The following is a 72089-nucleotide window of genomic DNA, read 5'->3' as shown; positions in this document are numbered from 1 at the left end:
GAGTTCCACAGGTTGACAACACGCTGTGTGAAGAAGAACTTCCTTTTATTAGTTTTAAACCTGCTACCGATTAATTTCATTTGGTGTCCTCTAGTTCTTCTATTATGGGAACTAATAAATAACTTTTCTTTATCAGCCCTCTCCACACCACTCATGATTTTATAGACCTCTATCATATCCCCCCTCAGTCTCCTCTTTTCTAAACTGAAAAGTCCCAGTCTCTTTAGCCTCTCCTCATATGGGACCCGTTCCAAACCCCTAATCATTGTAGTTGCCCTTTTCTGAATGCTTTCCAAGGCCAAAATATCTTTTTTGAGGTGAGGAGACCACATCTGTACACAGGATTCAAGATGTGGGCGTACCATAGTTTTATACAGGGGCAGTAAGATATTCTGGGTCTTATTTTCTATCCCTTTCCTAATAATTCCTAGCATCCTATTTGCCTTTTTGACTGCCGCTGCACTCTGAGTGGAAGTTTTCAGAGAACTGTCCACGATAACTCCAAGATCTCTTTCCTGATTTGTTGTAGCTAAATTAGCCCCCATCATACTGTACGTATAGTTGTGGTTATTTTTCCCAATGTGCATTACTTTACACTTATCCACATTAAATTTCATTTGCCATTTTGTTGCCCAATCACTCAGTTTGGTGAGATCTTTTTGGAGTCCCTCACAGTCTGCTTCTGTCTTGACTATCCTAAACAGTTTGGTATCATCTGCAAACTTTACTACCTCACTTCTTACCCCTTTCTCCAGATCATTTATGAATAAGTTGAAAAGGATTGGTCCCAGGACTGACCTTGGGGTACACCACTAGTTACCCCTCTCCAATCTGAAAATTTACCATTTATTCCTACCCTTTGTTTCCTGTCTTTTAACCAGTCCTCAATCCAAGAAAGGACCTTCCCTCTTATCCCATGGCCATGTAATTTACACAAGAGTCTTTGCTGAGGGACCTTGTCAAAGGCTTTCTGAGAATCCAAGTATACTATATCTACTGGATCCCCCTTGTCCGCATGTTTGTTAACCCCTTCAAAGAACTCTAATAAATTAGTAAGACAGGATTTCCCTTTACAGGAACCATGTTGACTTTTGTCCAACAAATTATGTTCTTCTACATGCTTCACAATTTTATTCTTTACTATTGTTTCTACTAATTTGCCTGATACTGAAGTTAGACTTACCAGTCTGTAATTGCCAGGATCTCCTCTAGAGCCCTTTTTAAATATTGGTGTCACGTTGGCTACCTTCCAGTCATTAGGTACGGAAGCCGATTTAAAGGATAGGTTACAAACCACAGATAATAGCTCAGCAATTTCCCATTTAAGTTCTTTTAGAACCCTTGGATGAATGCCATCCGGTCCTGGAGATTTGTTAACATTAAGTTTTTCTATTTGTTCCAAAACCTCCTCTAATGACACTTCAATCCAGGACAGTTCCTCAGATTCATCACCCACAAAGGACGGTGCAGATTCAGGAATCTCCCCAACGTCCTCAGCCGTGAAGACTGAAGCAAAGAAATCATTTAGTTTCTCCGCAATGGCTTTATCGTCCTTGATTGCTCCTTTTATAGCTCGATCATCTAGGGGACCCACAGACTTTTTAGCAGGCTTCCTGCTTCTAATGTACTTAAAAACCATTTTGTTATTTCTTTTTGAGTTTTTGGCTAGCTGTTCCTCAAAATCTTTTTTTGCTTTTCTTATTACATTTTTACACTTGATTTAACAGTGTTTATGTTCCTTTCTATTTATCTCACTAGGATTGGACTTCCACTTCTTAAAAGATACCTTTTTGTCCCTCACTGCTTCTTTTACATGGTGGTTAAGCCACGGTGACTCTTTTTTAGGTCTCTTGCTATGTTTTTTAATTTGGGGTATACATTTAAGTTGGGCCTCTATTATGGTGTCTTTAAAAAGTTTCCATGCAGCTTTCAGGGATTTGGCTCTAGTCACTGTGCCTTTTAATTTCTGTTTAACTAACCTCCTCATTTTTGCGTAATTCCCCTTTTTGAAATTAAGTGCCAGGGTGCTGGACTGCTGAGGTGTTCTTCCCACCACAGGAATGTTGAATGTTATTATATTATGGTCACTATTCCCAAGCAGTCCTGTAATTGTTATATCCTGGACCTGATCCTGCACTCCACTTAGGACTAAATCGAGAATTGCCTCTCCCCTTGTGGGTTCCTGCACTAGCTGCTCCAAGAAGCAGTCATTTAAGCCATTGAGAAATTTTATCTCCACTTCTCTTCCTGAGGTGACATGTCAATATGGGGGTAATTAAAATCCCCCATTATTATAGAGTTCTCTATTTTGGTAGCCTCTCTAATCTCCCTCAGCATTTCTATGTCAGTATCGCTGTCCTGGTCAGGTGGTCGGTAATATATCCCTACTGCTAATTTCTTATTATTGGAGCATGGAATTTCTATCCATAGCGATTCTATTGAACATGTTGATTCACTTAATATTTTTATTTCATTTGATTCTACATTATCTTTCACATACAGTGCCACTCCGCCACCCACCCGGCCTGCTCTATCCTTTCTATATATTTTATATCCTGGTATGATTGTGTCCCACAGATTTTCCTCATTCCACCAGGTTTCAGTGATGCCTATTATGTCTATCTCCTCATTTAATACGAGGTACTCTAGTTCACCAATCTTATTAGTCAGACTCCTAGCATTTGTGTACAAGCACTTTAAAAATTTGCCACTGGTTATTTGTCTGCCCTTCCCTGATGCATTGGATTCCTTTGTATGCGGTTGTTTGTCAGCTCTGGCCAATGGTTTGCCCTCTCCCCTCCTCTCTTTCCAACTACAGCTTAGAGAATCTCTATCAATGGATTCTCCTCTAAGAGAAGTCTCTCTCCAATTTACGTGCATCTCCGCACCAATCGGCTTTCCCCCATCTCTTAGTTTAAAAACTGCTCTAAGGCCTTATTAATGTTTAGTGCCAGCAGTCTGGTTCCACCCTGGTTTAGGTGGAGCCCATCCTTCCTGTATAGGCTCCCCCTCTCCCAAAAGTATCCCCAGTTCCTAATAAATCTAAACCCCTCTTCCCTAGACCATCGTCTCATCCACGCATTGAGACTCTGAAGCTCTGCCTGCCTACCTGGCCCTGCACGTGGAAATGGAAGCATTTCTGAGAATGCCACCATAGAGGTCCTGGATTTCAGTCTCAGTAACATGTAAATAGTATAATCAGTCAATGAAAAGCAACAATAGAAAGTAAATGTGGTTGTATATTTAAATTGAAATAAAGATACTCTTACTAAATTATGCTCTCTTTTAAACAAGTGTAGAATAATCGCATTGAAACCATTTTTGTTATTTACTGGTGTAAATGAAATCACAATTTCAACCATAATTGTTTCTGGAGGCTCATATTCTACCATTGTACTTAAAAGAAAAAATATTGTCTATTCTTGACTAAGCATTCTAACCAAAATAGTTGAAATGAGTTATGGGACTTCATTTTGGAGCCAAGAGATTGTATATAGTTAGTTATGATTCACCCAGCATTTTATTTGGTTTCAGTCATCTGTACTGAATTCAGCAGACCACAATCAATATACTGCAACTGCAGAGTAAATACAAGGTACGCCCTTGAAAGACGAAAGCATGGGATCTGGAAAGTGGCAAGGATGAGGATGATCAAAGTGAAAATAAATGATAGATTTTAGCTTTCTTCCTTCCCATCCAGTTACAAATAAAGAGTTGGCAGTGTAAAATGTTAAGTACTTTCACCTGAGGAATCTACCAGACACCTGTAGAGATTCTTCCTTTACCATCCACTTGTCTGAACATAAAAATACAAGATGTAAACCTCAGCAATTACTGCTCTCTTAGGGCACATCTACATATCAGTATTATTTCAAAATAACTCACTTTATTTAGATATAACAAAGTTAGTGTCTACACAGCAAGCCCATTATTTTGAAATAATTTTAAAATAATGAGCATCTTATTTCAAATACTGTAACTCTCATTTAACAAGGAATAATGCCTATTTCAAAATAGGGGTGTGTGTACCTGGGGAAGCTGTGTTTATTTCAAAATAAGTTGCCTCCAGGACATCCCACAGATGCCCTGGTGGCCTCTCTGTCCACAGTCATCAGAACTCTATAGTTCCTCTTTTCCTGCAGCCCTTAAAGCCACAGCCACAGGGGAAAGGGCTTGTGGCACAAAGCAGGCCCTACTATTCTGTGCCACACTGCAGCAGCCAGCTCTGCCTTCCCTCCTTCTATGGCAGATCCTAACATTCCTCCTAAGCCCTCCACATGTGCACCCAGGAGCAGATGCACATGAACATTAAAGAACTGGGGCAGTCCTATACTAAGGCCAGGGAGCACAGCTCCCACTCAGGGGCAGCATCGCAGACCAGCCCCTACTTTGACCAGCTCAAGGCATCCTGGGGAGGAGGGTCAATTTCTCCCCCCTTGTTGTTAACTCTGGGCTGGAGACTCCTATTATCACCCTCCTGGAGGGCAGGCCTGTGGCTGAGAGGAGGAGGAGGAGGAGGACTGGGCCAGCAATACCACAATGTTTGCCAACCAGGAACTCAGCCACTTCCTGGAGTTGGTACTCCCCTCTCAGGATGTCACCCATGGATCGGACAAAACCAAGGAAGGCCCATCAGGTGAGCTCCATTACTTTCCCTAGACACACACGGGGGGAGGCAGCAGGCGGCGAGGAGCTTCCTAGGGACATTGTTACCCCTGCAGGAAGGGGCATGCTGATAGGCCACAGATGACCTTGCCTTTGTCTGACCCAAGTCCTTTCTGTATTGCCTTAGAGATGAGAGCTCGTCTTCATACACCCTGTCTCCTGGGACGACTGTCCTTCTCTCTGTTCATCACCCCTGAACCAGCTACAAGTGAGGTGCCTGCAACACCTCCTCGCCAGCCTCCCTACCCTGTGGGAGCCACCACCACAGATGAGTCCATGAGGACCTGGAGCAGGGACACATTGCCTGTCTGCATGGTCTCCAGTGGTCTCTGGAGTGGCAGAACCAGTGGTGGGAGGTAGATCAGGGGCTGCATGCACCACTTGGTGCGAACTGGCCCAAGAGACTTGCTGCATGTGTGCAGTCATCATTGACCTCATGCTCACTGCTATCGAGCAGTCCAGCAGCTGCCTCCTCCTTCCACTCCAGCTCCCACCCCCAGTTTGTCCCACTAGGTCCCCGTCACCCACAAGAGATGGTGGGACCACCCAAGGCAAGCACCAGTGCCAACCTCATCCATGAGCCTCTCCTTCCCCTCTTCCAGTGCACAGGGGAAGGCCAGAGGGGCTGTGTTGCATGAGCAGCATGTGGAGAGAGGTGAGGAGATGCCCCACAGGGAGCAGTGTGTCCAGATTCTGCAGTGCCATGAGGAAAGCCTTCAAAAACTGCACCAGGAAGTGCATCATGAGGTCCAGGAGCTGGAGACTGCTTGGCAGCAGGTCCATTTCCATGACAAAAGTGCTGTGGTAAAAAGGCTTTTCTGTCCCTCAAGGAAGTAGACAAAGGAGAGGAGTCTGAGGGTATGTCTAAACTACATGGCTCCATCAATGGAGCCATGTAGATGAGCTTACTAGACATAGGGAAATGAAGTGGCGATTTAAATAATTACTGCTTCATTTTCATCAAAATGGCCACCACGCTGTGCCGATCAGCTGTTTGGCGGCACAGCGGGGCAGTCTGGATGCTCCGGGGTCGACAACAGAAGCCTTTGTCAACCGCTCCGTTATGCCTCGTGGAATGAGGTTTACCAGAGCAGTCGACAAAGGCTTCCGTTGTCGACCACGGAGCGTCCAGACTGCCCCGCTGTGCCGCCAAACAGCGCAGTGGCCATTTTGATGTAAATTTAAATAATCGCTGCTTCATTTCCCTATGTCTAGTAAACTCATCTACATGGCTCCGTCGATGGAGCCATGCAGTCTAGACATACCCTGAGTCATGACTTGGGAGGGGGGAGGGCTCTTTAAGCACGAGCCTCAGCTAGCCTCAGGAAGCAGCTGCAGGAAATGACAGCTGTCCTGATGCCCTGCCCATAGTCCTTCTGGGGGACTTTAAATGAGACCGAGGCTCCAATCAGTGTAGACAATCTATTTTGAAATAGCTCAGCACTATTTCGATGGCCATTTGTAGTGTAGATGCGCTATTTCAAAATAAGCTATTTCAGAGTTTTTATGCCGAAATAGCTTATTCTGAAATAATGCTGCTGTGCAATCATACCCATACAGACAACTACTCTTAGTTCTGTCCCATTCAGGATATAGAAAGTTTTTACACACACTCTCTCACACACAAACTATGGACAACTAAAGAAAAAATACGACAGCCAGTATCAAATGAAATATCCCATTTATTTTACTTATATGCACTGCATTTCTATAGATACATATTAGATTTTATTATGTTAAATACCTTAAGTATTTGCTTCTTATTTATGTGCTCATTAAAAAAAAAATCAATAAAAATGTACGCAGAGTTTTTCATGCACCAAATACTCTACAGCTATCTGGAAGTCTCAGAGGGATAGCTGTGCTAATCTGTAATTTCAAAAAAACAATGAAAGCACCTTAGCACCAAAGGGTATGTCTACACGAGAGCACTAATTTGAATTAGCGCATCTAGACTTAAAAAGTAGTTTGAATTAGCGTTTTGCTAATTTGAACTAGCATGTCCACATTGAGTGGACCCTGAACCGGGGCTAAGGATGGCTGGAAGCAGTGCCGGCAGGGCATCAGATTAGGATTTAGAGCGTGGAGCTGCTGTCTCAGAATAGCCAAGGGCTGTGCTTAAAGGGACCCGACCCCCACCTCGGACAGACAGTTCTCAGGGGTTCTCTGCTCACTTGTCTAACTCGATGAGGGACAGCAAAGCAGTCCTGGCTTGGAGTGCCCTGAATGCTCACACTCGGCACATCACAGCACTTGGCCATCAGCCTGGCTGCACTCGCCGGAGGCTGCCATCCGGGGAGGGGAGTCAATCGGGGGGCTGTAGGAGACCTTCCACCCCAAAGAGCCCGCAGAGCCACCCCAGTCCTCCCCATCGGGGGCTCGTACCCCATTCCTCCCTCACCTCCTTCCTCTTACCCCTCTCTAGCCCCCCTTCCTGATGTACAAAATAAAGGACACGTGTATTCAAAAATAGAAACTCTCTTTATTGAACAAAACTCGGGGAGACTGGGAAAAGGAGGTGGAAGAAGGGGAAGAGAGAGGGTGGGAGAGGGGAGGGCAACTAAAATGATCAGGGGTTTGGAACAGGTCCCATATGAAGAGAGGCTAAAGAGACTGGGACTTCTCAGCTTAGAAAAGAGGAGACAGAGGGGGGATATGATAGAGGTCTATAAAAGCATGAGTGGTGTGGAGAGGATGCATAAAGAAAAGTTCTTCATTAGTTCCCATAATATAAGGACTCATAGACTCATAGACCCATAGGGTATGTCTACACTACCACCCTAGTTCGAACTAGGGTGGTAATGTAGGCAACCGGAGTTGCAAATGAAGCCCGGGATTTGAATTTCCCAGGCTTCATTTGCATAAAGCCGGGCGCCGCCATATTTAAACGTCCGCTAGTGTGGACTCCGTGCCGCGCGGCTACACGCGGCATGGACTAGGTAGTTTGGACTAGGACTACCGTTACGCCTCGTGAAACTAGGAAGCCTAGTCTGAACTACTAAGTCCGTGCCGCGTGTAGCTGCGCGGCACGGAGTCCGCACTAGCAGACATTTAAAAATGGTGGTGCACAGCTTTATGCAAATGAAGCCTGGGAAATTCAAATCCTGGGCTTCATTTTCAACTCCTGTTGCCTACATTACCACCCTAGTTCGAACTAGTGTGGTAGTGTAGACATACCCATAGACTTTAGGGTCAGAAGGGACCATTATGATCATCTAGTCTGACCCCCTGCACAGTGCAGGCCACAGAATCTCACCCACCCCTCTTAGAATAATCCTCTCACCTATGTCTCAGATATTGAAGCCTTCAAATACTTTGAAGGCCCCAAGATGCAGAGAATCCTCCAGCTGAGATCTGTGTCCCATGCTACAGAGGAAGGCGAAAAACCTCCAGGGTCTCTGCCAATCTACCCTGGAGGAAAATTCCTTCCCAACCCCAAATATGGCGATCAGCTAAACCCTGAGCATGTGGGCAAGAATCACCAGCCAGACACCCAGAAAGTTCTCTATAGTAACTCCTATCATCCCTCCATTGACCTATTTCCCACTGTTAACGAATGGTCAATTAGTTACCAAGATCATGTTCTCAAACCATCCCCTTATCATAGAATCATAGAACTGGAAGAGACATCAAAAGGTCATCAAGTCCAGCCCCCTGTTCTAGGCAGGACCAATCCCATCTAAATCAACCCGGCCAGGGCTTTGTCAAGCCGGGACTTAAACACCTCTAGGGATGGAGACTCCACTACTTCCCTAGGTAACCTATTCCAGTGCTTCACTACCCTCCTAGTGAAATAGTTTTTCCTAATATCCAACCTGGACCTCTTCCACTCTAACTTGAGACCATTGCTTCTTATTCTGCCATCTGTCACTACTGTGAACAGCCTTTCTCCATCCTCTTTGGAACCTCCCTTCAGGAAGTTGAAGGCTGCTATCATATCCCCCCTCACTCTTCGCTTCTCCAGACTAAACAGACCCAACTCCCTCAGCCTCTCCTCATAGGTCATATTCTCCAGCCTCCTAATCATTTTGGTTGCCCTCCGCTGGACCCTCTCCAATGCGTCCACATCCTTTTTGTAGTGGGGGGCCCAGAATTGGACACAATACTCCAGATGTGGCCTCACCAATGCCGAATAAAGGGGAATAATGACATCTCTGGATCTGCTGGCAATGCTCCTCTTAATGCAACCTAATATGCCATTAGCCTTTTTGGCTTCAAGGGCACACTGTTGACTCATATCCAGCTTCTCATCCACTGTAACCCCCAGGTCCTTTTCTGCAGAATTACTACTTAGCTGGTTGGTCCCCAGCTTGTAACTATGCTTGGGATTCTTCCGTCCCAAGTGCAGGACCCTGCACTTGTCCTTGTTGAACCTCATCAGATTACTTGTGGCCCAATCCTCCAATTTGTCTAAGTCACTCTGGACCCTATCTCTGCCCTCCAGCGTATCTACTTCTCCCCCTAGCTTAGTGTCATCAGCAAACTTGCTGAGGGTGCAATCCATCCCCTCATCCAGGTCATTAATAAAGATATTGAACAAAACCGGTCCTAGAACCGAACCTTGGGGCACTCCTCTAGAAACCGACTGCCATCCTGACATCGAGCCGTTGATCACTACCCGCTGGGCCCGGCCTTCTAGCCATCTTTCTATCCATCTTACTGTCCATTTATCTAATCCACATTCCCTTAGCTTGCTGGCAAGAATATTGTGGGAGACCGTATCAAAAGCCTTGCTATAGTCAAGATATATAACATCCACTGACCTTCCCATGTCCACCGACCCAGTTACCTCATCATAGAAGCTAATCAGATTGGTCAGGCATGACTTGCCCTTTGTGAATCCATGCTGACTATTCCTAATCACTTTCCTCTCATCCAAGTGTCTCAAAATGGATTCCTTAAGGATCCCTTCCATGATTTTTCCAGGAACTGAGGTAAGACTCACCGGCCTATAGTTCCCTGGATCGTCCTTCTTCCCTTTTTTGAAGATGGGCATTGCATTTGCCTTTTTCCCATCATCCAGGATTTCTCCCGATCTCCACAACTTTTCGAAGATAATGGCCAAAAGCTCCTCAATGACAGTTGCCAACTCCCTTAGTACCCTGGGATGCACTAAGTCCAGACCCATGGATTTTGTGTACGTTTAGCCGTAGCCAGACTAGAGGACACCAAATGAAATGAATGGGTAGCAGGCTTCAAACTAATAAGAGAAAGTTCTTCTTCACAAAGCAAATAGTCAACCTGTGGAACTTCTTGCTGCAGGAGGCTGTGAAGGCTAGAACTATAACAGAGTTTAAAGAGAAGTTAGATCAAGTCATGGAGGTTTGGTCCATGGAATGCTATTAGCCAGGGGGTAGGAATGGTATCCCTGCCCTCTGTTTTGGAAGGCTAGAGATGAATGGCACGAGACAAATGGCTTGGTCATTGTCTTCGGTCCATCCCCTCCAGGGTATCTAGTGTTGGCCGCTTCTCGGCAGACAGGCTACTGGGCTAGATAGACCTTTGTTCTGACCCAGTATGGCCGTACTAAGCTCAGAGCTCAGGGTCGGGGGTCTCACTGGACCACCTTGATTTTCATGCAAACCTGCTCCTGGGTGGCCAGGTTGGCAGCTATCCTGTCCTAGACTGCCACTTTCCTGTGTCTAGTGCGGAGGTCGTGGATGAGGTCCACGATGTCCGCACTAGACCAGGCGGATGCCCGCCTCTTGCGGCCCCGGGCAGGCTCCTGGGAGCCGCCAGCCTGGTCCCAGGAAGAGGTGGAGGGCTTGGTGGCAGTGGGTGTGTAACAGGGCAGCTGCCCTGTACTGGCCCTTTAAGAGTCAAACACCAGCCTGGAGCAGGCCCGGGGAGTTCAGCCCAGCTGGGCGGCATTGGCTAATTAAGGCCCAGCTGGGAGCCATAAAAGGGAAGGGCTGCTTCAGTGAAGGCAGTGTGAGCCTGGCTGCCGAGGGAGCTGGATGCTCCCTGGAGCTAGGGCAGGGCTAGGCTAGAGAGTCAGGCTGGGCCAGGGCACTCGGACAGCCAACCGGCCAGCCTGCTAGGCCTGCGGCAAGGCCTGCTGGAGAGACACCAACGCCCAGAAGGGGGGCTCAGAGCGAGTGACTTGGGCACTGCCGGAGGGCAGTGTGGCGAAGAGAACTATGTGACCGGAGGATTCCAGAGGGGAAATGTCCCGTGAGCGGAGGCCCGGGCAGGCGGAATGGACTGATTCCGGGGACAGATGACGGACCCCCGCTACGGTGGTGAGTGACCCCCTCTCACCCCCTCACAGGATGGCTGGCTCGGGCCGTGCCAGGTGCAGGGTCTGCTGGTTGGGTACTGGCAGGCTTGCACCTTGCAGGGGCACCATAGCCAGCCCGTGCCCCTTTAAGGGGTCCGGGGCCGGGAGGGGGGCAGAAGAGTTTCCCTGGTGCTGTCCAGAGTGGCCACCAGGGAAAGCTGGGGAGGGCTAGCCTCCCACTAGTTCAAATTAAGTGGCTACACAGCCCTTAATTCGAATTAGTTAATTCGAACTAGGCGTTAATCCTCGTGGAATGAGGTTTACCTAGTTCGAATTAAGCGCTCCGCTAGTTCAAATTAAGTTCAAACTAACCGTTTGTATGTGTAGCGCCTATCAAAGTTAATTCGAACTAACGTCTGTTAGTTTGAATTAACTTTGTAGTGTAGACATACCCTAAGGTGCTATGGTCTACTTGTTGTTTTTTCTACAAATATCTAATTAGTCCCTACAAGTTCTATTGGTCCTTTTGTAATAATTCTTTCCCAGGATGTTATTTGCTCCCAATTCTTGCTAATTAATGCAGTTGTAAAATCAGATTTAAGAATGGCCACCAATCTGTTTGAACACAGGACATCTTTCACAGTGCAGTTCTTTGCCATTTCGCATTCCTTTTTGTTTATGGACCTTGAGATATTTTTTAATTCTCATGATTTGGTATTTTTAAAGGTACTCAGGTAGCTCAAGGTGCAAATAGATGCCTAGTGGGATTTTCAAAAACACCTGCTTCCCAATCTTTATCCATCTAAATACCTTTGAAATCTGTTTCTTTTGTTCTTATCCAAGCCAATTTAAATTAATTTGGCCCTTATTTGGGAAGGGTAGTTAAACGTGCATAAGTGCTTTAATGAATGAGGGCCCTTGGCAGTAAGAAGTCATATAACACTGCCTCATGCTTTATTTCTATAATCTATAGATATCACAACGAGAGGGTTCTCTTTGTCTGCTCATATTTAAATATCTGATTTAGTCTGTGGAGTTATTCTTTGTAAACCAATCCTCAGTGTGACTCTTTGTTTCCTTATTCTGTGGGTGCTTGGGCCACGATCCTGCAACTGGCATAGGTGATAATGAATGCCTGAACCTGCAAGAAGTCCTATTGATGGTGGGCACAGAGGTCATCCTGTATAAAATCATGAGCAGAGTCTCATTTCTTTTTTGGTGGGGTGGGGAAGAGGAGGGTGTATCACCAAATATCTGTTCCTTTCTTTTACAAAGGGTAGATGTTAGCATTACCAGCTAATAATTGTCTGGTGTTGTGCTGTCTGGAGTAGCTCATAACCAAGACTGTCTACCTCAGGGCAGAATGTCAGAAACAAGGCAGACATCCTAAGCTAGTGGTATGTTCTATAATTAGATTTCCCCAAGCCCAGTAGCAAATAAGAACCCCTTTTTCCTGCGCTATGTTGGCAAAAGCCCTTCTTATTTCTCTTAGCCTCTTTTGCTAATATTAATTGATTCCGGAGTTTCTTCTGCCTTTGTACTTTCCCTAGTGTCCTGGACTCACTTAATGGTCTTGTGTGACTGCTCTGCTTCTATGGCCTCATGAACCAAATGTCAGCAAAACTGTATTACATGATGTACAATAAACATAAATACATTGTTGGGTTTTTTCTTGTGCAGTAAACCATCATTTTAATCATTTAACAAGAGACAAAATAAATTCCAGGAAGAATGCTGTTAAGTCAGCAAAAATATCACCACAAAAAGCAAAATATGACTTAAACTACAAATTGAGTGACAGCTTTCTAATTTTAGTTAACAATCAGTCAGATTATGAACTATTCAATGTCCAAATGTATGGAGATTTCATAAGGAATGAACAATATTATTGAATTTTCCCAGGAGAAAAATACAGCCCATTACAAGGAACCTCCTATTTGAATACACTTGAAAATGTTGCTAGAAAAGTTTTTAAAAATAAAACTAGTCACCAAAAATACTTTAAAGAATAGGAAGATTTGCCTAGTAGTGATATTATAGCACTTTTGTACAGCACCTAACACAATGAGGTTCTGCTTCATTACCAGATTCCTTAGGTGGTACCTAAAGATTATAAAGAAAGTATTATACTTCTCCCCATACTATTGGATTTACAGGAACTCTGTCCAGTTTTCTTGTCATTCATATGGGACTCTTTTAATGAAGATGGCATTTGGACGTTCTCTAGAAGATTAGCTCATGCTTGTTTGTGTTGCAATTTAAATAAGAAAATGATTGCAACTTACTTTTTTAAATCAAATAATTAAAAATAATCCATGACACCAATAAAAAGAAGAGAAACCGCCGGGGAAAGTCACAATAGAGCCCTATGGGTAGAGAAGAAAAGCTCTGTAAAATGCCCCATTTGCAACTTCTTCCAGTAGAAGACTGGGATTTGGATAAGAAAGGGATTTAACCCCAAACTAATCTGCCAGTCTTGAGACCTCTTCCAGAGACCCTGTGCCCCCACACATCCTTGCAATGACTGTCTGCACTGGAGGTATACTAGGGTATGTCTACACTACAAAGTTAGTTCGAACTAACGGACGTTAGTTTGAACTAACTTTCATAGGCGCTACACTAGCGCTCCGTTAGTTCGAATTTAATTCGAACTAACGGAGCGCTTAGTTCGAACTAGGTAATCCTCATTCCACGAGGATTAAGCCTAGTTTGAATTTACTAGTTTGAATTAAGGGCTGTGTAGACCCTTAATTTGAACTAGTGGGAGGCTAACCCTTCCCAGCTTGCCCTGGTGGCCACTCTGGCCAACACCAGGCAAACTCTACTGCCCCCCTCCCGGCCTCGGAGCCCTTAAAGGGCCACGGGCTGGCTACACAGTTTGTTCCAGTTGCAAGGCTGCCAGCACCCGTGCCAGCACACCCTGCACCTGACACCCATGAGCCAGCCACCCGATGCCACCCAGCCCTCCCCCTCTTCCCGGGACCAGCCTGGCAGCTCCCAGGAGCCTGCCCAGGGCCGCAAGAGGACCTCATCGAGGTTTGGGGGGAAGCCTCCAATGTCCACGATCTCTGCACTAGCCACAGGAACGCGGCTGTCTACAGCCGCATGGCTGCCAGCCTGGCCGCCAGGGGCTACCAGCGCAGCCGGGAGCAGGTGCGCTGGAAAATAAAGGACCTGCGGCAGTCCTACTCCCGGGCTTGCCTGCCAGGGGCCGACCCAGAGGCGTGCCCCCACTTTCACGCCCTGGACCGCCTCCTGGGGGCTCATGCCATCCCTGCCCTCCGGGACGTGATAGACCCCGGGGCAGAGGGACCGCTGCAAGAGACTGAGCAGGAGGAGGAGGAGGGCTCCGAGAGCCAGGAGCCTGCCGGCAGCCTGCCCAGGACCCGGGACCCCCGAGGCACCCCACAGAGCCGCTCGCCTGTGTCGTCCGAGGCCGGGGAGGTGTCCACATGTGAGTACCATCGTGCTCCCCTTATGTGTACGGGGGGCTGGGGCGAGAGGGAGCCCCGGGACCGTGCGCCTGGGCCTTGCCCACCACGGAGCAGCAGCTGGGGATCCTGCAGGGGCCCTGGCCTTGCAGAGGGGAGCTGGGTTTCACACACCTGGGCCCCTGGGGTAATTGACCGCTGGTCTTGTTGCACCACAGCCGCAGCACCTGGGAATGCTGGGCGCACCACCCCGCCTGCAGCAGCCGCCCGCACCCGGGCCAGCAGGAGAGCCAGGAACCAAGAGGAGTACCAGAGGTGGCACCTCCGGTTCCTGGAGCAACAGCTCTGTCTCCAGGACCACTGGGTCCAGGAGGACCTGAGGCTGCGCCGGAGGAGTTTGGAGGCCCTGGAGGAGCAGGGCCGTGCCCTGCGAGGCCACCTCCAGAGCCTGCTGGACCGCTTCCCAATTGCCCCTGCTCCCCCTGCTCCCCCTCCTCCCCCCCTGCTCCCCCTGCTCCCCCTGCTCCTCCTCCTCTCCCTGCTCCCCCAGCTCCCCCAGCTCCCCCTTCTGCTCCCGCTCCTGCTTCCTCCACAACCCCCATCCCTCCTGCCTCACCCTCCACAACCATTCCCCACCGACGCCCCCGGACCCGCAGTGTTGCGAGACAGGAGAGGCAGCCGGACCCCCACCCCTGAACTTTCCTTTCCCTTCCTCCCTTCCCTCCCCTTCCAGCTCCCTCCTCCCAGGTTTCCCCCTCCCCTCTCCCACCCTCCTTCCTCCCTCCATCCCCCCACCCCAGTTATGTGAAATAAAAAGACTTTTTGTTTGAAAAACAGGTGTCTTTATTTGACAGTAGGTAGGGAGGGGAAAGGGGAAGGAGGGGGGGAGGGTGGAAGAAGGCCCCAGTGGGGCATGCAGGGAGAGTTCAGTCCTCCTCCTCCTCCACCAGGAAGCTCTTCCGCAGGGCTTCCCGGATCCGGACGGCCCCCCGCTGGGCTTCCCAGACGGCGGCGGTGCAGGACTGACCGTAGTGGCCAGCCATGCGGTCAGCCTCAGCCATCCAGGCTGGCAGGAAAGCCTCCCCCTTTCGCTCACATAAATTGTGGAGCACACGACATGCTGCCACCACGGGAGGGATGTTGTGCTCGGCCAGGTCCAGACGGGTGAGGAGGCATTGAAAGTGGGCTTTCAGTCGCCCGAAGACCCCCCCTCCACCACGATGCAGGCCCTGGTCAGCCTGGTATTGAAGGCCTGGTGGGAGGGATTGAGGTGCCCCTGGTAGGGCTTCATCAGCCACGGCTGCAGTGGGTAGGCGGCATACCCCACCAGGCAGACGGGCATGTCCACGTCCCCGACCCTGATGTGGCGGTCGGGGAAGAAGGTCCCGTCCTGCAGCCGCTGGCACATGGAGGAGTTGCGGTACACCCGGGCGTCGTGTGCTTTGCCGGACCAGCCCACATTAATGTCCGTGAACTGTCCCCGGTGGTCACACACGGCCTGCAGGAGGATGGAGAAGTACCCCTTGCGGTTGACGTACCGGGGCGCCTGGTGTTCCAGGTCATGGGTGGGGATGTGCATCCCGTCGATGGCCCCCCCGCAGTTGGGAAAGCCGAGGGCGCTGAATCCCCGGATGACGGTGTCCAGGTCGGCGAGGCGGACCACCCTGCGGAGCAGCACCCGGTTGATGGCCTTGACCACCTGCGGAGAGAGACAGCAAAGCACCAATCAGTGGGGCGCCTGGGTGTCTGGGAGCATTCGTGCCCTGGCAGTGCCCCGCGCCCCACTCCTGGAAGCAACCCCCCTGGCGGTGTGTAGTACGGCCGGGACAGACCGACCCCTCCGGTGCGGGGCGCTTTCGCCTCCTCCCACCCCCCCTTTGTCCCTGGGGTGGCCCATCCCCTCCTTGCAGCCCCCCTCTCCCCCCCGGCGCAGTGGCCGACGAGTGCCATACCTGAATGAGCACCGCTCCGATGGTGGATCTCCCCATGCCGAACTGGTTCCCGACGGATCGGTAGCTGTCCGGCGTGGAGAGCTTCCAGAGGGCAATGGCCACCCGCTTCTGGAGGGAGATGGCGGGCCTCATGCGAGTGTCCCTTCTGCGCAGAGCAGGGGCGAGCCACTCGCAGAGCTCCAGGAAGGTGTCCCTCCTCATCCTGAAGTTCTGGGTCCACTGTCGGTCCCCCCCCCCCCCCCCGAAGGGAAGCACCGACACAGACGGGCACAGAGACCAACGCTTTGCTGTCCCTCAGCGAGGTTGGCAAGCAAGCAGGAAAAGCTGAGAACCGGCTGTCCAGGGGGGGTCCCTTTAAGCAAGAGCCTCAGATAGCCTCAGACAGCAGCCACACCAAGCAACTACTGACCTGATGCCCTGCCAGAACCGGTTTCAACCGCCCTTAAATGCGCCCCTGCGTCTAATCAGTGTGGACACGCTAGTTCGAATTAGCAAAATGCTAATTCGAACTAGTTTTTAGTTCTAGATGCGTTAGTTTGAATTAGCTTAGCGCTGTAGTGTAGACGTACCCCTACTGGGGTTTTCCTGTACCTCATACCTCAAAAACCTCTGAAAGGGAGGTTGCAGAATTTTAGGTCACCATGCAAAAGTTATTGTGGCTTCAAGCCACGTTAACCTCTGAGTGATTTACTGTTGCTTTACATTGATTGGGAGGTGGAATAGTAAGATACAGGCAGTATAATCCCCTCTTGCTGAAAATGACATTCTTGGTTATTCTTGGAAAAATTATTGTAGGTCTGTGTTCGCACAACAGGACTTGATCTGGTCCAAATAATTCAACATATGTTTAGAGGTGTCTCCCCAACCTCACCCTCTGGGATTTGATCAGAGATGAAGGTCAAGAAACCAGAGCATTTGAGAAAAGGTGAACAGGGACATGGCTTTATGTCACCATTCTCTCCCTTCCTCAATCCTGGGGAATGTCAGAGCTGTGGGGTGTTAAACCAGCATCCAATAATTACTGGTGTTGTATTGCTTGGGAAGCATGTAGCAAACAGTACACGCTCATGGAACTATAATAATTGTTTAAGGAGCTTCAGGGCTACTTTACCTCAGGCTGGCAGACAGCTGCTTCCAAAGAGGCATGTTGCTGCCTGAGATTGCAGGAACACATTGTGTGCTGGTCTCAGCTCTCCCCACTTCACTTCACCATTCAGATTCCTTCCCTTTTCTCCAGCCTATCCTGGAATCACATGTATAAGCCCTCCACTTGTTGAGGATCCCCCACCAAAAGAAAAAGCCTCAGCTGATTCCTTATATTTAATTTTAACTTACGAGGTGCCCAGAATCTGACCTAAGATCTTTAATTAGTTTTATGAATAATCTGGCCCCTTCATTTTGTTGGTTGGAGAAGCCCATTTCCTGGATCTCACATGACACAGTTTTACCTAAAAGCACTGAAGGAAAATCACACAAACTAAAACTGGTGGCTCTAAATATAGCAGACCGAATGTAGAGGAACCCTCTCAGCAAGTATGGTCGTGAAAAACTAGTCCCTGGTCGGGAAAGGAAAGCAAATTCTTTTACCTAACATGTCAGTACTTTTCTTGATCATCCTCTTCCTTGGAAAACACTCTCGAACACAACTGCATTCCAGCACTTTTTTTGTATCACTGAGAATGTTTTGTCTCTGGACAAAGCAGAAGGCCCCATTCATAGAATTTGCTAGAGCAGAAGATTGGTAATTTTAAAGAAAATAACAATCCAACTGTTGCTAATATGCTACCTCCTACAAAAGAGGAGATATTCCGTTCACCTGGAGGCAATAGAGCTGTAGATAGGTACTTGTTTTTACTTGAGAGCCATCACTATCACATCTGAAATATTCTTGAAACATTTTATAACTAAAATAAAATATTTTTTAAAATTCTTTGAGCTGTTCTACCAGGTGCTTAATTTGAACTAAGTTAGTAGTACCCTATAAGTCCTGCTGCTCTCTAGTCCAAATACCCCACTCTTTCAATCTTCTACTTCTTCTTGACCCCTATTCAGTTCCAAAGAGAGAAAAAATCTCGTAAGTGTGATCAAGGCAGCTGGGCTGACAGACACTTTGTGTCCCAGGACAAAGGGCATGGGGTGGGCTGGTGTCATACCCTCAGAAGGGGTGGGACCTTAAGCAGAAGGGGTGGGGCCTCAGGTAGTTGCCACGCATCCCCCGCCAAACCCTTGGATTGTGCAGTTCCACAGAGCAGTACTGTGGCTACAATTCAAAGGGGCCTGGGACTTTGTCCACCATCACAATAGCAGTGGCAGCAGCTGGGAGCTCCCAGCCCCCTTGAAATTCCAGGCCCCCGGGCAATTTCCCACTTTGCTCTCTCACCCTTTAATCCCCTCCCCCCCAGTGGCAGGCCTGAATCAGGGCCAATTTAATATTAGACTTCAAGGCAATGTGAAAGAGCCAGTTTTTTCAATTTTTTGAAAAAATGGCTAAAATATCTTTAAAGTCAGAAAACACAGCAAAGGTTTTCAAAGTAAGTATATTTGCATGTGAAGCTTTTCTAGAGGACTAAAAAATAACAAGTGATCCTGTGACACGTTGGGGACTAAGCAAAATATATGGAATCATGAGCTTTTGTGGGCAAAACCCACTTCATCAGATGAACTGGAGTGGAAATAACAGAAATCAAGAGATATATGTAACCTCAGGAGAAGTACTTATAAATTGTAGAAAGGCACTATTTAGCATATGTTTAACTGTAATCATATAAGTAATCCCACTGACTTCAATTAAGTACAATGTTTTCTTGTCTATGTGAATACATAAGACAGAGTAAAAGCCAAGGAACAACAACAAAAACAAAATCTTTCAGAGGAAATGGCTGAGAATTTTCACAGTTCAAATTCCACAAGCCCTGGAGTAAAAACTGTAGCCCTCGTCCTAGTGAAGTCAGTAGCAAAACTAATATTGACTTCAGTGGGATCAGGATTTCATCCTTGATTGCAAGCAGTTATACATTCTGTGAAACCTTGGGGTTGGGAGAAGGTTTTGACAAAAAAGACTGAGCACTATTTTTGTTCATTTTATTGTATTTCAAAGCTGATGGTTTTCCACACAACCCATGGGTTATGTCTCAATTGATTACAAATGAAATCACTAATGATGACACAAAAATAGAAAGAAGTGCTCAGAGTATAAGAATTCTGCTTGCTTGAGTGGCGGGATTCCTATTGAGGAGCATCTTTTCCTCTTGTTCTGTGTGTGTTACTTTCACTCAGCTCAATGAGAACTATGTTCACATTTAGTGGCTGAAGAGACCAAAGAATGCATTGAAATGAGTTCCATTTTTTATTTTGCAGAAAACCAAAAGTGAGTGTTCTAGCCTAAACATTTTTAGGGAGTTAAAATGAAGTAAACATAAATGGTACTTACTTTTTCATCTCCTTGACTAATCATGTTTCTGCATTTCTTAAAAGATGTATTGAACTACAGTACAATCCAGATCTCTAATTTTTAAAGCATTATTGTTTCATTGAGTTTAAGGCCTTGTCTGCATGAACAATTAGTTTGCAACAAGCTTGGGGTGGGCATGTAATCTGTGCTAGCCTGCTGCAGACTAACTGTCTATGCTGAATCTAGTCCACTTCACTCTAAGGGTATGTCTACACTACAAAGTTAGTTCGAACTAACGGAGCGCTTAGTTCGAACTAGGAAAACCACATTTTACGAGGTTTAAGCCTAGTTCGAACTAGCTAGTTCGAATTAAGGGGTGTGTAGCCCCTTAATTCGAACTAGTGGGAGGCTAGCCCTGCCCAGCTTTCCCTGGTGGCCACTCTGGCCAGCACCAGGGAAACTCTTCTGCCCCCCTCCTGGCCCCGGAGCCCTTAAAGGTGCCCATGCCAGGTGCAAGCCTGCCAGCACCCACCCAGCAGACCCTGCACCTGGCACGGCTCGAGCCAGCCACCCGATGCCCCCCAGCCCTCCCCCTCTTCCCGGGACCAGGCTGGCGGATCCCGGGAGCTTGCCCGGGACCGCAAGAGGCGGGCACCCGCCTGGGCTAGTGCAGACATCGTGGACCTCGTACACGATCTTCGCACTAGGCACAGGAAAGTGGCCGTCTAGGGCAGGACAGCTGCCAGCCTGGCCACCCAGAAGCAGGTGTGCAAGAGAATCAAGGGGGTCCAGTGAGACCCCCGACCCTGAGCCCTGAGCTTACAATGGCCGTCCTGGGTCAGACCAAAGGTCCATCTAGCCCAGTAGCCTGTCTTCTGACAGCGGCCAACCCTAGGGACCCTGGAGGGGATGGACCGAAGACAGTGACCAAGCCATTTGTCTCGTGCCATCCCTCTCCAGCCTTCCACAAACCTTGGACAGGGACACCACTCCTACCCCCTAGCTAATACCACTCCATGGACCCAGCCTCCATGACTTGATCTCACTTCCCTTTAAACTCTGTTCTAGTTGTAGCCTTCACAGCCTCCTGCAGCAAGGAGTTCCACAGGTTGACTCTTTGCTTTGTGAAGAACAACTTTCTGTTACTAGTTTGAAGCCTGCTACCCATTCCTTTCCTTTGGTGTCCTCTAGTCCTTCTTTATGGGAACTAATGAAGAACTTTTCTGCATGCACCCTCTCCACCCCACTCATGCTTTTAGAGACCTCTATCCTGTCCCCCCTCCGTCTCCTCTTTTCTAAGCTGAAAAGTCCCAGTCTCTTTAGCCTCTCTTCATATGGGACCTGTTCCCAACCCCTGATCATTTTAGTTGCCCTCCCCTCTCCCAGCCTCTCTCTTCCCCTCTCCCACCTCCTTTTCCCAGTCTCCCCCAGTTTTGTTCAATAAAGACAGATTCCATTTTGGAAGACACGTTATCTTTATTTTGTACATCAAGAAGAGGGGCTAGGAAAGGGTAAGTGGAAGGAGGTGAGGGAGGAATGGGGTACGCGCCCCTGATGGGGAGGACTGGGCTGGCTCTGCAGGCTTCTGGGGGTGGAAGCTCTCCTGCAACCCCCCAATTGCCCCCTCTTCCCAGATGGCAGCCTGCCGCAAGTGCAGCTGGGCTGATGGCCGAGTGCTGTGACGTGCCCAGTGTGGGTAGTCCGGGCACTCCAAGCCAGGACTGCTTTGCAAGCGGGGCACCCTGAGAACTGTCTGTCCGGGGTGGGGGTCGGGACCCTTTAAGCACAGCCCTCGGCTAGCCTGAGAAAGCATCTCCACGCTCTAAGTTCTTCTCTGATGCCCTGCCGGCACCGCTTCCGGCCATCCTTAAGCCCAGTTCAGGGTCCACTTAATGTGGACATGCTAGTTCGAATTAGTAAAATGCTAATTCGAACTAGTTTTTTAGTCTGGATTCGTTAGTTCGAATTAGCTTAGTTCGAATTAACTAATTCGAACTAAGTTAGTTCAAATTAACATTGTAGTGTAGACATACCCTAATTCTCTGGACCATTTCAGAGCACGGGGCCACCCAACCTGTGTCCTATGTCCAGTTGTGCACAATACCTGCTGCTTCAGAGAAAGGCAAAAAAGAAAATCCAAAATACATCTGGCCAATTGTGCATCAGGGGATAAAAATTCTTTCCTGACCCCTGCGGACAATTGGCTGAAGCTATAAAGCCCTGTTTATTGTTAGAGTTCATGCAGCCCAAGTCTAAACTTATCAGTACTGTAAATAATTTTTAAGACTTGTTACTTGCTGCCATATGCTAGATTAAACCCTATTAAGATTTGTATCATTTAAACCATATAAAATGTTATATAAATACTAATTAAGATTTTTTAATTAGCTATTATACTTCCTGCTTCAGAGTAAACTGTTCTAATGAACAAGAATTATTATATGAGGCTGCATTACATTTTTACTATTTCAAAAAGTATAACTGTATACATTGAACCAATTCTGAACTTTGGGCCCTGCCTGTTGCAAACTTTGCTATGAAATAGACTTTTTACAATGGTGGATGAATTTAGACAAATACAATCAAATCTCTTCATTTTTCTTTTCTGTAAGACATATCTCCTATGACACTGTTATCTGCTTGGTTAATTGTGCTGATTAACATAAAGGCATGGTAAGGAAATTAGAAATGTAACATCAAATGTATTTTTAGATGGAGAAATTAAAACAGACATTTTGCACTACTGACCTACGAGATAGATTAGATGTAGAACTATGGAGAGCTGAGTTCTTATCCTTGTTCTTACACAGTTTTGCTGTGTGACTTTGAACAAGTCACCAAGGCCTAGTCTTCACTATATGGGAACATCGAAGTAATATATGCAACTTCAGCTACATTAATTACATAGCTGGGGTCAATATATCTTAAATCTCCATCCACACAGTAGGAGGTCGATGGGAGCAAATGCTCCTGTCAGTTTCCCTTACTCCTTGCAAAGATTACTGGTGCCAATGGGGGTGCCCTTTGAGTTTGATCTAGCAGGTCTATACGACACCTACTAAATCGAACCCAAGAAGACCGACTGTGACAGTGTTGATTTTCCATGTACTGTAGACATGTCCTAAGGCCTGGATCCACAAAAAGGACTTAGGTCAGCGAGGGGCAACTAAACTAGTAAATGGGCTGCAGGATTGCCCTCCTTAATCTCAGTGGGAAGCAAGATTGTTGAAACAAAGATGGTCTCCCAGGATTGGGTAGTTTTGCTAACTGCGTTCGTGTGCCTAAAATTTCCTGGGTGTGCCGATTGAACCATAGCAGCACTTTGATTGGATACAGAGGGAGCACATGGTTATCACAATGTAGTGTGCAATCTGTATGCATCTCACTTCACGTGGCCTTGCTTTACATGCATGTCACTTTTGTAATACCGGTAGGAAAAGCTATGTGGATGAAAACCAGCAGACTCTGGCAACCCGGTATGTGGGCAACCCGGTATGTGGGCCTTTGGTGGCCAGGCCGGCAGCTATCCTGCCCTAGATGGCCACTTTCCTGTGCCTAGTGCAGAGATCGTGGACGTTGGAGGCCTCCCCTCAAACCTAGATGAGGTCCACGATCTCCGCACTAGACCAGGCGGCCCCGGGCAGGCTCCTGAGAGCCGCCAGCCTGGTCCTGGGAAGAGGCGGAGGGCTGGGTGGCATCAGGTGGCTGGCTCATGCTGTGCCAGGTGCAGGATCTGCTGGCTGGGTGCTGGCAGGATTGCAACTGGCGCAAGCACTGTAGCCAGACCGTGCCCCTTTAAGGGCTCCGGGGCCGGGAGGGGGCAGAAGAGTTTCCCTGGTTTGGCCCAGAGTGGTCACCAGGGCAACCTGGGAAGGGCTAGCCTCCAACTAGTTTGAATTAAGTGGCTGCACAGCCCTTAATTCGAACTACTTAATTCAAACTAGGCGTTAGGCCTCGTAAAATGAGGTTTACCTAGTTCGAATTAAGCGCTCCGCTAGTTCGATTTAAATTTGAACTGCCGGTTTATATGTGTAGCCCCTGTTAAAGCTAATTCAAACTAACGGCTGTTAGTTCAAATTAACATTGTAGTGTAGACATACCCTGAGTGTGGAGACAGGCCCAATCCCTACTGCCAGCGACAAGCATCCTGTTATTTTCCCATGGAATCCCCAAAGTGTGAGGTCCACAGTGGTTGCCCTGAATTGTCTGAGGGTATGTCTACACTACAAAGTTAGTTCGAACTAATGGACGTTAGTTTGAACTAACTTTCATAGGCGCTACACTAGCGCTCCTTTAGTTCGAATTTAAATCGAACTAACGGAGCGCTTAGTTTGAACTAGGTAATCCTCATTGCACGAGGATTAAGCTTAGTTCGAATTTACTAGTTCGAATTAAGGGGTGTGTAGCCCCTTAATTCGAACTAGTGGGAGGCTAGCCCTCCCCAGGTTTCCCTGGTGGCCACTCTGGCCAACACCAGGGAAACTCGTCTGCCCCCCTCCCGGCCCTGGACCCCTTAAAGGGGCACGGGCTGGCTATGGTGCCCGTGCCAGGTGCAAGCCTGCCAGCAACCAGCCAGCAGACCCTGCACCTCGCACGGCTCGAGCCAGCCACCCGATGCCCCCCAGCGCTCCCCCTCTTCCCGGGACCAGGCTGGCGGCTCCCGGGAGCTTGCCCGGGACCGAAAGAGGCGGGCACCCGCCTGGGCTAGTGCGGACATCGTGGACCTCATTCATGACCTCCACACTAGGCACAGGAAAGTGGCCGGCTAGGGCAGGAGAGCTGCCAGCCTGGCCACCCAGAAGCAGGTGTGCATGAAAATCTAGGTGGTCCACTGAGACCCCCGACCCTGAGCCCTGAGCTTACAATGGCCGTCCTAGGTCAGACCAAAGGTCCATCTAGCCCAGTAGCCTGTCTGTCGACAGCAGCCAACCCTAGGGATCCTGGAGGGGATGGACCGAAGACAGTGACCAAGCCATTTGTCTCATGCCATTCCTCTCCAGCCTTCCACAAACCTTGGGCAGGGACACCACTCCTACCCCCTGGCTAATACCACTCCATGGACCCAACCTCTCACGTACCTTTAAACTCTGTTCTAGTTGTAGCCTTCACAGCCTCCTGCAGCAAGGAGTTCCACAGGTTGACTCTTTGCTTTGTGAAGAACAACTTTCTGTTACTAGTTTGAAGCCTGCTACCCATTCCTTTCTTTTGGTGTCCTCTAGTCCTTCTTTATGGGAACTAATGAAGAACTTTTCTGCATGCACCCTCTCCACCCCACTCATGCTTTTAGAGACCTCTATTCTGTCCCCCCTCCGTCTGCTCTTTTCTAAGCTGAAAAGTCCCAGTCTCTTTAGCCTCTCTTCATATGGGACCTGTTCCCAACCCCTGATCATTTTAGTTGCCCTCCCTTCTCCCAGCCTCTCTCTTCCCCTCTCCCACCTCCTTTTCCCAGTCTCCCCCAGTTTTGCTCAATAAAGACAGATTCCATTTTGGAAGATACGTTATCTTTATTTGTACATCAAGAAGAGGGGCTAGGGAAGGGTAAGTGGAAGGAGGTGAGGGAGGAATTGGGTACGCGCCCCCGATGGGGAGGACTGGGCTGGCTCTGTGGGCTTCTGGGGTGGAAGCTCTCCTGCAGCCCCCCAATTGCCTCCTCTCCCCAGATGGCAGCCTGCGGCAAGTGCAGCCAGTCTGATGGCCAAGTGCTGTGATGTGCCCAGTGTGGGTACTCCGGACAATCCAAGCCAGGACTGCTTTGCAAGCGGGGCACCCTGAGAACTGTCTGTCTGGGGTGGGGGTCGGGACCCTTTAAGCACAGCCCTCGGCTAGCCTGAGAAAGCATCTCCATGCTGTAAGTCCTCCTCTGATGCCCTGCCGGCACTGCTTCCAGCCATCCTTAAGCCTGGTTCAGGGTACACTTAATGTGGACGCGCTAGTTCGAATTAGCAAAACGCTAATTCGAACTAGTTTTTAGTTCTAGATGTGTTAGTTTGAATTAGCTTAGCTCGAATTAACTAATTCGAACTAAATTAGTTCGAATTAGCGCTGTAGTGTAGACGTACCCCAATGGAAGAGATGGCTCTTCCCACCAGTTGCTGGCCCCTTGTCCCAGAGGCATGGAAGGGGGACACAAGCCTTCATGCACCCTCCTCCCATGAAACCCCCGGGCATAACTCCCTTCTGGACAGCTCCTAGGTTTAGGGTCAGCCAGAGGGCTCCATGCACTAATCCCATCCCAAGCATCACCCCCACACCCTTCCATTGATTGGGAATCACAGCCAATGGGAGTTGTACAGGTGGCACCTGTGGACCAAGGCAAGGAAGTGCACATCACCTGGCCACACCTCCACATAGGATCTGAATGGAAGGGGAAATTGCAGCTGCTTCTGGGAGCTACATGAGGAGTTAAATGCAAAATGAGGCCTGCACCCTTGAGGCCCCAACCTCAGGCCCCAACCCTCTGCCCCAGCCTTGATTCCCTTCCTGCCCTCTGAAATTATTGGTTCCAGCACAGAGCACTCTCATGCACTTAAAACCCCTCATCCTCAACCACCCCTCCAGAGCCTGCATCCCCACTCAGTGGTAGAGTCTTCACCCCCCCCCCCCAAACACACTCAAAATCTCTGCCCTATCCCAGAGCCCCTCCCTTACATCTTTAGTCCCCTCTTCATTTCTGACCCCACCCCAGAACTTGCACCCCCCCATCCAGAGTCCTCACCCCCTCCCACACTCCAACCCCAATTTTATATCCTAATGGGCCAAAAAACATTGCCCACCCCTGGCCTAGAGTGAAGCTGCAATGCATGTGCTGAGACAAACTTAGGCACCTCCTGGGAGGTTTTAAAGCTAAAATTTAGGCACCAAATGACTTTGGTCATCTATCGGGTTAGGTGAAACCAAATGGTGGTGGTGTTAGGGGCAAGTTATGATTCACAGTACTGCCTGAAATTGGCACTTACGTGCCTAAGTGTCTTTGTAATCCGACACCTTCCAAAAGGGATCTCTTTGGCAAAGCAGCTCCATCTGATAGAGGTGTTTATGCAAATACTGTCTGTTCCTGAAGTCAATTCCCCTCAGTTTATCATTAGATGTCAGAGAAGGCATTCAAATGCTGCTTGCATCTGTGTACTGCATATTAGTGTTGTGTGGCATGATTAAGGCTACAAAGATTTATGCATATACTTAACTTTACACACTGTAGAAGAAATAATGACTCAATTTAAATCAATTAGGACTCTGCCATTGACTTGTATAGGGCCAATATTTCCTATAGACTTTGTAGGATTGGGATCTCAATTATATTTGTAAAGTGCTATATCAGAATAAAGCATTGAATTCTATCCCTATCAGTGAGAGTTGGAGAAAAGCATGGGAAGGATGAGAGAAAATTGTAACAAACAAGATGCAAATCTAATGTCAACTAAGATATTTTGCTTGTATGTTGTTTACCTAAATATTTATCATATGTTTTTATACTACTCCTCATCACCATGGCATTTGAGGGCCTTAGAAATAGCAAAATCTTCAGTGAAACCCTTTTGTTTATGTAGATAATAGGACCTGTTCTTATACAGTGACTCACACATTGTAAATGCTATTGTAAATTTAAATTTCAAATAACAGTAATATCGAAGTTGTTACATGATGCAATGGATTTTATTTTGTATTTTTACTCTATATGAAGTATCTCATGTTGAACTACTATATTTGTCATTACCTTATCTACAGTATACTAGACAGCGACTCTGCTGAATATATTGTAAAAACAACCCACCCACCTATGATAGTAATGTGGTAGAAATTAGGAATAAGTTGAAAAGGCTGCACATTTGGATTCAACAGGCTACCAACTATATCACTGCTTAGAACTTATGACAGAGTTCATTGATGCCATGCCTGTCATAAACAGGTTTCAAATTTATCATTTCAGATCTTCAGGACCACTTAAAATCCAGAAGAATATAAGAGTATAAGAACGGCCGTACTGGGTCAGACCAAAGGTCCATCTAGCCAAGTAGCCTGTCTGCCGACAGTGGCCAGCACCAGGTGCCCCAGAGAGGATGGACCGAAGACAATGACCATATGGTTTGTCTCGTGCCATCCTTCTCCAGCCTCTGACAAACAGAGGCCAGGGACACCATTTCTATTCCCTGGCTAATAGCCTTTTATGGATGTAACCTCCATGAAATTATCTAGCTTCTCTTTAAACTCTGTTATAGTCCTAGCCTTCACAGCCTCCTCTGGCAAGGAGTTCCACAGGTTGACTACACTCTGTGTGAAGAAGAACTTTCTTTTATTAGTTTTAAACTTGCTACCCATTAATTTCATTTGGTGTCCTCTAGTTCTTCTATTATGGGAACTAAAACATAACTTTTCTTTATCCGCCCTCTCCACACCACTCATGATTTTATATACCTCTATCATATCCCCCCTCAGTCTCCTCTTTTCTAAACTGAAAAGTCCCAGTCGCTTTAACCTCTCTTCATATGGGACCCATTCCAAACCCCTAATCATTTTAGTTTTCTGAAACCTTTCCAAGGCCAAAGTATCTTTTTTGAGGTGAGGAGACCACATCTGTACACAGTATTCAAGATGTGGACGTACCATAGTTTTATACAGGGGCAGTAAGATATTCTGGGTCTTATTTTCTATCCCTTTCTTAATAATTCCTAGTATCCTATTTGCCTTTTTGACTGCCGCTGCACACTGTGTGGAAGTTTTCAGAGAACTATCCATGTTAACTCCAAGATCTCTTTCCTGATTTGTCATAGCCAAATTAGTCCCCATCATACTGTATGTATAGTTGGGGTTATTTTTACCAACGTGCATTACTTTACACTTATCCACATTAAATTTCATTTGCCATTTCGTTGCCCAATCACTCAGTTTGGTGAGATCTTTTTGGAGTCCCTCACAGTCTGCTTCTGTCTTGACTATCCGCATGTCTACTCCATGGCTGAAATAGTGAGTTCTGTGCTTATGGCAGCCTCTGACCTTGAGGACTTTATTCAAAAAAATGCACAAAGTGGGCTGGGGTTTGTGGTGGATCTGATATGGGAGACATAATAAAGTTCTTGTTCAGATGGCTGTAAAGTTCATACCCCATCTGAGAACCTTAGCATAAATTCCAAGATCAGAAGACACTATTGTGATCATTTAGTATCAATCTCCTGTTTATAGAATTTCTCCAAAATAATTCATTCAGGTTACGTCTACACTATAGACTTCTTGTGCAAGAACTGTTTTACGCAGGAGTTCTTGTGCAAAAGGTCTTCCACAAGAGCGTGTCCACTCTGCCATGTGCTTTTGTGCAAGACATGGTTCTGTGGATGCTCTCTTGTACAAGAAAGCTCTGATGGCCATTTTAGCCATATGGCTTTCCTGCACAAGAAATCCCTGTTGCCTGTCTACACTGCCTTCTTGTGGAAGAGCTCTTGCGCAAGAGGGCTTATTTGTCATGGGGAGAGGAATAACTCGTGCGCAAGAAGCCCTGTTTTCCAACACTTTACTATAAACTTACTTGTGCAAGAACACACATGCAATGTAGATGTTCTGCAAGTTTGTGTACAAGAACAGGTGTTCTTGCGCAAAAAGCCTGCAGTGTAAACATAGCCACATTGTACCCATTAGAAAAAAATCCAATCTTTATTTTAAATTTGTCAGTGGAGAATCCACCATAATCTTTGGCAAATTGTTCCAATGATTTATTACTGTCATTCCCAATTGTCTTTACAGGAGCCTTTAATGGGAATTATAAAAATACAGAACATCTCTGATTTGGCCTTTGAACACATGCTCCTGGTTGAATCTCAGCACATACACCTTTCCTGTTGAACAGGCAACAGAAGACAAGGGGTGAATGGATTTGAAAGGGCATAAAGTGGCCCTTAATTAGAGTGTAACTTAAAAAAAATAGTAAATTTGAAGGAAAAAAAGGGTATTCACTGGTGCTCTGACACAATTAGTGAGTTCAGATCAAATTTGGAGAAATTTGGGGCAAACTGATTTTCTTAAACATTGAAATATTTTGTTTCAACATTTTTGCAGTGAATCATTTTGACATTTGGTTTTGCATCAATATTTGCTAAACAAAATGTTGATTGAAATTAACATTCCAAATGTTTCATTTCACCTGAACAGATGGGGTTTGTTTGTTTTGCATTTTGGTGAAGGTAAAAAGAAAGTTTTTGGTCAAGATGAACTGAATTTATTTTGGATTTTTTCAGGTCAATTACCAAATCGAAAAATCATTTATTCGCTCAGTTTTACCAAATTGTTCCAATGATTTATTACCGTCATTCCCAATTGTCTTTACAGGAGCCTTTTATGGGAATTATAAAAATACAGAACATCTCTGATTTGGCCTTTGAACACATGCTCCTGGTTGAATCTCAGCACATAAACCTTTTGCAGCTTGTAGAGTACGTAGTGCTAGACTAAATAACCTGCTTGCCCTCTGAGAACAAGTATACATGCAAGTTGCTACAGGGAATACGCAAGGAAAAAACCTGCATATATTTCTGTGTTATGAAGGATTAGGCCCATGCTAATAAGCCTTCCATGGAGAAGGAAAATTAATCTGCATTTGACCTCTGTTTAACCTCTCCCTACAGCAAGTGGGAATCAGGGGGAAAAAACAGTTTCAGTACTTTGGGATTCATTCTCCAAGGCAAAATGGACACTTAGGAGATAACCAACATTGTTTTATCTTGACCATAAGCATGTCCAAACAGCAATACATTGTGATAGGTTGACTTCTATTGTCAAGGTTGCCTACTGTAATTCCAACTGTTGTCAACAAGCTTTTAACATATTATCTCAGTAAATAGAGATAAACATTTTCTGATGATTAGCTCAATTAAAACATTTGTGAATCACAATAACAATTAACAGCCCTGGTCTTTGCAAGAACCTGTTTACAAAGGATATTTCTGCTAATCTGCAACTGTTCTGTCAGTCTGAAAGCTTGTCACCTTGTACTACAGTGCCCTCCTTGGTTCGTTGACAGTGAAAAACTACATTATGTTAGAAAACTTAATTTAGCACTATGTTAAATACCCCTTGTAGACAAAAACATGTGGGTTGAAATTTTTTCAAAGGTGATTATGGGATTTAGGGTAGAACTTAAAAAAATATTTCTGTGTATTCCAAAGCTTGTCTTTTTCACTCCATAGGGCTGGTCTACACTAAAGCTGTAAATAGACCTAAATTACACTATTTCAGTTACGTAAGTCACGTAATAGAAATTGACGTTAAGTTAGGTTGACTGACAGTATTGTCATGCCATGCTGTATTGATGGGAGATTCTCTATTGCTGATTTACCTTTCGTCTCTCAGGGAGGTGGAGTACAGCCTTTGATGGGAGAGCACTCAGATGTTGACTTAGCTTGTCTTCACCAGAACTGCTAAATCCACACCACTGCATTGATTGCAGCAGTGCTGATTTAGTCATTAAGTATAGATACACCACAGAAGTTGATCCAATAAAAGATATTACCTCACCCACCTTGTCTCTCTAAGACACTTCAGAGGCTTTTGAAAAAAAAATACCTTAGCCATACAGCTATCATTAACTTCATTAGGAGTTGTGTGTTTAAGTCCCATGTTTGACTATGGAAATCTAACCACTGTTTTCCATGGTAAATCCTGGACTTTAGGGTTAACTGACCAGCTGGCATGACATTAAACACAATAGATTGTTGTCTGCACTGACTACTAAGTAGTAACATTGTGATAGCAGTTCACATGGTCCGGACAAGCCCTTTGTAAAACATTTATATTTGCTCTATGGACCAAAACTTTACAGATTTGAAACTCCATTGACTTCAATTTGAACTTTGCACTAGCAAGAACTACAGTCATAGTAATTGCATAGTCCTGTCTTTTGTTACAGTCAGAAGGAAATTGTTAGGGCTATTGCTAATATGTGCTTATATCCATACAAACAATAGTTAATCTGAAAATCAACAGTTGGGCCCTGGCAGGTATCAGGATGGAGCCTCTCCCTCTCTCCCCTTCCCTAAGAGTATGTCTACACTACAGTGCTAATTCAAAATAACACAGCAATACACAAAAAATTATTCAAAATAGCGTTTTTCTAATTTGAAATAGCACGTCCACATTGAGTGGACCCTGAATCAAAGGTAAGGCTGGCCAGAACCAGTGCCAGCAGGGAATCAGGTTCAGACTTAGTGTGTGGGGCTGCTGTCTCAGGCTATCCGAGGTCTGTGCTTAAAGGGACCCTATCCCCCATCCCAGACAGACAGGGTATGTCTACACTACCCCGCTAGTTCGAACTAGCGGGGTAATGTAGGCATATCGCACTTGCAAATGAAGCCCGGGATTTGAATTTCCCGGGCTTCATTTGCAGAAGCGGGGAGCTGCCATTTTTAAAACCCCGCTGGTTCGAACCCCGTGCAGTGCGGCTACACGGGGCTCGAACTAGGTAGTTCGGACTAGGATTCCTATTCCGAACTACCGGTACACCTCGTTCACGGTACTACCTAGTTCGAGCCCCGTGTAGCTGCACTGCACGGGGTTCGAACCAGCGGGATTTTAAAAATGGCAGCTCCCCGCTTCTGCAAATGAAGCCCGGGAAATTCAAATCCCGGGCTTCATTTGCAAGTGCGATATGCCTACATTACCCCGCTAGTTCGAACTAGCGGGGTAGTGTAGACATACCCACAGTTCTCAGGTGTCTCTGCTTGCTGGTCTACCTCCCTGAGGGACAGCAAAGCATTTGTGTCTCAGAGTGCTCTGCTTGCCCTCACTCGGGACACCACAGCGCTCTGCAACATGGAACCACACCTGCCCCTGAGGATTGTGCTGCGTCTCGTGGACACGTTGCCAGCCGCCTGGCTGCACTGTCTGCAGGCTGCCATCCGGGAGGATCATAGAGGGGCTGTCAGGATCCAGGGGGCCCTGCAGGAGAGCTTCCATCCTGAGGAGTGCTAAATGTCTCCCTGGTCTGCCCCACTGGGGGCTTGTGCCCCATTGCTCCCTCTTGCCCTTCCACTTACCCTTCCCTAGCCCCCCCTTCCTGATGTCAAATAAAATGCACTTTTGTCTCAAAAATATGAACTCTGTTTATTTAACTAAACTGGGGGGGGGGGGGATGAAACTCTGGGGAGATTGGGAAGGGTGGTGGGAGAGGGGAGAAGAAAGGGTGAGAGAGGGGAGGGGGAAAACTTGGAGGAGGGAGCTGGAAGGGGGAAGCAAGGGGAAGAAGGGGGAGGGAAAGCTCAGCACTCAGGGGTGGGGGTCTCGCCGGGCCAATTGCCTCCCAGCACCGCGGGGAAGGGGACCTCGGCGTCCGAGGGGGGATGGGGAGGAGGGTGCGGAGGTTGAGGTGGGGGGTGTGGAGGTTGAGGAGGAAGAGGTGGGGGGGCAGGAGTGGGAGGAGGAACAGTAGCTGTGGGGGTAGCATGTGCGGGACTAGCACGGGGTAGCATGCTCTGCACCAGGGCCTGCAGATGGCGACAGATGGCACGACCCTGGGCAAGCAGCTCCCGCAGGAACTCCCGTTCTTCCTGTGCCCACTGCTCCATGATCCGGGTCTGGGCTCGCAGGGCCTGCAGGTGTTACTCTCGATACCCCTGCCGCCTGCTGGTGGTCCTGCTGAGGCCACGGGTGCGGGAGCATGTCCCGGGCGGGGTGGTGCGCCCTGCACAAGCAGCTGGTGCGGCTGTTGAGAAAGAAGAGAAGTGGTCAGTTCTCCCTGGGGACACAGTGGATGATGCCCAGCCCCTCCCCCCCGCAAGTTGAGGGAGACCATGCCCTGCACCATCAGAGCCAATGTGATTGCACAGACATGGTTGACATGTCCGGCTCTGCCCGGGAGTGGGAGCTGCCCCTAGACCACACCCGTGCCCCTCTGCTGTGTATAGTGTGGCTACGGTGGGTGGGGGGGAGATGTCCCCCGCCCCTGTGTAGAGGGGGTGTGTGAATGGAGGGTGTCCTGCTGTGTCCCACCCCGAGGTCAGGAGCGTGTTGGGTCTCTTCACACACACGTGTGGCTATTGGGCAATGGCCCCTGTGTGGCACGCAGGTGGAGCCACCTGCTCAAGGGTGGCAAGGCACATGCCCACATGTGCACAGGTGGCTGCGTGATCCATGGGAGGCATGGCTCACGCGTGCAGACCCCTGGTCTCCCTCCCTGCCTCCCCCCTGGGTAGGGGACAGTGCTGGCACTTACCTGGTATGGCCTTTCCGGACGACCCTGCCAACTCTGGTGCTGGGCTGGTGATTGCCCCTCTGCTGCATCCGGGTCAGGGACCTCAGCTCCCGGCTCACTGACCCCCAGGCTGACGTGGACCGCCCCGTCCCCCAAGATTTGGTCAAGGGTGGGGAAGTAGTGGCGGGTGGCAGCCCCTGCTGCAGCGCTGCCTCTAGTGGCCCTGGTGTACGCCAGCCTGAGCTCCTTTATTTTCATGCGCACCTGCTCCTGGGTGCGCCTGTGTCCCTTGTGGGCCATGGTGGCCGCTATGCGGCCGTAGACGGTGGCATTCCTCCACCTAGTGTGGCAGTCATAGACATTGGGGGCCTCCCCCCACTCCTCATTCAGGTCCATGATCTCCGCATTAGTTCAGGTGGGTGCACGCCATCTACGGCCCCTGGCTGGCCCCTGGACACTGGGGGACTGGGCGGGGACACTGGACTGGTGCTGGATGCCCGGCTTATCATCTGGCCACTGAGTGCAGAGCTGTCAGGACTGGCTGTCTGCATGCAGGCCTCTGGCTCGCATGTGCCCAGTGGCCAGACTCTACCCCTTTAAGAGCTCCAGGGCTGGGGAAGAGAAGAGGAGTTTTCCTGGTTTGGTGCAGAGTGGCCACTAGAGCTCCCTAGGAAGGCTGGAGGCCCCCTATTTCGAATTAAGTGTCTACACAGCACTTAATTCAAATTAGCTATTTCGAATTTGGCATTATTTCTCGTAGAATGAGGTTTACCAAATTCAAAATAAGTGCTCCGCTATTTCGAATTTAATTGGAAATAGCGGTTTGCATGTGTAGACGCTATTGAAGTTAAGTTGAAATAACGGCTGTTATTTCAAATTAACTTTGTAGTGTAGATATACCCTAAGTCTGTTCAACACTGCTCCACCGAAGGTGTTTCTCCTTGAGAACCAATCCTTTACCATCATTAGTTAAAACCCAACAACCCTCTGCTCCGCTGAGCAGCTCCTTATATCAAGGTTGCCCCTGGAAGCAGCCTTTTTATTGGCTCCCTATGACCTTTTCTCTGATTGGAAGAGTTTGTGCAGGCTCCCTCTGTTCTGCTTTTAACCCCTCCCTTGCCAGAGTGGAGTAGTCTCCCCATTACTGGTCCTGATCCTAAAATGTGCTCTGCAGGAGCAGTGCACACTGTCCACATGGAAACCCACTGACTTGGGTGACACTGTACAGATTATATTGCATGAGAAAGGCCATAAATAAAAGAATAATTTCACAATTTGAATAAAATAAGTACTTTAAGCGATTCCTGAAAGACAAAAGTGCTTACAGATTAAATGCTTAATTCATAATTTCTACTAATTTAAATTTGTGGTATTACAATACACATTTTAAATACAATAGGCTATATCCTTCAAACTCTTGTATGGGAAGGTTATTCCATAAATAGTCACAATGGAGTTCTTGGCATCTTTCCCTGAAACAGGCTATAGTGGCTACATGTCACAGGCAGGAAACTAGAATCAATGGACCACTGGTTTGGTCTTCTATGGTGATTCCTCTGCATGGGTAGTAAGTTCTATGGATATCTGGACCCCAGGAATATTCCTGGCCCATGACCTGGCTCCATCAAAGTTTGGGGCCCAATCTCTCCTCCAGCCCTGTCTGCTCCCTCTGCATGCTCCCTTCCTCCCAGTGCATCTCCCAGACTTATCTCCCGGCCCTAAGGGTATGTCTACACTTGCACCCTAGTTCAAATGAAGGCATTCAAAATAGTCAATGAAGTGGGGATTTAAATATCCCACGCTTCATTAGCATGATCTAGCCAGCGCGTTACTCCGAATGCCAGCTGTTGCAAAAGTGAAAGTGCGGAGTAACGTTAATTCGAACCAAGGGGTTAGGTTCGAACTAACGCGTCCCGGAGCGCACTTTCACTTTCGAAACATTTGGAGTAACGCGCTGGCTAGATCATGCTAATGAAGTATGGAATATTTAAATCCCAACTTCATTGACTATTTCGAATGCCTACATTTGCATCCCTAGTTCGAACTAGGGTGCAAATGTAGACATACCCTTAGTGATTTAAAACAGCCTGGTGGCGTCCACTGCCAATGCAACAGAGCTTGAGTGGCTTCTGGCCACTCACTCCATGCATGGCACATTCATCTCCCAGGATGGGGGGGGGGGTGTCTCCAGGCACTGCTCCCACCCTGAGCACCCATGCAGCCAATGGGAAGCTGCGGGGGGGGGGGGGGGCAGTGCCTACAAGCAGCAGCACATGCAGACCTCTCACTTCCTCCTGCCTAGGAGTCACTGCCAGAGGAGATGCCAGGTAAGCACCACACTCCCACCCCTTGCACTCCATCCCACACCCCACCCTGTCCCAGAACCTGTATCCTTCACCCATGCCTGCATCCCGCCACTTGCCCCAACCCAGAACCTGCATCTAGCACCCAAACCCCCTTCTAGAGCCTGAACCCCAATCCCCTGCCCCAGCCTGGAAAACTACACCCGGCATCCAAACTCCCTCTCAAAGCCTTCATCTGGTGTGTGTGGGGGGAGGGGGTGTGGAAATTTGAGTTGCAGAGAGGTGCAGTCTCTGGGCATTAAGGGCACCACCAAAATTTCTGCAAATCTGTCACTCCTGTTCTTATGTTCCTGCCAGCATTTACACCAATGTATAGAAATTAAATCAGGACAGAATTCAGCTCTAAGTTAGCTCCTCATTTTCCATTTGTCTCTGAAAAGTGTGAATCTCTAAAAAAAATCTTTCAAAATAAACAAAGTGTTAGGACTGGTTTAGTTTGGGGTGGGAGTGGTATTTCTTGTAACAGAAGCTGATGCCCCCTTAAAACTTTAATACACATTTTTAAATTCCAAGCAAGTTAACGCACTGTCTGTACATTCAACACCAGCAAATTACAGACAAATTACACTTGAGAAGAGAAGTTGTTTACTGTCACAGAAAGAGTTAAAAATGACTTAAAAGTGACTTAAAGTAATAGCATCATCTATGTTCTTGAAAGCATTGATTCCAGAAACACTTCAGTACAATTTTAGATATTTTTACTCCCATTAGATTCTACTTTAAATGACAAGTCTTTTTATTGCTTTTGCAAAAATACCTTTTCCATACTGCTCTCTCCTCTGTGAAAACAGACGCTAAATGGAAATAAAAGAGTATTTCCTCAAAGTCACATTCTGATTTCCAGATAAAATCATGCATTCCTTAGTCTAAACCCTTCCCATTAACTTGCTGTGGTGAACACTGCTGAAAACTGACATTTACCGCACAATTGCTATACTATTTGCTTTGTCCCCTTACACTGGGATTGGGAAATAACTCACATGAGCTTGAGTACTGCCACCCTATATTTGCCTAAGCACATCCTTAATTACTTCATATTACGTGTAACTACAGTACTGCAGATAGTCAGTGGCCAGTGTGTAATGTCTCATGTACCTATCTATGCTGCATCCTATTTTATGAATAACTGTAGGCTATGTGAACTCTGATAGCCACAGAGGTCAGTGACCAAAACAATGAATGGATTACAATCACATTATTCTAAAGGGCTGCGTCTAGATTGGCATGATTTTCCGGAAATGCTTTTAATGGAAAAGTTTTCCATTAAAAGCATTTTTGGAACAGAGCGTCTAGACTGGCACGGACGCTTTTTCACAAAAGCACTTCTTGCGAAAAAGCGTCCGTGCCAATCTAGACGCGCTTTTACACAAAAAAGCCCTGATCGCCATTTTCACAATCGGGGCTTTTTTGCGGAAAACAAATCTGAGCTGTCTACACTGGCCCTTTTGTACAAAAGCTTTGCGCAAAAGGGACTTTTGCCTGAACGGGAGCAGAATAGTATTTCTGCAAGAAGCACTGATTTCTTACAGTAGGAAGTCAGTGCTTTTGCGGAAATTCAAGCGGCCAGTGTAGACAGCTGGAAAGTTTTTCCGCAAAAGCGGCTGATTTTCCGGAAAAACTGGCCAATCTAGACACAGCCAAGGTGTATATGTATATGAAGTAGAATCAGGCTATAGAATTTTGTTTGTAATTGATAGCATATGAGAGCACTTTTGCTTAAATATATTGTCAGTTGTTCTTCCAAACTTAGCCATTATATGTAAAACTAAAGTCACAGCAATGTAAGTGAAAAGGTTTGGAAAAGTATTTATGGCCAATGCTGATTCAAGGAAAGACTCAGGCTATGAGAATCATTTGTACTGATGGGTATATGACTTTTTTTCTTTATGTAGCAGCCAGCTGGGAAAGGGGAAGGGGTAGGCTAGGTATGGAAGAATTGTTAATCATTTATTCTACCCATCCCCATCTGCTGCTTAACATACAGGCAACTGGGGTGAGATGTGTTCCTTTGATTACACTGCTAACCCATGTAACCTGACAACAGTTTGCACCAGAAAATTGCCTGGGAATTGACATAATAACGTCATATGTGAAAATACCATAAGAAGATGAGCCTACAATTAAATGTAAGAAAAAACATCTGTGTTGTGATTTGTATTCTACAGAGGGATGCTTGACATTTTAATGACTGCCATGGCACAGGCTATTTCAAATGGTCTTTTAGCCTTGTTCTGTAAACACAAACACACACTGGTTTAAGCCATATAACTCCATTGAGTTCATCTGAGTTACTCCAGAGTAACTGAGAACAGCATGTTATGCACTGAACTGTACAGTGTTTTCTTTATGCTTTGAGCAAACCTACAATCTCAGTGGGCCAAACCCATAATACACATGGCAGGAATAATTTATATGCATATTATCTTCCTGCTAACCTGCATGAGAGTGTGTGGATATAGAAGTGCAACAGCATGACAGCTAATCTTTGAGGAGATCTCGAGGTGTCTGGATTTACTATTTTGCAATTATTATTGCTTTACATATCCTTGAGGGTTTCTGCTGAGGGGCAGCTGGTGGAAATGCAACTTGATTTTTAAAAATAAAGTAATTATTTAAATATACAGCCATAAAGAAGAAGGGAAAAGGGGGGTGGGTTCCCTTGTTTAATGTTTACTTAAAGATACATGTAATCTTTTTCTCAGGTGCTTTAGAAAAATAACTGTAATGCAATTCATATTACCAGTAGAGCAACCAATGAGTACAAATACCTACCACCTACAGGTTTGGTAAAAGAGCATGCTTTATTGTCTTCTAATGCAGTTTTTCAGATGCATGGTAGGTTTGGTAGGAATAGTTTACTCTTCAAAGTTTTGCAGGCACTGGCATTACTATCTGAATAGTATCACGAGCTTCATATTTTTGTTAGTTTCTCAGGTGCTATAGGACCATGGTTGTTTTTTAAGTTTTTTTAGTTACAGACTAACATGGGGTATGTCTACATTACCCCGCTTGTTCGAACTAGCGGGGTAATGTAGGCATACCTCACTTGCAAATGAAGCCCGGGATTTGAATTTCCCGGGCTTCATTTGCATAAACTGGGCGCCGCCATTTTTAAATCCCTGCTTGTTCGAACCCAGTGCCGTGCGGCTACACGCGGCACGAACTAGGTAGTTCGGACTAGGCTTCCTAGTTCTAACTACCGTTACTCGTAAACTCGGCGCCCAGTTTATGCAAATGAAGCTGGGGGCCATCGGGTGGGTGGCTCGATCCGTGCCAGGTGCAGGGTCTGCTGGCTGGGTGCTGGCAGGCTTGCACCTGGCACGGGCACTGTAGCCAGCCCGTGCCCCTTTAAGAGGTCCGGGGCCGGGAGGGGGGCAGACGAGTTTCCCTGGTGTTGGCCAGAGTGGCCACCAGGGAAACCTGGGGAGGGCTAACCTCCCACTAGTTCGAATTAAGGGGCTACACACCCGTTAATTCGAACTAGCTAGTTTGAACTAGGCTTAATCCTCGTAAAATGAGGTTTTCCTAGTTCGAACTAAGCACTCCGTTAGTTCGAATTAAATTCGAACTAGCGGAGCGCTAGTGTAGCGCCTATTAAAGTTAGTTTGAACTAACGTTCGTTAGTTCGAACTAACTTTGTAGTGTAGACATACCCTTACAGACTAACATGGCTACTCCTCCGAGACTTCTTGGCATTACTATGTCAGTTAAAATCTTAAAAAACAACAAATAGTTCTGCACCGCCTTAGAGACTAACAAAAAATGTAGATGGTATCATGAACTTTTGTGGGCACAACCCACTTCTTCAGATGGAAGTGGGTTGTGCCCACGAAAACTAATGATACCATCTATACTTTTGTTAGTCTCCTGAGGGGCTGGAGAAATATTCATTGTTTTTTAAGTTTTTCAGTAACAGACTAACATGGCTACCCCCTGAGACTTTTAAAGGTCAGTTAAGAGTGTGAAAAAATCACTCTCCTAAACATAGCTGTACCAGAAAATGTCCTAGTGTAAATTCAGTTATATGAGCAAAAGTCCTTTTGACAGAAGAGTTTATTTTGTTTTGGAACTTGGTATAAACTGCACCAGAACTCAATCTGCATCTCCAGCAAAAGGGGTTACTAGTACAGCTGACCCCAGCAAGCACTTTCTAGTGTAGACAAGGCCTTAGAGGAGATTTCCTTATTTAGAGTTAGAAATGAGGATTTTTTTTTTTTCCTTTTCTGACAGAAGGAACCAAATTATTCGTGCTGAATGAGTGCAGAGAGAGGAGGAAGCAAACTCTAGGATTGTGGACAATGAAAGTTCCTGAATTATTGGGAATAAAAATGACCATACTGGGTCAGATTTGTGGTGCATCTAGTTCACTAGCCTGTCTCTGACAGTGGCTGTTTTGCCAGATGCTTCAGAGGAAATGTACAGAACAGGGTAAATTTGAGTGATCTATCCCATGTTACCCAATCCTTGCTTCTGGCAGATGGAGGTTTAGTGACACTCGGGGTATGGGATCAAGTTAGCCTGACCAATTTGGCTAATAGCCATTGATGGACTATGCAGAGCTTGTTTTCTTCATGGGCTGCCAGGAGTAGAAGGGATGAAGAGGAGGTGAGGACATAAGCTGTCTTGATATGGGAGCAAACTGCATCCAAGGATGAAGCTGCATACTCACTCTCCCAGAATTCTGGCAAGCTTGACCATAGTCTCCCACAATGCTCACCTGATGGTACACGGTTTACTTCTGTGTGAACTCTGCCCCACCACACACATGCAGAATGCAAGTCCCTAGGAGATTTTCTCTCCCCCCCCAAAAAAAATACATTCCGCTGAGGAGGCACCAGCTACACTTTTCACTCACTAGGACTGTTGTGTTGCCCGAAGAGAGGACAGCTGGCTTCAGGCTCACACAGCCACAGAGAGAGCTAGGGCCAAGGATGTCTTCCTCACAGTACTATGCCCACAGGGTCAGGTCAGGAGGCACAGGACATGAAGGGGATGGACAGAGCAGGGCACATGGAACTGCTAGAAAGTCACATAGACTGGTGTGCAGAAGGGCTAGTGGGGAAGGAGGTACAGACTGGGGCAGGGGCACAGGTGCTAGGGGCTGACAGCCAGGGGCTAAATGGGAAAGGGGAGGTACAGGGCCCATGGGGACAGGAGGAAGGGGGTAGCTGAGTGGCAGCAGAGGGACATACAGAGCCAAGGGGAGCGAGGATGCAGACGCACACAGGGTTGGGGTAGACGTATCTGACTGAAATGGGAGAGGCTAGGGTCAGCTAGGGTCTGCATGCGGGAGGCTTCCCAACTCCTTATGTCCCCCCTAGGGGCATGCAGAAGGAGGGAAAAAGGGGCACGGCTCCCCAGTATTCACTAAAAATATGTATTTCTGCTCCAGCTCTAGTGGCTGACAGCTATTTACTGCTCCAACCCCAGCCACTGTGATGGTCCAGGACCATCTGCAATTGCTGACTACCCCCAACCTCAGCCACTACCCACCGTGGCTGTTGCTCTAATATGCCTTCCAAATATAGTCATATTTAAACTCCTGCTTTCCCTTCCTCTAAAACCCTGTTCCACACTCAACAGCCCTCCAGGTTCCCTCCTAGGGTTCTTCCCATCAATTACTCCCCCAAGCCTCTGCATTGATACTAAGGAGTACAGGAAATACGGTTCTGTATTGTAGCTTAAATGAATTATCACTTGGTTCTTTACTAATTTACCTAGTAAGACTTCAGTTTGTCAGCATCATTTAAATCTTTTTTGTTGTCCATATTGTTGCAGACATACTTGCTCACAGGTATTTTGAAATAAATTACCAAAATTGGACTATTACATTGTGTTATTTTGACAAAGAAAATATGCAGAATTTTAAAATATTGTGCACAGATTTTCCCCACCAGAACTCTCAGGAGTAAGCTGTGCTCTGTCCCTAGCATTGAGTGATAAACTTCACAATCTGTCCCAACATCTCAAGTAGGACCTGTGTCAGGGCTGAGTCCTGAAACCCAGAAATTTTACATTTTTGAGGAGCAATAGCTTGGTGTTACTGGCTCTGCAGCCTTATCTGCTAACTCTGCACATTTCTTTGCATCAAGCATCATTGACATTTTTGCCTTGGATTTGTAATAACTCTTTCAAGACTGAAGAGCTGCAAATACATCTCCACCTTGCTTTAATAAGATTTGCTTTCAAATAACTAGAGCAAAACCACAGACACACTTATTCCAAACAGAATGTTTTCCTGTGCACATCACCAAGGAAATACGCTTCTCCACTGCTCTTAGAATATCCAGGTACAACCTGCAGCCTATTGCTTTTCAAAAACAATTCAAATTACTGCCCAGAAACATGTCACACAGGGGTTAAAAATGCAGCAGCATTGTCTGGTGGATCATATTCTTGCAAGAGTTCATTCTATGTGTTTCCTTCCTTTAGCGGGATGTATTTGGCGACAGAAGATAGGCCCTAATACTACATGATTTGTGATTCTTCCCCTCCCCCCAATAGATTTTCCCGGGTTTTCTCTGTTTGCATTTCAACCGGACGTGAACAGTCTCCTTTCAAATTGTCCCAGCAGGGCCTGGGCACCACCCCCAATCCCAAGCTTAGAGACAGGAGTAGCAGCAGCAGCCACAGCTGCTTCTGTGCCTGTGAGGTAGGGCCTGGAGACTGTGAATTGTGATGTCCCAAGGGGGAAAGGCTAAAAGTCTTAACAGATGCCACTGAGCTGCCTCAGAAATGATTTTTAATCACTTCTTTTTAACCATCTCTGTCAAAGTGCACAATCCTCACTGAGGACGCCTTGTAGACCAAGACCTCTCATACAGTCGGAGTCATGCTGATGGGGAGAGAAGGGTATATTGCCTCTTGTGATGTGTATAGATTTCTATTCACCGTTTGCTTCTTTATTCAAACCCTATTGAGAGAGAAAGAAAAAAAAGACAGATTCCACCTGTGGTTAATCAAAAAGTTCTATAGTGCTTATGGGTCAGACTGAAGTTCTCCAAGAGTTTGAATTTCTCTTTTCTGACTTGCAGATATGTTTTAAAAGTACATAAGAGGTAAAGGTTAAGTATGCATATATATCTGACAAGAAGCAGCATTCAGAGCTATTGTTAGTCAGTTAAGCACGGGAATGAGCAATAGGGACTCCTAAATTCCACAGCCCGCAGTGACACTGGAGAATCAGGGATAAGTTGTTAAGGCTCAAACTAGCTCAGGTGAAAATAGCCATCGAGGTCACTATCTATTCTAGGGGATTGAAAGGGAATTTTAAAAGGGAATGGCTGGAGTGCCTTCAGAGTACTTAAACACGTGTGGATATGAGCATCCCAAAGAGGGTTACTGAAGGTGTGGGGCAGCCAAACTATTTTAGTAGGTGATCCCAGGTAAAAAAATGCAGCATACAAAAATAGAAAGTGCATTTGTCCCAGGAACACACTAAGGGTGCATCTACACTGCACTCTTATCTTGAAATAAACTGAGCAATTTGCACTACACAAATTGCATTGCTTATTTCAAGGCAATTTCGAAATAACTTGTTTTGAAATTTGACACTGTCTATACAGTGCCAAATTTAAAAATAAAGCACTATTCTGCAACGTCCCTTCACCCTTGTGGAATGAGGTTTACAGGGACATCAGAATAATGAGCCCATTATATTTTGAAATATACAACATGCTCAAAAGACATGGAATAACTATTTCCGGATATTCTGGTATCCCAAAAGAGCTCTGCAGTGTAGCCGTAGCCTAGTTGTTTGCAGCCCAAAGATGGCTTTTCCAGTGGTAGTGGCCACATTTCCCAAAGAGTGCTATAACTCCTATGTGCAAGAGCACTCACAGCCACTGGCCCGTTTTGACCAGGAGAGATGAAATCAAGATGGTTGCTAAGTGACCAGAACTGCTCTCAGAGGTACCTCACGCAAACACACAGAAGCCCAAAGTGCACTTGTGTAATGGTGTGGTCCTTTAAATCCTATCTCATGTGCAAGAGGAAAAAGGATCCTCCTTTCCCTTCTGCCCCATGATAGACCACCCTAATTATAGGCCCTCTCAAACAAGAGGCAGCCAAAACACTGATGCAGAGGAAGTGCAAATTTTTATGTATTTCTCCCATAGGGATACACTTGTTTCCTCCTGTATGATACCAGCAGGGCAGGGCAGTGTCTTCTACTGAGGAGTTGTAGCTCCTACACATGATTTCCAGTGCCCATTCAAATGGAGTGATAATAAATCCCAAAAGATGGGGGGATGGTTTTTATTTGTCCCTCCTTTTGTCTCCCTCAGTTGAAAAGGCTTGGCAGAATTTTAATATGGTCCTCTGACCTGGTAGGCTCCTATACTAGAAGCTCTTGGGGTCACAAGGACATGTGGACATGAGTTCAGAAATAAGCTTAAAACACTTAAATCCAAAATCCATAACTGTTATGTCTAGAGGTAGCATCATACTCAAAAGAATTAGGAAATGTATCACAAAAATGTCCACTAATAGTATTTGCCTCCAGATCTGTTTACTTTCCATAAGTAACTAAAGCAAATGAGTTTACAGTCAGGAATGTTTGTCAAATCGGTGAATTTGAAGGAAAGATTTCATAATATTTATTCAAAGCCAAATGAATTCACAATCAGAAGTGCTCGCACTGCAAATCTGGTTTAAAAAGTTATGTTCATCCAGACAATGAACAAAAATATACTATGCATCATCCGATCAATCAAACCAGATTGAATTTCTAATACATAAAACTCACAAAAAACTAGGGCTGCCAGATGGTTTCAACAAAAATATTGGACACACTTGACATTACATCACAATCTATATTACATCTTATTTAGAAAATACCAGACATTTATATTTTCTCATTTATATTTTCTCAATTTGTTTCCTAAACAGAAAGCTCAAATACTGGGCTGTCCGGTTCAAAACTGGACACTTGGCAACCCTACAAGAAACTGCTTATAAACAAGCTGCAGCTCACTAGGAATTAATTCCAGAAGTATCTGGGGGTATGTCTACACTATCCTCCTAATTCGAACTAGGAGGGTAATTTAGGCATACCGCACTTGCAAATGAAGCCCGGGATTTGAATTTCCCGGGCTTCATTTGCATGAAGCCAGCGCCATTTTTAAATGCTGGCAGTTCGAACCCCGTGCCGCGCGGCTACACGCGGCACGGAGTAGCTAGTTCGGATTAGGCTTCCTAATCTGAACTAGCTGTACTCCTCATTCCACGAGGAGTACAGCTAGTTTGGATTAGGAAGCCTAATCCGAACTAGCTACTCCGTGCCACGTGTAGCCGCGCGGCACGGGGTTCGAACTGCCGGTATTTAAAAATGGCGCCGGCCGGCTTCATGCAAATGAAGCCCAGGAAATTCAAATCCCAGGCTTCATTTGCAAGTGCAGTATGCTACATTACCCTCCTAGTTCGAATTAGGAGGGTAGTGTAGACATACCCTGGGAAATTATTTACTGAACTAGATAAATCTAATACTACCTACGTATAGTGAATGCATTTCTATTTGAATTCAGACACGCCGCAACCAAAGTATTATAGTAAAAGCTGACCAGAGGAGGACAATTCTGTTCAGGCAGTAATTGTGTGTATGCTTTGAATCAGGCAGAACAGGGGTTTGAACCTGCATCTTTTGTCTCCTACACCAGCTCCTGACAGGATTCCTATAGGATTACTCTCACAGCAAAGACCTCCCTAATTAAAATTTTGTGGAAACCGAAACATTTGACAGCAAATTTCTTACCACCTCTAGCTATAGCACATGTAAACCACAAGCCAAAACTGACAATATCTCTTTATGCATATTTTCCCTAACAATCCAAAGATTTAGACTTTCATTAGGTTCTCAGCAGCTGACTATATCTTGCAGTGTTGGAGATGTTCCATTACCCACCACAGTAGCCTGTACTAGATTCTCAGAAAGAAAATACACCATCAAATATCTTGCTTTTTCCCCCATGTAGCACAGTAGCTTGGCATCTATTACAACTGCAGCATGTCCAGATCTTTTTTAATCAATGGCTCTTGATGAATTTACCATTATCTAGCATATAGGCTACAGATTTAGAACAAATAACCCTTTCATTTAGTTAATACAAGCAGCATAGCTATAAAGCTGTAATACTTTATGACTTTCAGGACATAACCTGCAACCATAGACAATACAAATTATATTGCGTTCTTGTGTTTTATTACCCATTGAGGCCCACTTGGAGGCTCAGAACTGTTTCATAGAAAAGGTTAGTAGCTCTTTATTCTTTTACCTCACAGCTATTATTCTTTGTCAACTTAGTACCAAAACTGCATTCAGTTCAATTAACACACTGCGGAAATAGCACTTTCTATATATTTAAAACTGAAAATACCTACGCAAATACAACTCCTTTATAAATTCATTGGTGCATTGGTTACTATGCAAATAGAAAGACGAGTGCCATTTTAGAAAAGGGATGTTTCAGCCATCATTTGCAAAGTTACCTGTGTTATTTAATGAAAAGCACATTAAAAATTCCAGATGCCTTTTATAGTGTTACTCTTTTTCATTAGCATTGTAGTAAGATGTTGAAGAAATAATTAAAATTGTGAAAGCAGCTTCTTAATCCTACCTCTTCGTGTCTTGGCCTAAGGTTAGGAGTGCAAAAAGGAACATAAAGGATGAGCCATGCTCTCTTTAAATAGAAGGTCTAAATAAAAAATGAAGATAATGGTGCTTCAAGAATTGCTGTGGACCAGAGGGAGAGAATGCAAACTAGTCCTGGCTTTTAAAACAGGGAAAGGCCATGTACTTTTGTGCTGCACCTGCTGCCAGAGCAGAGCTGTATTTGAAGAGGGCTGCAGTCCGATCTGCATATCAAATAGCTGATTTGTAGATGAGGTCATTCATTTTGTGGTCGTATGTTTGCTGTGTTGGGGATGGGCTGTTGCCTAGCAGTAGGCCACAAAGTCCCAGCAGGTTTCCTGAGTCAGCAGCCCTCCTCCATCCCGGCTCTCTCCCACCCCCATTTTGAATTCAAACCTGGGCTGACCTTAATAAATAAAGCTCTGAAATATTCAACTGATTTCTGAATTCAAAACACACGTGATGTATTATGAATTGACTGGTTCTTTTGATGATTTCAAGTCCTTGGTTTGGTTACTCTATAAAAAAATACAAATCTAGTAATGTTCATACCATGTGAATGAAGGGATGATAGATAATGTGTTATTACATAGACAGCATGGTTCTGTCTTTAGCTATCATAGTATATGAGGACACATTGTTTTGCTAGTGTAATAAGAATGAGAGGATTAAAAAATCGGTGCTGTTTCTATTTAAGTTCATAAACATGTCAAACAGTTTTGTAAAATAAAATCCACCTTCGTGTATAAATTGTAGTGGATCAATTTTGCACTTACTATGAATTTTGACAGTCATTTCTCAGTGTTGAAAATTCTAAACACTTTTAGGGTGTACATATTTTAGTTTCAAAAGCAAATTAATGATACTTTGCTATCTGTTAAACCCAGTGCAGAAACCTGGATGAGGCAAAACATTTCATTATTTCAAATAAAAAAAACAAGCAAAGAAAAGGACATATAGAAGTTGAGGTGAAAAACTGCCTTTAAAAATCTAATTGCACCTATTTCTAACACTGGATTTAGGACTTTTATTTTAGAAGTATAGCTTAAGAAAAGATATGTGATCAAGTCATGATATTAATGCAGTATCTATATTTACTTCTTTTGCCAAGAAATATTTTTTTCTCTAAAATGACTGAAATGTTTTCTAGAAAGAAAAGGAGAAGGGGGAAAACCACCTCCCAATCCCTACATAAAATCAAGCATTTATGTACAAATTGGAGCCTCCATAGCTCAAAGCAAAAGCCCTGCAAACATCTATTAGAAGCAGGAAATGTCTAATGGAAAACTTGCAAACATCTGATACATGAAAGGGAATGCACAAAACAGGAAAGCAAATAGAGGCCTGAACAACTAATTGCTGCAGATGCTATGCAAGTTAAATGAAACACAGCAAGACATCAGTGAGCACCATGAAACGGGTATACTAACCACCACTGAAATAACAATAGGAGCATAGAGAAAACTAGCACTTTAAAAAAATACGTGAGTATTCATTTTAACCAAGGAAAGAATGTGGAAGATTGTATCTATGACTGAGTTTAAGAGGATGTTTTTGAATGTGGCCACAGCCATCATGATACGTTGGATACGTGCCAATTCCTGTTATGCACACTTATTAAGAAATTTATTTAAAACTCTGCACTTGATATAATTTGATTTTATTTTTTAAGCAATGCCCAGGTTTGCAATACAGGCTACCAATATACTATATAGAAGCCAAATTGATTGCTGTTGAGTACATGTAGCAGTTTGCAATGGGAGATTATATTTTAGACTAGTTTTTAAGTCATTCAAGCTATGTAACATGTGCAATTTTGACAAGTATAAATGTACAGGAATAGGGGTGTTCATTGTATACATATCACCAAATGTGTTCCTGTTGTAAATGAGTGAAACTGCACTTCAAACTGCACTGTGCTGAATTGGGCCTATAGTCATTACACACATTTTCTTTTTTTTTTAATTTGTGCCTCAGATTAGGAACACAAATATATTTATATGAGATGACCATTGGTTCACTCCTAGCACATCCAAAATTCATGATGAAGTAGTCAAAAATTCATGGGCATTGTCTGAAATGTGTCAAAATAAGTTCCCAGATCTGATCTTGAAAACATTTGAAATGAAGTAACATTTTTGTTCAATAATTTGTTTTTAAAAAATGGAGTGTTTAACATTTCAGAACTTAAAATCTTTGAAATTGCAGAAATTCCTTTTTCAAAAATTCCTAGATTTTTGTTGGCATGGGCAGAAGGGAACACTACATCATCTTGTCTGACTTTGTTCATCATACAAGCTGAACAATTTCACTCTAGTACCCCTATAATGATTTCAATAATTCATGTCTGACTAATACATATCCTCCCATGCATATATTTACATTGCAATCATGGAGTATGATTGAAGCTCATGTAGACATATGCCAGCCATTTTTAATCTAGCCAATGTAGAAAGTGGCTGCAGTGAAGCCACAGTAGCGTATGCTTTCACACAGGCAAACAGTACAAACCCACCTGAAACTCTAGGTAATTACTTGCAGAGATAGACTCACTGAAGCCATTCAACTTCCAGATGTTGGTTCTTGTTATGACATTCTCCACTAGATTAAAGAGTCCTCTAGTACCTGGAATTTTCTCCCTGAGAAGGTACTTAAACCTCATAACTGAATCATTCATTTCCTCCCTGTAGTTCCCCCTTTCTTCTGTTGTCCCTCTTCCATTTGACATTTTGCTGCTAACTTAAATTAAATAAATTATAATCAGGATTTTTTTTATTTTGCTCATTTTTTAAATGTTATGTACATTTTTTGCTTTTGCTATTCTGTAACTTCACCAAAGTTCTCCAACTTACAGAAAGGAAAATCTGGAGAAAAAGACAAAAGTGTTACGGGACAACAAATTTCCCACCAAACAACTAGAAAAAAAAAGAAACTAAGTTTTTTCACATTAAAAAAAAAATAGCATTGAAAAACATTTTTCAGACAAAACAGATATTACATTTGAACCATAAATCCTTATTTATGTTCTAGTTCAGCAAAACATATAGGCATGCTTTCTAAGAAGCATCTATTCCACAAAACACTTAAGCATGTGCTTAAAGTTAAGCATTTTCTTAGAGAATAAGGAAAGAAGGTAAAAAACAGTAGTAAAACTCACTGACGTACACTATGGCCCAGTAGCCTATAAAATCTACAGGGTTTTGTTTTTAATTCCACAGTGAAAAGTAGAATGGAAGTGATTTGCAAGATCCTGTGACTGAAAAAAAATTAGGTCATGCCTTGATTGCAGAGAGAAGACTCATTTCTTGCACTCCAAGATAAATCCATTACCTTATAATGCAAAATTAAAAACATACACCAGCTGTACATCTAAATAACACCAGAGGACTAACAGTTATACGTTTATGCTTTGTGTGTGTATCTGTGTGTGTGTGTGTGTGTATGAAGGGGTGGTTAAAAGGTTAATTTCAGACATATCTTAGGGAATTGCCTGATGGTTACATATCAGGTTTATGTCACAAATAAGCTGCCAATTAAACCAAAACAAACAACATATTGTAAATCACATTTGATATTTTCTATATATGGTCATTTTCATTTTAAATATTTACAAAAATAATATTTTTAATTGTGGACTATTCCTGTCCTCTTCCTTTTTGACCTTTTATTTTCCAACTCTGATCTACTGTACCATATTAGGCTTTTCACTTTGTAGTAAAATGTTACCATTTCTGATTATCCAGAATCAAGTAATATGCCACCTGATATTTTGGACACCCCAAACTTCCAGTCATATCAACTAGAAATGTAGGATTGAGCCCTTTCCTTGGTAGGTCTTAAAATAATATCTTTTGTGCTATCTGAGCTAATAAGCAGCAATCTATAGCAATAAGCACTTAATAAATGAAGATGGAAGACAATTAAATTGAACCCTTAAGGGGTTGGAGGATTGATTAAACACAACAATGTAACAGTTTTAAGCAGCTGTAAAAATGATTATTTATACTTACCTAACTTAAGAGCAACTAAGTGTTGAATTAGCCTCTTTATGTTTTATGTTCACTTTCTGTTTGGTCATTCTTATTTGCATTCCTTTGTGTCCTTTTTTGTAAAGCTTCACCATTTGGAATTCTGTTTTCAAAATATAATAGGATGCAATATTGTTTCCTTATTATTAAGGGTCAGATTCTCAAGTCAGTGGATCTTATTCACAAAGTAAGATACCACTCAGTGAGAACAAAAACAACAGAATTAGATCTTAGCTAGGTATAATGAATTCTAGCATTTTTCCCTCTCAATGTTAAATAACATTATTTTAAAATAATGTATAACATCAACTCCACTGACCAAATTAAAAATGTATTTTCAAACTACCAGATCCTCTGTTTTCTTCCTGAAATTGTCTATTATTAACAAATGATAAAATGAATGAACACAAATGTTTAAAAATGTTGAGAAATTTCACTGTAAAATGGATATTAGTAAGGTAAAAATAATGCATGTACATTTATGTATGACTGATAAGGACTGAGGAGACCTGGAGCTGTTGTTATATATAGTAAGAAGCCCATACCTGCTTACATGTATTCACTAGCATATAAATGTCAGCCATTTTTATGCACATTCGCACCAAATGCATAATGGAGCTGCACTCATTCCATCATGTCAGTCCATCTGCTTTTCATCTCTTCTAGAAGGACTATTCACACTCATGCAAATATCCCCTTGTTTACCACAGGCAATTTTTTTTGAAAAAAATCTTTGTTTTTTAAATGGAACAAAAAATCTTATTTCCCAAATGAGCTAAAGAAAGATGAGGCTTGATCTGTGTGCGTCACTTCAGAAATCTGCTCCGCATTCAGGGGTTAGCCTGGGTGGAGAATGATGCTGTTGTCTCACAAAGGACTCACGTTGAGCTGAATCTTTGATTATAGGACAAGTGGTTTTATTAGGCCCCTCATTGCACTTACATTCTGCTAATGCAATTTGTACAAAATTTCTGAGTGATCCCTTTGTGAATATGAACCCCAAATGAAACAAAGACAAGCCCTTTTTCCCCCTTATTTTTCTGCTCTGAGTCCATACACCAAGCAATCTGAGATTAGGAAAGATAAATACTTTGGATATAAAAATCTAATGAATGGAACACTCCAGAAACAGATGTAGCTTTTCATATCTTCTACACTTTCCCCTTAAATTCTGTGGTGTTTCCAATATAAATGGTGCATAACCTTGTGCTTTTCCTAATAGGATTTATGCTTGTCAGCTTTCTATATACCCTGCCACATTAGATAAAGAGAGCCCCAGAGTTCCTGCTGTAACCATGGCCACTCTTAATTCTCCATCGTTGGCAAATTTCTCCTGGCATAAAAGGCAATGCAAATGGGAGATGCACCAGCAGATACACAAACATCATAGCTGAGCGTATCTTTAACAAAGGGATGCTTGCCAAAATCCAAATGAATCTGTAAGGTGTTTTCTGAGAACACTTTTTTAGTAAATCATCTAAATCTCAGCATCCTCAATTTTACAAATAAAGCAAACATATAATTGGCCCAGATTAAAATCCATCTTCTGTCAAATGTCGCATAGGCTCAATGCAGGCTCCAGCAGCTGAATTCTTTATGCATCTGCCCAAATTGAAAAGGTTATTTCACTGTCTTCAAGATGACTCTTGAGCTGAAGGCAGAGCTAGGGGTTGTTGCCCTGAAAGAAGGGGAGTTGCTAGGAGATAAGTCCAAGATTTCAGACAGCAATGGTTGGAGTTATCTCTAATTGACAGCTGCTTACCCTAAGGGTCTAATTCTAACCTTGAGACCAAATCCATAATGAGAGGGCAGCTTTGCTTCACCCGTGTTTTTTGGCTAGGGCAAGGAGATTACTGCAGGCCTGTTCTTCTCTGGTTTTTGTTATGCTTCTTTTAGTGGGGCAGCCCTGTGAGAGTTAGGGCCTGCTGTGCTTTCTGAGGCTATGGTTTGCCTCAGTGAGCCCCTGTCTGATTCATACCACCTGAATAAACTTTCTGTTACAGTTAGGATGGTCTCATGTTAAAAAAAAAGGAGGGGAGAGAGGCAAAGAAAACTTCTTTTAAACTTAAAATGATTTAAGAGCTTATTTTTTTAAGAAGATACTGTACCGTATGTTCTACTGTTAACCCTTTTTCAGGGGGTCTTAAACTGTCATTGTTAGTTTTAAATTAAGCTCATGCTGTTAGCAAGTTGCTGTTATTTAGGATTTGAAGCCAAACAAAGAGTAACATTCAAATAAAGATTAACAGAGCCTAGAAAATAAGGCATTTTTATGGGACCAGATGTATGAGGACGCTGATTTATGTAGAAAGCCACTTGGAAAAGTTCAACTTCTATTTTAAACAGAAGTTACCTATAAACAGTACAAGATAAACTTAACAAGCCATTTTCCCCCTCTGTTATATTGGTATAAATGTGGAGTCCCCACTTTGTATCCAGTGGAGTTATTCTGGATTTACACTGCTATTAATGAGAGCAGAATTGGGCTCCATACTTAAATCTTGTACTAGATAGCCCATTGGCTTTCCATTCTTACTGAAAACAGAAATATTTAATTTTAATCAACAACGAAAGACAAAGCAAAAGACTACATGCGTGATGTTGGAAACAGAGTTTTTCTTAAAGAAAATAATCCAATGAGTTCTTGACTCTGAAATGTTGTCATTTCTCATCAATGAAAGCTGCCACATTTTGTAATATGACTAGATGGGAAATAGATTTTTTAAATGTTCTAAATAATAATAAAGTATAACTCTGCATCCATTATCCACAAACTGAGTAACACGAATGAGAAGTGATACATGAATGTTCCTTATACCATACAAATTCATGGTGGAGGGGCTTTTGAGGAAGCACTGGAGCCTGATTTCTTTTACTGTCCAATGCAGAACAAATAGCTCCACCAATATTCACCCATCTGGCTCTTGGCAGGCCCATCTCTAAGGATGTGTTCCCACTGGAGCTGGAAGGTGTAAATGTAAGCTTCAGGTGATATACCAGTGTTAGGGCTAAGTATACTAAAGATGGAAGTATTGCTGCAGCAGAACAAGATTCAGGAGGGGCTGGCCATTTTGAGTATGTGCCCTTGATCTCAGATGGCTCAGGGCAACTAAATCCACCTGCTACTGTCATCGCTGTGGCTGCACTTCTGTTTTAAATTAGGGATATTACTATAAGTCTGGGTTTGCCCAGACAGAGCCACCTTTTGGAGCACCCTTTCTCTACCCAAGCAAGATTTTCAAATAACAGGCCATGACCGGGATTTTTGCAGAGAGGACATGCTGCAACTTAAAAAGACCCTTGATTGGTCCACTTCCTAATTGGTCCCTCCCTTGCATCATCAGCAGTTAGTCCATTCCCCTAGCAAACTACAGTTGCAGGATACTGATCACCCAAACCCCGACTCTAAGCCTTGGGCAGGAGATCCTTCAGGGAGGCACTGACAGCTGTAGTTGCATCCTCAGCTTGTGCCAGCCACTCTGCAACCAGGCCCACCAACAGGGCATGGAGGCAAAGGGGGCAGTTGCCCCAGGCCCTTTAAATCACTGCCGGATTTAAATCGTGCCCAGTGTGGATTGGAGGGGAGAGGGAGCACGCTGCTGGAGGGCTGGTTGCCCAACCCTCATCCCTTTCACCCGAGGCTTCACCCCTTCTGGGAACACAGAACATGGCCTCCCACACCTTCATACAACAATGATAGGGAGACAAGACCCCTGCTTCCAATAAGTATCCCTCCCAATAGGTAGCTCCCCAAGCACTACCATCTCTATGCCCAATTCCCTCCCCGCTCCTGCCCAGGCTCCTGCCCCTACTCAGTTCTGCCCTCTTCCCTATGTAGTGTCTTCTTTTTGGGCACCTGAATTATGACAACTCTATTTTTATTGCACCAGCTAAGTCAGAGCTAACATGTCTTCTTCAGCTGGAAATTACACTTCAAACTACAGTGTAGACATTCCCTGAGACTGAGTTTAGTTCTTTTTCCCAAGCTCATTCATCTTTAGCCTCTGCTGATCACATATGTCATTTGTAGGGTTGTTTTTTAAATATTCATCCACTGAGAAGAGGAACAAGACAACAAACTCACTTTTGTAAAGGCTGCCGAATGCTACGAGTGGTGATGATGTTTTGAAATTTTGCAACTGTGTTCATTTAGATTGCTCATTGGTAGGGCATATGTAATAGCTGAGCAGCTGGTTGCTAGTCTGGGTATAATGTGAAGGGAATCAGTAAGGGAAGGTGGACAGTGATACAGTAGTAAAGAGGGAAGGCTCAGATCCCTGGCAGCGCTCTTGTCCCTGCTCTTGAAGGAGTATGTTAAAAAGGCAACATGCAAAGTCCCCAGAAAAATAAACATTACTATGGAGGCTGAAGGCATGTGAAAGCAAACAAGCAACTCCAGACAGTGGCATGTGCATGCATAGACAGTATCAAAGGTAATTATATGACCCTATTACCATATAGTATATAAGTGCCTCACATTCTTTAATGTATTTATCCTCACAACATCCCTCTGACGTAACTATTTCTAATTTACAGTTGAGGAACTGAGGCCCAGAAAAATGAAATGACTTGATCAACATCACACAAGATATTTGTTACATAACTAATAATTGAATTAAAATCATAGTCTAGTGCCACCCTTCCTCTCACAAATGATTGATACCAATTAATCCCTGTTTCACTTAAGCATATTACTTACCATGGCAATTCCTGTTAAATACAAGATCCCCAGTGCTGCCTCTGGAAGTCAGAGAAGTTTCCCTCCTAGCTCTCTCTCTGGGTATGTCTACACTACAGCACTAATTCGAACTAACTTAATTCGAATTAGTTAATTCGAACTAAGCTAATTCGAACTAGTGCATCTAGACCTAAAAACTAGTTCGAATTAGCGTTTTGCTAATTCGAACTAGCATGTCCACATTGAGTGGACCCTGAACCGAGGTTAAGGATGGCTGGAAGCAGTGCCGGCAGGGCATTAGCTTAGGACTGAGAGCGTGGAGCTGCTGTCTCAGGCTAGCCGAGCGCTGTGCTTAAAGGGACCCAGCCCCCACCCCTGACAGACAGTTCTCAGGGGTTTCCCGCTTGCAAAGCAGTCCTGGTTTGGAGTGTCCTGAGCGCCCACACTGGGCGCATCACAGCACTCGGCCATCAGCCCGGCGGCACTTGCCGCGGGCTGCCATCCGGGGGGAAGGATCAATCAGGGGGCTGCAGGAGAGCTTCCATCCCAAGGAGCCCGCAAAGCCACCCCAGTCCTCCCCATTGGGGGCTCGTACCCCATTCCTCCCTCACCTCCTTCCACTTACCCCTCCCTAGGCCCCCTGCCTGATGTACAAAATAAAGAACACGTGTGGTCAAAAATAGAAACTCTCTTTATTGAACAAAACTCGGGGAGACTGGGAAAAGGAGGTGGGAGAGGGGAAGAGAGAGGGTGGGAGAGGGGAGGGCAACTAAAATGATCAGGGGTTTGGAACAGGTCCCATATGAAGAGAGGCTAAAGAGACTGGGACTTTTCAGCTTAGAAAAGAGGAGACTGAGGGGGGATATGTTAGAGGTCTATAAAAGCACGAGTGGTGTAAGAGGGTGCATTAAGAAAAGTTCTTCATTAGTTCCCATAATAGAAGGACTAAATGACACCAAATGAAATGAATGGGTAGCAGCCTTCAAACTAATAAAAAAAAAAGTTCTTCTTCACAAAGCAAATAGTCAACCTGTGGAACTCCTTGCTGCAGGAAGCTGTGAAGGCTAGAACTAGAACAGAGTTTAAAGATAAGTTAGATAAATTCATGGAGGTTGGGTCCATGGAGTGGTATTAGCCTGGGGGTAGAAATGGTGTCCCTGGCCTCTGTTTGTGGAAGGCTGGAGATTGATGGCACGAGACAAATGGCTTGGTCATTGTCTTCGGTCCATCCCCTCTAGGATCCCTAGTGTTGGCCGCTGTTGGCAGACAGGCTACTGGGCTAGATGGACCTTTACGGCCATCAGGCTACCAGTACGGCCATTCTAAGCTCAGGGCTCAGGGTCGGGGGTCTCACTGGACCACCCTGATTTTCATGCAAACCTGCTCCTGGGTGGCCAGGCTGGCAGCTATTCTGCCCTAGCTGGCCACTTTCCTGTGCCTAGTGCGGAGGTCATGGATGAGATCCATGATCTCCGCACTAAACCAGGGGGCCCACCTCTTGCGGCCTCGGGCAGGCTCCCAGGAGCCGCCAGCCTAGTACCGGGAAGAGGCGGAGGGCTGGGTGGCAGCGGGTGGCTGATTCGTGCCGTGCCAGGTGCAGGGTCTACCCTAACCGTAGCCAGCCCGTGCCCCTTTAAGGGCTCCGGGGCCGGGAGGGGGGCAGAAGAGTTTCCCTGGTGTTGGCCAGAGTGGCCACCAGGGAAAGCTGGGGAGGGCTAGCCTCCCACTAGTTCGAATTAAGTGGCTACACAGCACTTAATTTGAACTACTTAATTCGAACTAGGCATTAGTCCTCGTAGAATGAGGTTTACCTAGTTCGAATTAAGCGCTCCGCTAGTTTGAATTAATTTCGAATTAGCGGTTTGTATGTGTAGCGCCTATCAAAGTTAATTCGAACTAACGGCTGTTAGTTCGAATTAACTTTGTAGTGTAGACCTACCCCTTGACACTCACAAATAAATATTTTTATATTCTGAATCCTGTATTTTCCAAATAAACCTTGTAATGTAGTTCAGGGACACAGGTCAGATGTAACATATTTATAGCAATAAATAAGCTGTGTTTATTGGAAAATTCATAGTGGCATTAACAACGGAAGGCCAGATGGAGCATATGTATTATAAGAAAAGCTAAGGGGTAGTGTGTTGAAAGCAGAGATGAGAGTCAGCACAGACACAGTCTTTTCTTAGCTTGAGCTTGAGCAGGTCACCTGGCATATTTTTGTAATGGTTCTTAGCCACCTCAGTAAATTACTTTGAGCTTCGTATATGGAACACAAAAGCAAAACAGTGCAGAAAGAAAAGCCATATTTACAGATTCCAGGAACGTGACATATACAAAAGTTTAAAGGCACAATTGTGTCATGCATTATGCACTCAACACAAAGAAGCATAAGACATTTCCTTACTCCTCTGCATGGGATACCCATATCATGGGTCATGGAGTAGGCATCTCTCTTGATTCTGACTTTCCTTTCTCCATACCCCAGTACACTATCCAGTGCAGCTGAAGAAGAGCTGGCACAGAGTGGGGAGTAAGCTGTATCAGGTATAAGACTAGCAACGTTTACATCCCTATAGAGTAAGGAGAAGGACCTGGAGGGAACCTGGGTCCCAGGCAGCAATTCTCTGAGCTACGGGCACATCTACCTTTTGACTAACTGGCCCAAGTGCTGAGCTGAACCTAATCCTCATTGCAAGTGAGTTATTCCCAGATTTGTTCTTCACATTTCTTGGAGACATCTCTCATATTGTACAAGAAATACAGTTAAAAATAGGAGTTTGATTAGAATAGAGAAACAAATTAATTTCTCTTTAATTACAAATAGGCAGTCTTTTTCCAGCTCTCACTGAAGTAAATGGAACTAGGAGTCAGTCCCTAATATATAAGTGTGGAAGTCCTGTACCCTATTTAATTACACAGAAATCTGATTCAATAGTTAACCACTAACAACGTATTTTCCTTCTTAAGAAAAGGAATATTTTACCTTAGTAAAAACCCAATAATAAATCTGCTCTTGCTCAAACCTGTCCTGCTTTCATGTGTGGTGTTTAATCTGTACAATAGGCAGAAATTCCCCTTTATACATTTCAGCATGTCCCATCTCTGCTGTTTCTTTTAGTAGCACCATTTCCTGGCCTTCTAATGGCAATATGGTAATATAACAGCATAAAGAATATAAATAATAAATAATCAAGCTAAACCTGGACAGAAACAAAAAAATTGTATCTAATCTGTTAAACACTGAAGTAATTAGATAGTATTCAGTTTACAAACCCCCTTTCTCTGTAATACATACATGCACAAATTTCACTGGTTGATGGTGACAAGTAAGCAGTTTATATTCTCTTTTGTAGTTCTAGATGTTATTACATTTAGTCTGATTTTGTTTGCTGGAAGGTACAACTTTTCTTGTACAACTTTGTTTTGTTTTGTTTTTTTAAATCAACATGTATCATTTCTTGCCAAAAGCAGAGCATATGCCAGTTAGTTTTAACTGGTTTCTAAAACTTTGTGCTTAAAAAAATAATAATTTGATTATCTTAACCATCAAATGCAGACTTATTGGTGCATTAGGGTTCTATTCAAAACCCAGCTTTTCTTGCAACAGGGGACTTTTCACAATTGGTAATGAGCACAGATTCAGAATTGTTTGTGAGCAGCTGCTTAGTAGGTAAGAACTTGTTTGGATTCAATTGAACAGTGTTTTTAGAAGCAGTTACTGACCCCTGACCCTTCCTACAGACTGGGTTGATGGGATTAGGGAAAGCTAGCGTTCAGTTTACACTTGGCTATAACAAGCTGGCAAGAGATAACATACTTTTTAATTATCAAGTTACACCTCTGCCAAAGTTTGTCTGTGAATTTACCAGACGGGTCAATGAATGATATGAAATCAAGCTAGGCTACAGAATAATAGCGTACTTTGTAAAACAGGCTTGGGAAAGATATGATTAATATAATTATGTGATTTTTCTCTCACCCCTATTTCAGAAATTGCAGCTTTAAACTGCAAATTTTATGCCTGCATTATAGGGCGACAGTGTATACAAGGGAGAGTGAATGAATGTGTGTGTCCTTAATAAAATAGGTTTGGATTACTTATAAATATTCCTAAATTATAAGTAAGGAGATTAAAAAAGAAAACCTTAAACAAGATTTTATTTAAAGCATTGAAAAGAAAATTAAACCAATAGGTCTTTAAGCAATAGGTCTTCATATAATTTTACCAGACACCTTAGATAACATGTAAATGTATTTTGAGTAATAATTGAGGGCTGTTGGGTGACTTTGTAATATAGCTGTTATTTGACAGCGTTTTATGAGTTGCATATTCTCTGGCATACTTTATTAGATTGCTTTTATCTTGCTATTACTATGAAGGATCCACTTTTATTCTAAAGGAAATCTTACTATCTTATTTCTACAGTGTCAGCTTTTCAGCTTCCACTTTTCAACTTCTTTTAATGTCTGTTACTATGTTTTGTTACAGCTCTGTTTGTATGTTAAAATGGTATCTCTAAAATATAAAATCATTGTCACCAATCTGGTCAAGCAGACCAGTTGGCCATGTCAGTTATTCCAAAATAATGCTACAGTATAGACGTAACATTAGTAGATTAGAAGTTGCTATGCATTTTCTATTAATTGTAACTTAGTAACTTTGATCTGACTGTATTCACTTGCATCTAGTTAAATCTTATTTTTTGTATGTTTATTGTCAAGCCCAGTGTAAATAATTGTTACCTGGGAGGAAGCAACCACTATGCATATCTTTCTTTCATGAAGAGAACTAACCTTATGAGCTTTCTCTGTGTGAAACTTTTACAAATAAATTGATTTATTTGAGGTTTTATTCCCATTTGGGGATTGGTTTTGTGGGTGCTGAGCCCTTAGAAATGAACCCACACAGAGCTAAACTGTTCAGTGTCTGCACTGCTCTACATAGGGGTGGCAAACCCAAATCTGTGCCTTGTCTGGGGAACACCAGAGATTCTGGCCCGGTAGGCCAGGGTGGGGCAGAGTCCCAGAGAGCAGGAAGGTGGGTGTCAGTGGCAGGATAAGTACACTAGGGGGACAACCTAGGGGGACTTCTGTGATCGTACCCCTCACATACACCCTCTCCCAGAATCCCACCACTAAAGTAAGCCTTTTCATCTTCAGGGTCCACATAGGTAAATGTAGCACATAACACACAGAGACACTTTGCACAGATTCTAGAACATTATTACTCTGTACTTAATCACACAATTAATACAGAAGCTTCAGGGTGTAGCCAAGTTAGACTGTACAGGATAAACGTAAAAAACAACAAATGGTCTGGTAGTAATTTATAGATTAACAAAACATGTAGATGGTATCATGAGCTTTTGTGGGCACAGCCCACTTTTTCAGAAGTGGGCTGTGCCCACAAAAGTTCATGATACAAGAAATACACAGAGCCATATAAAAGTAGTAAACCCCATATATATTACCCCTCTTCAGATTACCTGTCCTTTAGGAGACCATCTTTGTTCAAGTAAACATTACCTGTACCTTTCCTCATTCCGCTCCTGCATCATCCTTACTCACATTAAACTCATGGGGAAATGGCTGAAATCTGAGAACTAATAGATCAGTTCCTGCCCTTTATAAACTCTAGTTCTTCCATCAAATTACCCTGAATCAGCCTCCATGGAGTCTTCAGACACTTTCCAAATGACTTCATTGTTAGGAACCAGTTCTCTAGTTGAGAGGCAGTGTTTTCTGGAGGCTTTACATTTCACTTCTTGTGCATTTAAGTCAACAACCCTCATTTGTTACCCCTTTTCCACTATGAGCAGTTGGTGCAAATGGGGTAAGGAAGGTATGCTCAAAGCTCCACCTACAGCCCTGTCCCCTCTGCTGAGTCATAGAATCATAGAACCATAGAACTGGAAGAGACCTCAGAAGGTCATCAAGTCCAGCCCCCTGCTCTAGGCAGGACCAATTCCAACTAAATCAATCCGGCCAGGGCTTTGTCAAGCCGAGACTTAAACACCTCTAGGGATGGAGACTCCACTACTTCCCTAGATAACCCATTCCAGTGCTTCACCATCCTCCTAGTGAAATAGTTTTTCCTAATATCCGACCTGGACCTCTCCCACCCTAACTTGAGACCATTGCTCCTTGTTCTTCCATCTGTCACTACTGAGAACAGCCTTTCTCCATCCTCTTTGGAACCTCCCTTCAGGAAGTTGAAGGCTGCTATCAAATCCCCCCTCACTCTTCGCTTCTGCAGACTAAACGGACCCAAGTCCCTCAGCCGCTCCTCATAGGTCATATGCTCCAGCCCCCTAATCATTTTGGTTGCCCTCCGCTGGACCCTCTCCAATGCGTCCACATCTTTTTTGTAGTGGAGGGCCCAGAACTGGACACAATACTCCAGATGTGGCCTCACCAAAGATGAATAAAGGGGAAAAGTCCCCGCACACCACAGGGAGGGGAGGAGGCAGGGAGCACGCCGAGGGAGGAGAAGCGATGCAAGGGGGCACATGCATGCGCCCCAGGCTCTGAAGCACTGGGGAGGGAGGAGGACACACGCACAGCTCCCTAGCACTGGGGAAGGAGGAGGGCATGCAGTTCCAGGCCCACAGCCCCCGGAGCACTGGTAAGGGCAGGCACTGGGTATGAGAGAAAGTGTGAGGCTTTGTCTACACTGAATACATTCCAGTGGCACAGATGTCCCTCTGTAAGGTCTCCTGTGTAGCCAGCTCTTTGCCGACTCTCCTGATAGTAAAATAAAACCACCCTCCAAGTAGCAGTGGTAGCTTTCTCAGTGGGAGAGCATCTCTCATTGACAAAGTGCTGTCAACACAGGCACTGTTCATAGATATAACTTTTGTCATCTAAGGGATTTTTTTCACACCCCTGACTGACAAAAATTTTATTGACAAAAGTGCAATGTAGACATAGCCTAAGTGTGAGTGAGAAAAAGAGAGAGAGAGAGAGGTAATACATCAAGGTAGTCCAGATCGCCTTAAGGTAAAAACATTTCAGATAAAAATAGCCAGCAAAAGGCCTATGACTATTTGCTTTGAGAAATACTTAGATTTCTTAAACACTTTGCAATACTTTTCTAGTATGGTGATTACTGAAGACGATTTGTATAGCAGTGGGAGACTACAGCACATTAAACAGCCTTACTTTATCTGTAATTTCACAATTTTACAGTGTTATATGTTTGTTTTTATGGTCTGTCACAGATTTAAGATCAAGTATTCATAATAATAGGCAGTATAACTTATGGATGTGCAATATTTATAATGAAACCTCTTAAACACTGTAGTGGCACATCTGCCTCCTTTACATCTTTCCAGATATATTATAGGTTGCTATAAAATGGCTAGTGTCTGCCAGTGTATTATGCTAAAAGAGATACTGTATTAGTGTAATCTGTGGATTCTAGATACTTCATCTATCTATGGTTCAAATTGGCTGATCTCCCAAAACCCATAAAGATGTGTTTTATTTTAAAGGTGGCAATAATACACTGATATCAATGAAGCCTACTCCCATGTTTACAGTTAAGCATGTGCTGAAGTGTTTTGATGGCGATATGGGGATAATGATACTTACCATACTTTGTAAAGTGCTTGGAGATCTTCATATTAAAAACATTATATGGGCCTCACCCAATTCAATGGGAGCTAGATCAGATCCTCTATGAAAAATACAAGCAACTATAGATATAATGTCAACTTCTAAAGGCATGTAATTATGTGTTTGGGATGAGGTAGGTGGCACTTCTCTTGTCAATTAACACATTTTAAAGTGTACAACATGTCACAAGATAGCATATTACAAACAGTGTGCTGCCGTTGTGCAAGTTAACAAAGTGTTTCCTTGTACGTAAATTACCTGTGAGACCTTCAGAATAGGAGGTTCAATTATCCATTATAATACCCACATGGATATCTTCAGGAAGTTTAAAATATCTTCAGCCAGGCCATGTCCACACTACAGATAAGATCGAGGCAGCCACAGTCAATCTTTTGGGGTTTGAATTAGTGAGCCTAGCAAAGACACACTAATTCAAACTGAAAGGGTGCTCCCGTCTATATTGGTAGTTCTGCTTTCTCGACAAGTAAGGGAGGTGAAGGGAGAGTGTGCTCCCTTCGACTTCCTACAGTGTGGATAGCACCAAAATTCAAGTTGAGATGCTTTGACTTTAGCTACACAATTAACATAACTGAAGTTGTGTATCTTAATATGAACATATCCCCTAGTGTAGACCAGGCCCCAGAGAACAGGTTTTCACAGGTATTACATACTGAGAGTTGTTTGCTTCTCGCAATATTTTACATCTGCCACTAATGCAATAAATGGGGACACTGAAAACTAAACAGTATTATTAATGGTGACAGAAAGCTTTTAGCCAGGCTTTCCAGTACACTGATGAATATTATTTATCACATTTTACTTGTTGCTTTAAACTTCCCCTGTCAGAGTGAATCGTTGATATAAGGGAGGAGGGACCCAGATTACAAACAATGTGATCTATCTAATGGCAAGGTCCTCTAATCAAAGGATACACTATAAAAATTAAGCAACAACAACTACCAGGCTAGATCACTATTGAAAATATTTTTTTGCCAAAAACTGTCATGCCTTTCATGGCTCTTACTCTCATAGGAAGCTATCATGCAGTATGCAGTGTGTTTTACTGCAATACATAGAGAATAGCATTCCACCTGTTGTCTGATGGACTGATAATGGAGATTAATTCAGGTACTTATTAAGAGTAGAAACCAGTTCAGAACCCAGGTATATTTGCTGATGATTTTATTTTTGAAACTATTTCCCTCTTTCATTACTTACCTTGGTCTTTTCTCTCATGGCAAAGTTACTGTATATTTTCAAAGCAGCAACACACTGCAGTATCACAATTGTGTCACATTTCTTTATTTATATGTTTTTTTAAATTTCACCTAATAGTATTCATGGACAATATAGAATGATAACCTAGTATGGTTAAAACAATAATTTCCTCCCAGGAGAGAAATCTTGTCTCAAAACTTGAAGTGACCCTCATTTGAGTACTTTGGGATTAAAAAATGGCCGTGTAACTTTTCATTGTTATTTTTCACTTTTTGTGTCTTTTCATTTTCTGATTCTGACCAAGACCAGGTACAGAGGTGCGCAGATACTCTGATGATGAACACTATATCACATGCCTAGCTAATTAGTGCAGGTGACAAAAATTCATGAGTGAAATCCTGGCCTCATTAAAGTCAAGTACAAAACTCCCATTAACTTCAGTGGGCCAGGATTTCACTCCATGAGAAAATTTTTCTCATGAGACTGGTTTTGATGAACTAGGAGATGTGCATCAAAGAAATGAATAGCACAGAAGAGATGAATAAGAAACGGAGAAACTATAATTGCCAATATAGAAATAGAGCTTGAAAAGGTCTCACATGATGCAATTTGTGCCAAGAACAGCTACTCAACAGAACATCAGGTTTGTAAATAAAAACAAGAAAGGTGAAGTTCTCTTGTCTATCTATGCAGAACTGCCAATCAAATGACACCCCATCCATGTGATGGCAATTCATTTCTCATTTTGCCTTATTCAGTGAACCTTCTGAACAGGGGAGGGCAGAAGATGCTCAGATGATACTCTGTATAAATATACTCTTCCCTTCCTCCTGTACTTCAGCTAAAGCACAGTCCAGAATTCTGTCTTTTCAAGCTTTTTCAGAAAGCATTACACAAAATCAAACCTTAAGGCTATTGTATGTGTAACAAGAGCAGCTTCATAGCCAATGTGGAGTCTACTCTGCTAGGCAGCTCTGGCCAAGGAAAAGCACCTCCGAGAACTCAGCAAGGAAATTCCTTTGCACCCCAGAGCTCTTGTTCAAACCCTACCTCCACCCCTCATGCTCTGCCAAATAAACACACACATGAGGGCAAGAAGGTAAAGGGAGGGCTAAAACAGGGTTACATCCAACATGAGGAGTCTGGGCCCAATGTTACTACAGTGTTAAAGGGCAGATGCCAAGCAATGCTTCTAGACTCAGAGTTCAGGAATACTGGGCAGGGTTGCTTTCTGGCAATGAGTGCTGGCAATAGTGAACTTTTTGTTTTCTTTGTCACCAGTGAATTTTCCCCAACAAAACCCTCCTATGCCCTCTTCTGCCATTCTCTGCCAACCAGAAAGATCGACAACCTCCCTTCTGACCTAAGTACCAGAGGGGATGACTTCCTCACTTCTTAGGGGTGCTTGAAATCTGCTCTGCCATAGGCCCCATCCCCTCTCCGCCCCTTTCACCAAACCCCCCTCTCGATCCACCTCTTTCTGTCCCTGTTCCACTCTGCCCTATTTCACCTCTCCCCTTCCTCTTCCCCAGTGTTTCCTAAACACCAATGAACAACTGATTACAGTGAGTGGGAGGCACTGGGAGTGAGGGTGATAAGCTGATTGGTGGGGTCTGCCAGCAAGCAAGAACACTAGTGGAGGAGGGAGAAGAGCTGATCTGCAGGGATACCAGCTGGTGCTACGCACCCTCTATTTTTTCCATCGGTGGTCCAGAGCCAGAACATCCACGAGTCAACACCAATGTTAGCTACACACTCCCCCCTTATTCCCAATGTAGTCACAAGCCCCAGTACTCACGGCCCCAGACAGTTCTGGATGATGGTGACACTGAGTCTCTGGTTTGTCCTTCTCTGGTGATTCCTTCCTAACATGGTACTCCTCGTGGTTTTTGTCCATGGATACACCAGTTGGATGCTTTTTCCCTCCCAGGTTTTGGGCTGGTTCTCAACTGTTTTTCTACAGGAGGGCTGGATCTCTGTAGGCCTTCTTGTCTGGAGCTGTAATCACACACCCACGTTGCTTTCCCCACATCAACTTCCCTCCCAAGAACAACCAGCACTTCCTCTTCCTCAGGATGAGGGTTCAAGAGTGCCATACTCTTTAAATCCCAAGGGGATTTAGTATCTAAAGTCCTTACCAATGGATTGTAATACAATCTTGTCACTTCAAAGAGATAGCACCATATATTTTCATAGTGAAGCAAACAGAATAATATATTGTAAGTAGTATTTGGACTAGTATGAATAACTTAAATATGGTGTAATGGAGTGGAGAAACTGCCCACCAGCACAGCAGGTGTTAAGGAGAGTGTGTGGGCCCAGCTAGCCTAACCCCATAGTAGCTGCAGCCAGTGCCAGGTATGGAAGAGGCAGAAGAAGGGAGAGTCTGGCCCAGTTCAGGGCTGACTGGTGAAGTGACAGCATATGAAAGGAAGGGCCACAAGTCTGCTAGCTAAGGCAGATATCAGGGAGCATGTTTTGTTTCCCAGCCAATGGAGATTGTGGAGAAAACCTAGGTGACAGCAGCTCAGATACACAGCAGGGTTTGGCTTCACCAAACTACAGATGCCCTGCCTGAAAGAGCCTGAGACCAGGGCAGAGTTGTACCTAAGAGGGCACTAGGAGAGGAAGCCATCCCATCAAATTGAACTATAGGAGCCATGCCCCAAACTGAAGGGACACTCGGTAACCCAGGATACAGGGTTTAGACTTCCTGCTTGGAGTTCACCCATGAAGGTGTTGGCTCTCACTGGGCCCTGGCCTGGTAATCAGTGAATTGGGAGGGCTGAGGTTCCCTTTACTTCCACTACCTGAAAGACTGAGGCAGCTTGACCAGGGAAACAATTGACTGAAAGTTAGGTGCATCAACCACTAGGCTGCTTGGTCCTCTAAACACCCACGCTATGCTAAGATATTAAACAGTAAATAGACTGTTCCCATTTTGTTTCAGTTACTTGAAATGAAAGGTTTCAACATACTTCAAAACACATTGCCCTTTGACTCTCTTTTGGAGATGATTTCCTTGTTGCAACAAAAAGAGTAGAGATAATCAACATGTTCTGAATTTTGAAATGTTGACACTATTGCTGAAATCAGAAATTATGATGGTGTGCGTGTTGGGTGGGGGATATAACAATGTCAACTTTTCTGCAGGTTTTCTGACCTATTCTAAAAATGAGTGGAGACACGTAGCACAGTGTGTGCTCAGCCTAATTTATTATCGAGAAGCATGTTCCCTCCTGAATACGCATATTACTTGAGGTAGCAGAAGAATGTAATACTTGCCACACCAGCAGAGTCTCTAATAGCTCTTGAAAAGCAGTATCCTTAGGGCCTCTTTGCCTAAGGCTCTGCTAAACTCAAGGGCTGTGTCTACACTGGCGTGATCTTGTTCCAAAGCAGCCGCTCTGGCGCAAAAACTTGCTGCCTGTCTACACTGGCTGTGTGTTCTTGCGCAAGTACACTGCTGTTCTACTGTACAAAATCAGGGCTTCTTGCACAAGAACTATGATGCTTCCACTCAGGAATAAGCCCTTTTGAGCAACTGGCGCAAGAGGCCAGTGTAGACAGGCAACAGGAATTTCTTGCACAAGAAAGCCCTCTGGTTAAAATGGCCATCAGAGCTTTCTTGTGCAATAGAGTGTCTACACTGGCAAGGATGCTCTTGCGCAAAAGCACATGCCAGTGTAGATGCTCTCTTCTGGAAGAGTTTTTGCAGAAGAACTCTTCCTCAAAAGAGTTTTTGCGTGAGAACGCGCCAGTGTAGACATAGCCAAGGGTAGAGTGGGGAAACATAAGAAAGCTAGTTATACCTGCGCTGGCCTTGTTAGGCATCAGTTGGAACAGGTTAGAAGTAGCTCCAATTTATACCACTGATGTAAGATACCTAAAAAACTAAAGGGATCTTGCACCAACTGGTGTTCAATATAGTTATCGTCTGTTCTTGTCCCACTTCATTTCTCACACATCCTGGGTCTATCCCAACTCACCTCTCTTCATTGGAATGCTTTCTGCATTTGATTGGCACAAAATGGCATCCTAACAAAGGGTCTAGCTCTGAATTTTAAATCCACCACTCTATATGCATCTCTCTTGGATGTTAATCAACATCACCTACCAATCATCACCATTAGAAAATCCCTTGAAAGCCAGAAAACAGACCTGGAGCATTCTATTTTAAATATGCTGTATTTGAACATTTTAATTAGTCAATTAAAAAAATTGAAGGTGATATTACTTAATAGAAAAACTGAAATGGGCCATGTGAGATTTTGTGATTATTTCTATATATCTAATTTCAAAGAATAAATTATACATTTATACATTTAATTGAATGTTAAATAGGATAAAATTAAACAGGAAGCTAATATCTATAATTGCTGTTAATTTAATCAACATTCCATTACAACTTTGAACAATTCCTGACTTCCTCATGAATTTAGATGCTGCACTGCTATCCTGCTATTAATTACACAATCAGCCCAGACTTCCTGCTTGGAGCTCTCAGTAAAGTGACAGCACCCACTGAGAGTCACTGCACAGTCTCTAGGAACAGGGAGAGACGAAGAGTGAGATATTTTATAAAAGCTTTTCTAATCATTCATTTTAAGATCTAGTTTCTTACATTGTCAGCCTTAATTTAGCTACAAAATAGCTATTCCCCTTAAATAATACTAATAGTAAAATTCCAGACTTAAAGCAACCAACTAAACAGAGCCAACTGAAGGCCTATGGAGGCTTAAAATGAAAAGAAAAAACTGGCCTGGCTGGACCAAATTCATGTCAGGTGTAGATCTACTGAAATGGATGGTGTTACTCCAGAGATTAATTTAGCGACTCATGCACATCTTTGGATAGCCACAAGCAATGCTTTTTTGTGATGATACACACTGGAACAGTGTACCGGCATTCTTTTTGGGGAGCACTTGTGCTACACCGTTTTTCCTCAGCACAGCTCCCAGCTGGCCCTGGGAGCACTCAAGACGCTCCGCTATTTTCTAATTAGGAAGTTTTTCTGCTTTTCCCGGGCCCGGCTCAGCACCCAACGGAAGCCTGCTCGGGACACGTGGTAATTAAAGGGGCCGCGACCGCATTTCTCCCTGACCTCCCAAATCCCTCAAGTCTCCAGGTCTCCCTGGTTACTCCCCAGCACTTTTTTTTTAATCAAATTTTTGTCCAGTATTCTTTTTGAAACCATCTGGCAGCCCTAGTACCAGCACCTTTTGTTTGTTTATTTTTTTTTTAACGAAAAAAGCACTGGCCACAAGTATGAAGAAAGGTTTTTTCAACACCTCCTTGTGCTCTGCTTCTCATGAGTATTCCCTGGTACTAAAGTTCCCCTAGGGGCTCTATATTCATTACCAGGGTCCCCTTCTCAGCTATGAGATAGATTAATGAAGAGGACAGTCACTGACACAGAGCAAGTCAAATCCAGGTCAATGGATCAAGCAAACAATAAGTGTACGACTATGGCCAAATTCAAAGTTATGCAGCAGGGAATAAAGCACATGAGGCAAGGGGGGAAACTATTCTGGGAAGCAGTGATTCCAAAAAAAAACTGAATTCATGGTAGACAGCTAACCAATTGTGAGCTCCTACTGCAGTGCTGGAGCAAAAGAAGTCTAATGTGATCACTGGATACATAAACTGGGAACTCTCCAGTGAAAGTAAGGAGATTATATTACCGTATTTTCCGGCGTATAAGACGACTTTTTATGCTAAAAAAATCCCCCAAAAATTGGGGGCCGTCTTATACGCCGGGTATACAGGCAGTCCCCGACTTTCAGGTTCGAACGGGGCTTTTCTCGCCCCGGAGGACACAGACTGCGGGACCTCGCGGTCCCGCTGCCCCTGTACTCCAGGGCGAGAAAAGCTGCTCCGTGTCTCCCTGGTCTGCAGACCAGGAAGACGCGGAGCAAAGCCGTGGAGGGGCTCCGGCAGCGGGGCAGCCCAGGCGCGCCTGGGATGCCCCACTGCCGGCTTCCCCCGAGGCTTTGCAAAGCCGCGGAGGAAGCCGGAAGCGGGGCAGCCCAGACGTGCCGCGGCTGTCCCGCTGCCGGTGTCCTCAGAGGCTTTGCTCCCAGTGTCCCTGGTCTGCTGGAGACAGTCCCCAGCAGACCAGAGGCACCGGGAGCAAAGCCGAAGTGGCAGCGGGGTGCCGCGCTTCTGAGGCTTTGCTCTGGCAAAGCCTGAGAGGTGCGGGACCCCGCCGCTGCTGCGACTTTGCTCCCGGTGCCTCTGGTCTGCTGGGGACTGTCTCCAGCAGACCAGGGACACCGGGAGCAAAGCCGAAGCGGCGGCGGGGTGCCGCGCTTCTGAGGCTTTGCTCTGACAAAGCCTCAGAGGCGCGGGACCCCACCACGGCTGCGGCTTTGCTCCCGGTGCCCCTGGTCTGCTGGGGACCATCTCCAGCAGACCAGGGATACCGGGAGCAAAGCCGGGGAGGCGGAGGGGTGCTGGGGCGCTGCCAGTTGGCCTCTTAAGCGGGGGTAGTCTTATACGGCGAGTATAAGATGAAAACCTATCTTTTAACTAGAAAATTAGGGGGTCGTCTTATACGCCCAGTCGCCTTATATGCCAGAATATACGGTACTTCTGTATTTCGCACTGATAGGACCACAACTGAAATATTGTGTCCAGTTCTGGTGTCCACAATTGAAGAAGGATGTTGATAAGTTGGTGAGAGTTCTCAGAAAACCCATGAGAATGATTAAAGCAGGGATGGGAAACCTTTTTTTGGTTGGGAGCCACTCACCCACAGAAAAAAATCAGTCAGGGGTTGATTTTTTGAAGCGAAAAAACTCCACCTCACTATTCCCCCAACTGAGAAGGAGCAAGACACTTCCCAAATTCCCCTTGCACACCAGAGCCTGGGTGGAGGAGCAGCCTAGTAGATTTTGTGTTCTCTAGCCCCACAGAGAGGCAGTGGGGGAGGGCTGAAGCACCAGCATGGGCTCCCCAAAGCTAGAGGGGGCCTTGAACCTCAGAGGCCAGATCCAGGAAAGCCAAGTGCCACATCCAGCCCCTGGCCCTGAGGTTCTCCACCCCTGGATTAAAGGACTAGAAAATAGGTCTTATAGTAATAGATTGAAGGAGCTAAATATATTGAGTTTACAAAGGAGCCATTAAGCAGTGTCTTGGGGCATGTCTACACTGGACACTTATTTTGAAATAAGCTATTCTGGAATAGTTATTCCAAAATAGCTTATTTCGGAATAGCACGTCTACACCTCAGGAAAGCCTCAAAATTAGTCTGAGGCAGGTTTCCCTAATGTAGATGTGCTATCTCAATTTAGAGCCCCAGGGAACAGTGGGGAGGAATAACTTAGAATGGCCCTTGTGAGGGGCTATTTTGAAATAGCAGAAGTGGAGCATCTACACATGCTTTATTTTGAAATAGCTATTTCGGAATAGGCGTTATTCCTCATAGAATGAGGTTTACAGATTTCAGAATAAGCCATTTTGAAATTATTTTGAAATAATGGAATGGTTGTTTAGATGCTCATATTGTCATTTCAAAATAACGCTAGTTATCTCGAAATAATGGTGCAGTGTAGACACACCCTTGATTGCAATCTATATGCACCTATATGAGTAACAAAATGGACTCTTCACTTTAAGAGAAAGGTATAACTCAGTCCCATGGCTGGAAGCTGAAGTTAGACAAATTCAGATGGAAAATAAGGCAATTTATAACAATTGATAAATTATTACAATTGATTCTCTA

The sequence above is a fragment of the Pelodiscus sinensis genome, chromosome 3 (genome assembly GCF_049634645.1).
Source record: "Pelodiscus sinensis isolate JC-2024 chromosome 3, ASM4963464v1, whole genome shotgun sequence".
Lineage (NCBI taxonomy): Eukaryota > Metazoa > Chordata > Testudines > Trionychidae > Pelodiscus > Pelodiscus sinensis.
Note: the sequence above shows the minus strand (reverse complement) of the source record.